Genomic DNA, 72,089 nt, shown 5'->3' with positions numbered 1-72,089 from the left:
CTTCCTCGCACCAATCTACTTTCATAGTAGTGTACTCTTTAACCCAACTCTTTTGACATGGATGTGTACTTTTACACAATAAAAATTGTAAATCACTTTTAAGCAACGAAGTTTTATTTTCAAGCATATTTTATTTTTCACTAGAAAATTTGTTTGCTTCTTTAGATTGTTTGATGATATACAATTTAATATTTTTTGGTCAATCTAACATTTTTTTGTTTCAACAAAATTTTATTTGTTTACTTTTCTATCCACCTCAAGTTATAGCAAAGCCTCAACCTATCCTATGGACCATTTCAAATATTATGTTTCAATTTGTAATGGTTCTTCTTCTCTTCTTACATTTTGTATAATACCAATAAGAGCTACAAATGATTTTGATGAATTATCCTACCTAAACTTATTACACTCCTATTACATTTGAACAATCAATGGAGACCATGTGACATTCTTTGGATGTGGTTAGATGCCCTTAAAATATGTGTGATCTATTTTAACTTTTGATACAATAATATTTATTGTTTATACATTAGGTATCTCCTCATTTAGAACAAAACATGCTATTAAAATATGCACAAATCATTCTTGATATCTTGATACAAAATACAAGAAATGGCTATACAATTCCTACTATGCACCACATAAGTTACCCTCATACACTAAAGCATATTCATGTTTTAAACTAGAAAATCATTTATAAATTAACTAGTTGAGATTTAAAATTTATACATATGCATATAAATATTCAATATTCATTATATTTTTAAAAGTAAAATAAATTTATACATATGCATATACATATTTAATATTCAATATATTTCTAAAAATAAAATAGGGAAAAAGGTTATTGAAAAATTAATCATTTTTTAAAACCAATTTCAAAATTTATATTAAAAAATTTTAAAATTAATATAATATAATATAATAATTAAAAAAAAAAAAAAAATTGATATAATATAAATATAATCTTAACTTAAAATAAAATAAATAAAATAGATCATAGAGATTAGATTTTCACAATCCATTAAAATTATTGGTAATTGCTTCTAGATTAGATTGTAGATTGTGTTGAATTTTTAACCATCAATGTTTAATCACACTACCTAATTCATCATCGGGGTTATTTTGTAGCTCTTGCTCTCTCATCTTGATGATGAATCACATAGTGTGATTCGAAAAGTTGATGGTAAAAAATTCAGCGTAATCTAATCTAGAAACAATTACCAATATATATTAAATTTGGCCTTGCTATGTTTCCAAGAGCACATTCCAAATCATACAGCTTTATATGGGACTATAGTCTTTTAAATTTTACTTTATAAACTCGAATAAATAATTTCTTGATTCAGCTCACAAAAATTTCATCTTTTTAAATTTTTCTCTTTGTTCCAAATGTTGATTGTCTAGTGATAGGGGGGAGAAGGTGGTGATGAATGTGGTGAATCATGTATTGAAAGAGTTGAAGAAGGTGAGATTAGATGTTGCCAAGCATGTCGTGGGTTTGGATGAACTGCAAGATGACTTCCATCACAAAATTGTACTTCAATCTACCGCTGTCAGACCAACGCAAATTGTGGGGATTTGGGGAATGGGCGGTGTGGCTAAAACCACCCTTGCAAAGCAACTCTATAATGATAAAAGTTACACTTTGAAGAGGTCAAGTTTTGTTTTCGATGTTCATGAAGCTACAAGGAAAAAGCTTTTGCATGAGAAACAAAAGGAGCTTCTCAAGGACCTTGACTTTGAAAGCAATGATATTAAAAATGTAGACCAAGGCAAGGATATTCTAAGAAGTCATTTGAGGTCTGTTTCTGTGCTTATCATTTTAAATGATGTGGATCAGACAAACCAATTAGATGCTCTGCTGCCAGCAAGGGACAGCCTTGGCCAGGGAAGTCTGATTATTATTACATTCTTAAAGTGTGGGGCATCTCAATTGTATATAAAATGAGAACACTCAATCTCGCCCATGCACATTAGCTTTTCTGTTGGCATGCATTCAGACAACCCTCTCCATTGTTGGGATTCGAGGAACTTACTTGAAAGTTCATAGATGCTTGTCGAGGTCTGCTCTGTGGGGAGTCCAACGTGTTGAATTGTGAAGGCCAACAGACACTTGTGTTTTTCCCTCTATTTATTTTGTCTCTTCAACTGATCATTTGTGATCTATAAATGCTGATCACATGTATTGTAAAATTAATTGGTTTTCTCATTAATATTATTCCTCTACTCTCAGTGTGGACGTAGCCATGATTTGTGGTGAACCACGATAAACTTTGTGTTTATGCGTTTTTGTTGTTCTATATTTTCTTTCGCATTCTTGGTTTATTTACAATTGGTATCAGAGTCGTAATTGATTTCAATGACCAAATTCCGAAGTCATGGAGGAAACAAGAGTGCAAAAATTCTCAGGGAAGAATTTCAGTTTGTGGAAGGTACAGATGCGATTACTTTTGGTCAAGCATGATCTTACAATAGCAATTGAAGGTAAAGCAAAGAAGCCAACCGCTATGTCAGATGAAGATTGGACTAAAACTGATGAGAAGGCAATGGCAGAGATTTTTCTTTCGCTATCTCCGAATGTGTTGTTCAATGTGAACAATGAAACATCAACAAAAGATGTATGGGACAAACTTCACAGTATGTATCAGACGACATCTACTGCATATAAAATTTTTATCATGAAGAAGCTTTACAAGTTAAAAATGAAGGATGGTACAATGATGTCAAATCACATAAATGAGTTGAATACTCTTTTATGTCAAGCCCACTCCATCGGTATGCCCCAAAATGATGAAAATAAGGCAGTCATCTTATTATGTTCTTTACCGGATAGCTGGGATGGTGTGGTTACAGTGATTAGCACTTCCGTAACTAGCAAAAATAAGTTGGTCTACGATGAGGTAGCCTCTACGTTGCTTAGTGAAGACATGAGAACTAATAAAGAGTTTTCATCCGGCGATGCACTAACAATGGTTAGTACAAAAAATAGAGGAAGAACTCAACATAGAGGCAGAAATAATAACAACAATTGAAGATCACAATTAGCTAGAAGGTCACAGTCCCGAGGTAGACAAAATGGTTGTTGGTTTTGTGGAAAGGCTGGTCATGTCAAAAAGGACTATAGAAAGTATAAAAGAACTCAAGAAAAAGTTTTGGACAGCGGAGCAAACATCATTCATGATCCTGGTGATGGTGTTTTGGTTCTTACAACCAGTGACACAACTTCGAATTCATGGGTAATTGACTCTGGGGCTTCATTTCATGCATCTTCTTGCAGTGAAGCCTTCACAAACTACAAAGGAAGGTAAATTTGGGAATGTTTATTTGGGTGATAACAAGGCTTGTGAAATCATAGGAAAAGGGGATATTTTGTTATCAATTAAAGGAGGCGCTCAATTATTGCTTCAAGATGTTAGGTATGTTTCCAAATTAAAAAGAAATTTGATTTTCGTCAGTCAATTATGTGCTCAAGGTTTTCTTACACTCCTCATGGACACATGGAAAATTACCAAGGGTTCCATGGTTATAGCCAAAGAGGATAAAGTTGGCAATCTATATGTTGTAGAAACTAATGATGAGGTGGGAGCTGCGATGACTGTTGCGGACAGTGATGCCGCTCTTTGGCATCAAAGATTAGGCCACATGAGCAAGAAGGGGTTAGAGGATATGCTTAATAGAGAGCAACTTTTGGGTCTCCAATCAACAGATTTAGAATTCTGCGAACATTGTCTTCATGGAAAAAAAAAGCATGTCAGTTTTTTGAAGCATGGTCATGATAAGAAGACAACACCATTGGAGTTGGTGCACTCGGATGTCTTCGGTCCAACAGAGGTAACCTCTCATGGAGGCGCAAATTTATTTGTTTCCTTTCTTGATGATTGTACTAGAAAGGTTTGGGTTTATATGATGTCTAGAAAGTCTGAAGTTTTCTCCAAATTTAAAATTTTTAAAGCTCTTGTTGAAAATCAGAGTAGGCACAAAATTAAATGTTTAAAATCAGATAATGGAGGTGAATTTTGTTCCTTGGAGTTTGATAATTTTTGTGCAGACCATGGTATTCGATAGGTGAAAGTTGTGCCATACACCCCTCAAGAAAATGGGGCAGTGGAAAGACTAAATCGAACTATACTTGAGAAAGTTCGATGTATGCAATCTAATGCCAGTTTAGGCAAAGAATTCTGGGTAGAGGCCTGCAATACAACAGTATACTTGATTGATCAAAGTCCTTCATCACATTTGGACTTTGGAATTCCAGAGGAGGAATGGCTAGGTAGAAGGATTTCCTACTCACATCTTCGAGTGTACAGGTGCCAAGCATTTGCTCATGTTCCTAAAGAGAAAAGGAGCAAGCTGGATTCAAAATCACAGGATTGTATCTTCCTGGGTTATGGTGAAGATCAGTATGGATTTCGATTATGGGATCCAGTTGCAAAGAAGATTGTATGGAGTCGTGTTGTGGCATTTAATGAGACGAAGTTTCCAGTTCTTCATTCAGTGCCATAGGAAAGAGTTGTTGAAGATTTTATTCCTATGCCTTTATTTAATGAGAATAATTCTTCATTGAACTCACAGTCACAGTCTCAGCCTATCATTTCCACTCCTACCTCTATTTTAGCTCATTTTCCTGGTCTTAGCAGTGATTCAGAGCCTTCCTCTTCTCATATTCTGCCATCACTACAACAGTCAGAGCTTACTGTTGAGGATGAGAAATTCCATGAACTAGACAATCCACAGGGATATGGTCAAAGAATTAACAATAGTTCAAATCAGTCAATTTGCAGGAGATGTGGGGCGTTGGATAGTAGTCATAGTGGTGAAAGCACAGGAGAATTATTTGGCAAAGCTCCTACTGCTCATCGTGAGGGAGAGCATCCACCTGCTACGCTGGAGATAAGCCACGGTAATGAGCAGGGTGTCTGCAAGCTTGGGGGGACTTTACCCACACGGCAGATGAAACAAGACTTTTATCCTGTAGGTGAAAAACAAGGCGCCGTCTGTGGACCCTCTCCTTCACGTAGGGAATGTAGCATCGAGTTCAATGGCCAACATAAAAATTGGGCTTCTTCTCCACCAGTTTCAGGTTTCGGTCTTCACCAAACAGCAATAGAGCTTCACAGCAATCGGGCAGAGGGTCAATTGCCAAGTCATTGTTATGATACGCAGGGAGATCCTACACTCTGCTCCACACGACAAATTTATGCATCTGCCCATGGTGATACAGAGCCGTCCTTGGTCAATAAGACTCCTACGCACACCTCTCACATATGTGGAGCATCCACTTGGGAAGCAGATCTCTTTGAATATGGTGCTGGAGATCATCAGCGTTTGCTCCCTTCTAGGTGGTCCCCTTCACTCATGCCCGATGAAACCTATGTTTATGATGGAGCTTCCATGCACAGTCATCGTTTGCAGGACAATAACAAGAATCTCACTGCTCAACGTGACTCAATTCCTGTCTTGCCTTGGTCTTCTACAGAGAGAATAATAGAAGTTGCATCGGATTGCATGGATTTGGGTATTCCTTCTACAATAGTCCACCCTGTTATATAGCAATCACCAAAAACTTTAAGAATTCATATGCATGATTTTTTGAATGCTCAAACACATCATGGTCATAGGGAACGAGACTTGGATGTCTCTCAGCCAATCCACACATCTTCAAGGGGCAATGACTATGAACTGATAAGAAGTAATGCTCAGAATGAGCAACACAATCCAGACTTAAGGCGATCTACAAGGTAGAGGAAGATGCCTATGAAGTATTTGGATTATGAGTTACTTTACTCCGAGGAAGCAGAGCCTGAGATTTTAATCTCTGATCAAATAGAGCCGGTTAATTTCAGAGATGCCTATGAAAGTACTGATAAAAATCAGTGGATGATTGCAATGGAAGAAGAGATGAACTCTCTTAAAACAAATAAAACATGGGACTTAGTTCCACTTCCACCCAATCAGAAACCTCTGAAAAATCGCTGGGTGTATAAGGTGAAAGAAGAAGATGGCGGAAGAAAAAGGTACCGTGCTCGATTAGTTGTCAAAGGATATGCTCAGAAAAAGGGCTTAGATTTTGAAGAGATTTTCTCACCTATTGTTCGAATTACTACAATTCGGGCAGTTTTGGGATTGGTAGTTATTTGGGATCTTGAGCTCGAACAGCTTGATGTTAAGACAACTTTTCTACATGGTGACATCAATGAAGAATTGTACATGGAACAGCCTGAAGGCTTTGTTCAAAAAGGGAAAGAACATCTCTATTGTCAGCTGAAGCAGAGTTTGTATGGGCTCAAGCAAGCTCTAAGACAATGATACATTAAGTTTGATTGGTTCATGGTTGAACATAACTTCACTCGATGTGAATTAGATCCTTGCATCTACTATAAAAGACTTCCTAGTGGTGAGTTTGTTATTCTGTTACTTTATGTTGATGACATGCTAGTTGCTGGTGCTTCTCCTCAAATAATTCGCCAGCTAAAGAAAGAGTTAGCTTCTCAGTTTGCCATGAAAGGTTTAGGGGTAGCCAAAAAGATTCTTGGGATGACTATCACTAGAGATAGACAGGAAAGGATGTTGACTTTGTCACAAAAATCATATATTGACAAAGTTGTAGAGCGGTTTGGCATGGCTGAAGCTATACACGTCCCTATGCCTCTTGCTCCTCATTTTCGCTTCAGTTTTGAATTGTGTCCCAAAACACAAGATGAGAAGGATTTTATGAATAATGTTCCTTATAAATCGGCGGTTGGTAGCTTAATGTACGCTATGGTTTCTACACGTCCCGACATTGCTCATGCGGTGGGAGTAGTTAGTAGGTACATGAGCAATCCTGGGAAACCTCATTGGGAAGCAGTGAAATGGATATTGCAGTATCTCAAGGGTACTTCTGATTATGCATTGTGCTTTGGTAGAAATCATACTCAGCTACAAGGATTCAGTGACTCAGATTTTGTCGGAGATCGAGAAAAGTGCAGGTCTACTACTAGTTATGCTTTCACATTTTCCGGGGCTGCCATTAGTTGGGCCTCAAGAATGCAACATTGTGTTGCACTTTCTTTTGCTGAAGCCGAATACTTGGCTCTTTTCGAAGGGGCTAGAAAGATGATTTGGTTGCAATGCTTATTCAGTGATTTACGTTGGCAACAAGATGATTATGTTTTATTTTTAGACAGTCAGAGTGCAATTTTTATTGTTCACAATTATTCCTCTCAGCGACGCTCCAAACATATTGACAAGCATGCTCACTATGTTTGTTATGTGGTAGCAGAAGGAAAATTGAAAGTTGCCAAATATGATACCAAGATCAATCCGGCGGACATGTTGACAAAGGTTGTTGTCAAGGAGAAGTTCGAATGTGCCAGGACTTCTCTTGGCCTTGTTAAAAAGAAGAAAGTCAGCATGTAGAGCAGGGGAATGGATGATCAGCTAGTGTATCTGTTGTCTTCAGGTGGGAGATTTGTTGAATTGTGAAGGCCAATAGACACTTATGTTTTTCCCTCCATTTATTTTGTCTCTTTAGCTGATCATTTGTGATCTATAAATGTTGATCGCATGTATTGTAAAATTAATTGGTTTTCTCATTAATATTATTCCTCTGCTCTCAATGTGGACGTAGCCACGATTTGTGGTGAACCACGATAAACTCTGTGTTTATGCGCTTTTGCTGTTCTGTATTTTCTTTCGCATTCTTGATTTATTTACACAGCGAGGCTTAATGGCAGTCTCAGTTTGACATGTTGAATTGTGCCAGAGGACATCAAATCAAGGCTTAAAATAAGCTACGATGCTCTCCATAAAGAAGAGAAAGAGATGTTTCTGGATATAACATGTTTCTTCATTGTGGTGAGTAGCAGTATGGCCATTGTAGTATGGGATGGATCAAGGTGGAATGGTCTCCATGATTTGCCAAGGCTTGTGAATAAATGCCTTGTTGAAAAGGAATGGGATCTCATTGCGATGCATGATCATTTGAGAGATTTGGGAAGGGAGATTGCCAATCAACACTCCCCCTATCGTCTTTGGTCTGAACAGCAGATTATCGAGATTCAGCCTCAACAGGTGAAGTGGGGTCTTTCTTTCATTGCTTTATTAATCCTGGTCTCACGGGAACCAGTTCCTCGATGACCCTGCCTTAAAATATGTATTTTTAAAAAAAATTGACTTTAAGGAAGCAATTCGAGTCCTAGGAATGGCAGACGAGTCTGGTGACAATTGTTACCGGCAGGAAGGAAAGATCATTTTATGTTGGCGGTAGTCGGTAGTAACTTTTGTCATTAAAAGCAAACATCCAGCACCGTCCAGCCAACCACTCTGCCGTTCCAGCAGCCCAACTCAGCCGTCCATCCACCGTCCACAATAAATTGCAGACAATGAGCCGCCTCAGCCAACAAAATAATAGTTCATATTTAATATTATATTTAATGTAGTTTAACATGTGTAAAATATGTTGTGTGTAGAGAGTTCTCATACCCTCTATAAATAGAGGCCTTATGTAATGCATTTGGGCAAGGCAGTAAGGCAATAAAATTAGTGTTATTTGTGTGTATTTGTCTTTCTCTTTGCCTTCAAATTGGTATCAGAGCATGAAGAGCTGGGCCTAAGAGCAAAAGAATTATGTGTTGATATATATAACTGCTGTAGCAGTGAATGAAGCTTCTAATGTTTTCTTGATTGCAGATAATTATCAGCTTCTAAAGTTGGAGACTAGTGGCTACCAAGATTGAGAGAAGAAAAGATCCCAGTTTAATGTTTGAAGAAGGTATGAGCTGATTTCTTGGAGTGAAGTCTAATGTTAAAAAAAAAAACATTGTTAAAAGGAGAAAATAAGCATTATAATGTTGTTTGTTTAAGCTATATGTCATTGGCTTAGACTTGTTTGGTGGATTTGCTTTGTAAAGCAAAGTTTAAAATTGTAAGGTGCAGTTGTAACTGTGTATTAATATGGCTTCAGGAAGTAGTATAGCTCAACCACAAATTCCAATATTTTCTGGTAAAAATTATGAATTTTGGGCTATAAAAATGAAGACACTATTTTGTTCTCAAGGCATATGGGATCTTATTGAAAAGGGTTTTATTGAACCACAAGATGAGTCTACATTAACACAAGATGAAAAGGATAAATTACAAGATAACAGGAAAAAAGATGCTAAAGCGTTGTTTCTAATTCAACAATCTTTAGATGAATCAATTTTTCCTAAGGTTTGTGCTGCTAAAAGTCTAAAATTGCATGGGATATTTTAGAAACGGCATATCAAGGGACATCAAAAGTTAAGATTGCTAAATTGCAAACTTTAAGGCATGATTTTGAAAATTTGTGTATGAAAGATTCAGATTCAGTTGATCAGTTTCTAAATCAAGTAATGAATGTGGTTAATCAAATTAGATCATATGGTGATGATTTGACAGATCAAAAAGTTGTTGAAAAGATACTTCGTTGTTTGCCTAGAAAATTTGATGCCATTGTTGTTGCCATTGAAGAATCTAAAGATTTGACAATACTATCTATTGATGAATTGATGGGCTCACTTTTATCTCATGAATCAAGAATGAACAGAAATAACAATTCTTCTTTGGAGAATGCATTTAGATCGCAGGTATCTTTTGGCAGAGGAAAAGGAAGATCAAACTACAGAGGAAGAGGAAGAGGTAGAAGCATAGATGGACGTGGAAGTCCAAATCAAGAAGAGAGAACAAATCAATCCATTCGGAGTTCTAATAGAGGACGTGGCAAAAGTTCATTCCAACACCCATCATCAAGGTTTGATAAATCTCGAATTCAATGTCATTATTGTAAGAGATTTGGTCATATTGCAAGTGAATGTAGAAAGAAACAAGAGGATATTGAAAATAATGGTGCTAATTACTCAGATGTATCTGATAACAATTCAGGAAGTTTATTTATAACTTGTAATGTTGCTCAAGAAAGCTCTAGTGATATATGGTTCCTAGATAGTGGATGTAGTAACCATATGACCGGAAATAAAGATTTGTTTGCTAGCTTGGATGATTCTGTAAAATCTGAAGTAAAGATAGGAAATGATAGTAAAGTCTCTGTAATGGGAAAAGGTGTTATAAATGTCTTGACAAAAAATGGAGGAAAAAGATATATTCCTGATGTGTATTTTGTGCCTGGATTAAAACACAATCTCATGAGTGTTGGTCAACTAGTACAAAAGGGTTACAAGGTTTCTTTTGATAATGATGTTTGCACAATCTTGGATAGAAATCCTAGTGGCAGGTTAATTGCAAGGGTCAACATGACACAAAATCGAATGTTCCCCCTCCAGATTCATTGCATTCAAGGAGGAAAAGAAGTTAGTTTCAAGACAGTATACTCAAATCAGTCGTGGCTATGGCATTTGAGGTATGGTCATCTTCATTTTGATGCTTTAAGCTTATTACAAAAGAAGAATATGGTGAAAGGATTGCCTCAAATATTGAAACCACCAAGTTCATGTGAAAGTTGTATTTTGGCAAAACAACATAGAGAAAGCTTCCCAGTAGGAGATTCATATAGAGCAAGAGCGCCCTTGGAATTAGTTCACACTGATATATGTGGACCTATGCAAACTCCATCTTTAGGAGGAAGTATATATTTCCTAACATTTATTGATGATTTTAGTAGGAAGATTTGGATATACTTTCTCAAACAAAAAAGTGAAGCTTTTGAAAAGTTCAAGGATTTCAAAAATTTGGTTGAAAAACAAAGTGGTCACTACATCAAGGTATTGCGATCTGATAGAGGTGGTGAAATCAGTTCTAATGATTTTCTAGAATTTTGCAAATTTCATGGAATTAAGAAGCAGTTTACCACAAGGTACACACCACAACAAAATGGTGTAGCAAAAAGGAAGAATAGAACCATAATGGAAATGGCAAGGAGTATGTTGAAGGCCAAAAATCTATCCAATGAGTTTTGGGCAGAAGCAGTAGCATGTGCTGTATACATTTTGAACAGGAGTCCTACAAAGAGTGTTAAGAACACAATTCCACAAGAAGCATGGAATGGTAAGAAACATACAGTATCCCATTTTAGAGTTTTTGGCTGTGTTGCTTATTCATTAGTTCCATCTGAATTGAGAAAGAAATTGGATGATAAAAGTGAAAAATGCATCTTTATTGGCTATAGTGAAGAATCAAAGGCTAATAGATTGTATAATCCTGTTTCAAAGAAATTGATCATTAGCAGGGATGTTAAATTTGAAGAAGAAGATTCATGGCATGAAAATGATAACAAACAAGTCACAAGAGAAGCACCAATATTACAAAGTGATGATGAATTAAAGGAACAAGGGACTCAATCAACACCCAATACTCCACCAAGGAACTTTGTGCAAGGTGCCTCACCTCCAAGTTCAAATGTAAGTGATAAATCTGATTCAACATTCTCAACACCAGGTTACAAAGGTAAGAAGACAAGAAGCTTAAAAGAAATATATGATCAAGAAGAAGAGAATGTAGATATTTACTCAAATTTTGCTTTATTTTCTTGTGATCCATTGTATTTTGATGAAGCAATTAAAGAAGATAAATGGATCAAGGCAATGGATGAAGAAATTGACTCTATTGAAAGAAATAACACATGGGAATTAATGGATTTACCTAAAGGAAAAGAGTGTATAGGAGTCAAATGGGTTTACAAAACTAAATTTGATGAAAAAGGTGAAATTGTTAAGCACAAGGCAAGACTAGTTGCTAAAGGTTTTTCACAACAATATGGAGTTGATTATAATGAAACATTTGCTCCAGTTGCTAGACTTGACACAGTTCGAACTATTTTAGCAATAGCAGCACAAAATGATTGGAAAGTGTATCAAATGGATGTAAAATCAGCTTTTTTGAATGGTTTTCTTGATGAAGAGGTATATATTAAACAACCACCTGGTTATGAGGTTAGTGGGCATGAAAACAAAGTATATAAACTAAACAAGGCACTTTATGGTTTGAAACAAGCTCCTAGGGCTTGGTATAAGAGGATTGATTCATACATGATAAGTAATCAATTCAATAGAAGTAACAATGAGCCCACGTTATATGTTAAGACTAATAAGGAAGGTCAGATTTTGATTGTATGCTTGTATGTTGATGACTTAATATTCACTGGAAATCTATCAGTAGACATGTTCAAGTCAGAAATGATGAAAGAATTTGAAATGACAGATTTGGGGTTGATGAGATATTTCTTAGGTATTGAAGTTATTCAATGTGACAAAGGTATCTTCATTTGTCAATCAAAGTATATAAAGGATGTTTTAAAGAAATTTAAAATGATGAATTCCAATCCAGTGTCAACTCCAGTTGCAACAGGAACAAAACTTAGCAAGGAAGAAAAGGGCTCAAATGTTGATCCAACTATGTTTAAAAGACTTGTTGGAAGTTTAATGTATATGACAGCTACAAGGCCAGACATCATGTATAGTGTCAGTTTAATTTCAAGGTTCATGGAATCACCACAAAATTCTCATTGGCAAGTTGGAAAAAGGATATTGAGATATATTGCAGGAACAATGGGATATGGAATTCTATATTCCAAAGCTAACAATTTTGGTTTGATTGGTTATACTGACAGTGATTTTGCAGGTAGCATTGATGACAGGAAGAGCACTTCTGGATATATCTTTCACCTTGGATCAGGAGCTATATCATGGGCATCAAAGAAGCAACCTATAGTGACAATCTCATCAGCTGAAGCAGAATATGTAGCTGCCACTTCCACAGCATGTCAAGCAGTATGGATGCGTCGAATTTTGTTCGATCTTCACCATCATCAGGAGGAACCAACACCAATTCTTTGTGATAATAAATCAGCAATAGCATTATCTAAAAATCATGTATTTCATAAGAGGAGCAAACATATTGATACAAGGTACCACTTCATTAGAGAATTGGTCAACAATGGAGAAATCTACCTTGAGTTCTGCAAATTTGAAGATCAATTGGCAGATATATTCACTAAGCCATTACCAAAGAATAACTTTGAATATCTGCGAGAGAAATTGGGTATTATTGATGCAAAATTTGTTAATGACAAAAATTAAGGGGGAGTGTTGGCGGTAGTCGGTAGTAACTTTTGTCATTAAAAGCAGACATCCAGCACCGTCCAGCCAACCACTCTGCCGTTCCAGCAGCCCAACTCAGCCGTCCATCCACCGTCCACAATAAATTGCAGACAATGAGCCGCCTCAGCCAACAAAATAATAGTTCATATTTAATATTATATTTAATGTAGTTTAACATGTGTAAAATATGTTGTGTGTAGAGAGTTCTCATACCCTCTATAAATAGAGGCCTTATGTAATGCATTTGGGCAAGGCAGTAAGGCAATAAAATCAGTGTTATTTCTGTGTATTTGTCTTTCTCTTTGCCTTCATTTTAAACATAAGCCAAGGAGAATGTGTCCTCGAACCCGGGTCGCTTGGACTGAAGATTCTCTTTGACAACGGAGATATTTTTAATGAGCAATGTAGCGAAATATCAAGAGAACTGCTCTTCCTTCGCTGTGACAGATTTGAACACAAAAGATTTCCATCGTGGCTTTCATTGAAAAACTTAAGAGTTTTGGGACTTACCGAAGCTCAAAGATTACAAGATTTGTGGGAACGTGATGTGGATGTAAGTATCTTGCATTGCAAACCGAAATATTTTTTTATTCAAGTATGTTAATTTGTATGCAAAATTGGTTGCAGGTCCTTCGCAGTTAAGAGAGTTGTTTATTAGTGAGGGCTATGGATTGGAGAAGATAGAAAGTCTAGGAAGCCTGAGGTTATTGGAGACACTAAGTATATATGACCGTACAGAATTGAACACACTTCCAAATCTTGCATAATTAACTTTTCTAAAGATATTTGATTTGAGACGCTGCAACAAATTGAAGAAGATAGAAAATTACTGTGGATGGGCATTTTCCCGGAGGGTTCAAATTGGCTTCAGTCAAAACGATAACAGATTGAGGCATTCTGCAAGGAAAAAGAAGTAAAAGTGAAAGAGGCATGGTCATTGATGGGCAATGGAGGGAGCGTACTAGAGGCGTTCCATCAGCTTTCCCAAAGGTAACGAGTGTCGAATTAACTTTATATAAAAACCAATTGTAAATCTTTTTCTCAAAGATAATATTTTTTCAGTTGTCTTTGGCCGTATACATTTGTGATAGTGTAATAGGAAGTATTCTAGGTTAAGAGAGATAGATGCAACGGGAACAGAACGTAATTTAGTAGTTTCTGAATCTGTTAGAAACTGATGAATCAAGGTAATAGAAATCATGATTAAATTATAAATAGGAACAAATTTATGATAGATTATTAAATTTTATAACAAATAATGATCGTCTTTTTATAATAATGAATATATTCTACATTCTGAAGTTTGAAATTGGATTAGACATTCTGTTTTTTATAATTTTGGTTTTCTGAACAGTTACCTACAATGTTAAGGATCACATTTCAAATCACAGATGTGGATGAATATTAATATAAGGTATTGAGAGGAAGGCATGATTAGACCATTAAAAATCTATGCAAATTGATAGTGTAGGTTCAGAGAATGCTTCTTCAAATGCTTTAAGATAGGTAATAAGTTATGAAAGATTTTGAAGTTTTCGTTGTAACAATTCCTTGGCTAGTTTGAAATTGAAGGCACTGCCATTGGAAAGCTGTTACTGTCTGCAACCTCCAAGGAACTCATTTACCAAGTTGTTATCTTGATTCCTCAAGATTATTTTGTGATGGATACATCTGATCTTGTTTGCTGCTTCTACAGGAAGCATGAAGTAGATTCTTATGAAAAAACATTTGAAGATCAGTTCATGGCTTTGCAAAATAATGCAGCAGCACATTTTAAAAGGAACTGTTGTGCAATCTTTTGAGTACAAAAATATAAGAAACCTTGAAGGCAATTTAGAAGTTACCAGGCATCATAACCTTTTATGGGACGATGGACTGGAACAGGGAGGAGCCTGAATGGAATTGTTGCTTACCACAAGGCCGATTTGGTACATATGTACGTATAGGAGATGAGATCTTAACTGCTTATCACTGGGCTTCCCTGCTATAATGTTTTAAACCCCCTTTGAAGACTGCTATTTGATTTTCCAGTTTCTGCATCAGGTTATATCCAAAAAAATGATTTAGATTAGTTAGGAGTTGAATTTAGGAACTCAGTTTATTTGTTGGATACTCTACTACTATCAAGCTTCTTTTCTTCATATAAGGGTCTATTTTCCAATATTGGAATTACTTGAATGTCAGAACAAGAGTCATTATTTATTACATTTATATATGCTAAGATTTATCAAATAAAATCTCATTTATTTAGGCCCTTGACTATATTCCTATGTGCAGTTACAACTATTGCCTATGATTGCAGGGCCCCAAAATATTGATCAGCAAAAAGATTTCCTCCCAATTTCTGATCGCAGTGTTTCTGGGTAGTTCCTCAGCACCGACAGATGTTTGATCTCTCGTCTGAATAATATCAGGGGAGCTAATGGGCAAGCAATTACATTGCAAGAAGTTTTTTCTTTTCAGACTACAAATTACATTTACTTGCACTCTACCTATAACATCTGTCCAATCTAGGTGAGTTCAATTGGAAGGCAAACAGGGGAGCTTAGTCAACTAAGGATCTCCTGTTCATGAAAAGGGATATGCTTGAATTTTTTATGATTTTAGGCGCCAGAGTCTTATCTGAGGACACGAAGAAATCAGTCTGGCAATCCTTGCACTATCAAGAAATGAATCAAAAGGAAATGATATGTCAAATTCTATATCAATGGCTTTAGGAAGTCATGAAGCCTTCAATGGATATGGGAAGTGGAGGTGGACATTGAAAATTCTACTGCAGAATTGGATTTCTATTGGCAGCAGTGGAAGAGATGGATACGTTGCTGGATTTTTGAGGATATTGAGGACTACCATCAGAAAATGCTTGTGGAATATCTCTTCAATTATCTCGTTATGCCCAGCTTCTGTATAAGGTTAATGGAAAGTTGCTGTCAAGGATTGTGAGTTTTTCATCAAGTGTTAGCATTGGAGTTGCATGATCATTTACAGGTACCGTTATCTTAACTGATTTATTCTAAAAATCATCAGTGTATTTTTGGATGAAACTTGCTCTGCAAGCGAATGCAACTACATTGTTTACTGTTTTATATTGAGCAGGCTTTTGTAGTGGGATTTTTCCCCTGATGAGTTGTCCCTACATACATCTTGTGTTGTGAGCATTTATCTGTGTGTATTCAGCATTTTTTTCAAATATTTGCACAATCTTTTCTCAATACATTGGTATAGGAAGCATTTCTGCACACCTTACTTAATTAAAATTAAAATTTTTGAATTCAATAAGACTTCAATAACTCTACTCTTTTATGAGTTTATCTTTAAAATTAATAGTTTTAAGTTTTGATATTGGTCCTACTCTAATTGCACCTAAGTGCAAGAGACACATCAACACTAGCAATGGTGAAAGTCTCATAACATTTTTGTCCACCCCAAGATTGTATGCCTTGCATAATTAGACATGAGCCTAAATGCATACACAATTAATAGGAAAACAAGTGTTTTCCATCATAATCTAGGGGAAATGACCTATTATTTGAGAGCAGTCTAATAATTGTTACAACATTTCTTGGTGAAAATCTCAAATTTTACACAATATTGTACCAATAATTGTCTTTAAAGTTGTTAGTGTGGACACATGATTGACTGAAATGTATTCCTTATATTTAAAAACTAGTCAATTATGTAATGCCACATCAGTACACCAAGGAAACATGACTTAGTTTGTGAGAATGACTGTCACTATTTTGGGGCCTTTTTGGACACCTTAGCAAAAAAAAATGCTAATGTGGCACTACATTTGATGACGTGGCCCTAAAGTCTTAGTTATAAGTAAGGTACTTGCCAAGTACACTTCTCTGGAAGCTTGGGAATAATTTAAAATTCACAAATTATGGTGCAAAGCTCAACTACCAGATCCTCTCCCCTAAATCTAGATAGCGCTTCTAGCTTAACAATAAATATCCTTTCACACATAAATAGATCATGCCAGATTTTATCAATTACAAGTATACTACCATATCCAATATGTAAGGAGCATCATATGATATGCTTGCAAATAAGATTTTGATATTTGATAAAATTGCCTCTCTTATTTCAATTGAATTATATTTTTGTATTCAATTTTATGTGTTCAAAGTTTTCTAGAATACAATTTTGGGCTTATTTTTTTAAAAGCAAAACTTCATGACACATAGTTGTATGATGCTCTGCATACTTTAATTTTTTAATTTTTTTGACAAAATTTGGGTCCTCTTTTATGTTTCATTTTCCATATTTTCCTTTTTTCCTTTGTTTTCGTTCGCTTGATTTTCCCTCTGGGATCCTAAACTCCAAAGTATCCAAGGGTTTCCTTAGGCTCCTTCAAAATCTTGGACCTTTGAGTTTTCCTTTGTTTCCCTTCATTCCCTTTGTTCCCTTTGGGATTTTGGACTTTGCGATCTTGGGAGATCTAGAAACATGTAGTTCCTATGTTTCTTGAAAGCCTTGAACCTTGAAATACCAATTCCCTTTGTGTATGTCAAAGTTTAAAACCCCACAACTATCCAAGGTGCATTTATTGCACCCTAAAAAGGACACAAAAAGCCTAATAGGGTTCATTTTACACCCACCTTGCATTTAGAGAGATTTTTTTGTGAAGCTATGCAATTGAGCTTCCTTGCAACCATGTGTGTGATCTTATCATGTGATTAAAGCTTTCTCATTCGTGGATTCAATGCCTATGTGTGCTCTTTCCTTGTGCGTGCACATTGGGAGTTAGATCCTAGTATTCTTTCAAGTGTTTTTATTGGTATTTACAATGTGATATTGCCATCAAGATTTAACTATGTAGTTTTTGAGTCAAACTTATTGACCCATGTTTCATGAGTAGTGATTTAACATGAACCCATCTCTCACGAGATATGATAAGATAATGATATTAATAACTGACAAAAGACCAACGGAAGGTTGAAGAATTTTAAGATGCAACAAGGTAGAAAAGCAACCCAATATGAACACCAAATTGTGTTTGAAAAGGAACGAGTAACAAAACAAAAAGAGGAAACAAGAATGAACAGATGAGAGAAGGACTAGATATCCTTTCTCAACACAAAGAAATCCATCACCGAGGGATAAGACCTAGGGAGACTAGAAGCCCAACCCTGAATTTGAGTAGCACTGGGAGTAGAATGTCACTACCCAATGAATCCATGACGTGATCGAACAGATCTGGTGTGTCTTGATGCGGGTGTATCTGGCGGTCATTTCCTACCTCTGGAGGGTGACAAGGGGAGGAAGAAGGTGGTGATGAGTTGATCTGAGGCCTGGCTTTGAGGAAAAGTGAGCTGTAAAGTGTGGTCATGGAGGTGCAAAATCTCATGGAGGTAGAGGGCTAAACAACGCTAGTCAGGGTAGCTAAAGAAGGCTAACAGAGATCTATAGTCTCTAAATAGGCAGTGCAACCTACCTCTGATCTCATTGTAGACGGGACATCTAGAGATGAAATGGATCTCAATCTCCGTCTTAGATAGAGTATAAAGGCAACAGATCCGATTGTCTCTAACCAAGTGATGATCAGTCTGGCAACGCAGCCTATGTGAACCCACCCTGAAGGACCCCATGGAGATATGAAGGGTGTGGCTCCAACACCAACTCAAGTAGAAAGGGTGCACAATAATCCCCCCATGGATCTCAAGAAAAATGCTCCAAGTAGAAGGCCATCCACAGGCACAAACCCTCGTGTGGGTTAACTCAAGTCATGGTGGTGTATTGTCTGTAAATGTCAAATCTTACATGTCCATTCAACTCACCCTGTGATGGGAGCAGATAAGTGGGAGCATCCAGTGAGAAATGGTAAGGAGGGTGACAATCAATATCAACCTATCGAGCTAAATAGAACACTTAGCACTCATTGGGTTTAAGTGATGCTCACAGAGGTGAAGCATCAAGACTTTTGGGGAGGTCACCCATTCTAGTACTATAGCTTGAGCGTGCTTAACTACAATTTTTCCTCCATGGTTAAACCCACTCTTCTTGCAACCCCATTTACAAAACCTTCACCAAGTGTTGTACATTGTTGCGCTTTCATAATATGTAATGTTTCTCACTTTCATAGAGTAGAACTAAATTGATCTCCTTCTAAGATTCAACATTTTTTCACCCCAAAACCAATTCATGCCCTAGGTTTGGGAGTTGTGTAGCCTTAGGAGCCTAATGTATAAAATCTAGCCTCATTTTAAGGAGTGTCTTGTACCTCATCTCCATGTCATGTTGATTCTTAAAATTTCACCAATCTTTATTATGGACTTAGTAAACTTAGAAAACCATAATTTAAACCTTATCAATGCTAAAACAAAGCAAGTCATATCTTACATCAGAGTATAAAATTTTGAGTTTCAATTTTAAATGATAGTTTGAAAAATGAGAAATACAATGGCAATTGACTATCAGAGCTTTATCCCCATATTAGAATAATACAACCCTTCCTCTAAAACAAACTTCTAGAAAAAGAAACCCATGAAAATAAATTTATTTCTATTGCAGAAATTCTATTCAATATTCTAAAAATCAAGTAATGGTCTTAGACATAAAATTATTTGTAGCATCATGAACTACATGGTAAATTGGCCAAAATCATTCACACACATAACCCAAAAAAAAATCAAATTCAGTAAAAAGTAACTTAAGAAATTTAACAAATTTATTTTAAAAAGAGCACTAAAGGTGAGCTTCAAATTCGTTATTCAAAAGAGGGGATCTCATAAGTTTAATTTAACAAAATTTGAACTTCATGTTCAATAGCACTTGCTTTATCAAAGCATTAGCTAAAATTTGGCAATGGGACTACATTACTCATGTTGCAGATGTTAGCATGAATGTTGACGGTATTCCTTTGGGCAAGTATCCCAAGAATGTGGAGATTGGTAGCATGATTGATATGTTGCATTCATGACTGTGTTTTTCATTGATAACAACATAGTATGGTTTATGTAAAGACTGGCAAAGATCAAGATCGTACAAATAACAAATTTATGGTCAGGTCAAGCATGGTTGAGGATGTGTTCTACACAGTGTCCTGATGAAGAGGTCAAGTGTGCATCTAGTAAGTCAAAGATATGTTTGATTTACAGAGAGTAGTACAGAGACAGAGTATCTGGGAAGTAGTTTCTGATGATTGGATTGTATCTCCTAACAGGGATAGATGCAGGATATGAAAATTTATATAGTGTCAATGGACAACCTAATGATGATGTCAGTGAGTGCACGAGTCCTAGAGTCACACATGTGAGAAGTTGTAGAGACTGTGGGCCAACAATGTTATGTAATTGAGAAATAATTATCTTAATATGGTCCTGTTAAAATTAATTAGGAAAGCCTCAAGGACAACTCAAGGAATTATTTTGAGGACATAGTATAAAAGAAGGTTATTTTCCTTTTGGTAAAGTATGGATTAGATGTGAGTTGTGATTGAGGAGTGTGAACAAGAGCAAAGTATTTGGTAAATGTGAGTAAGCAATCCAAGGGATTATTGAATGCGAAGTTGGTGATTTGGTTTCGAGATCAGAATAAGAGTAGTCAGGTTGACAGGACAGAGGAAGAGGAAGTAACAATACAGTTCATTTCTATTATTCTACAAGGAATAATATAGAGATCATTTGGACAGTAGGTTCATTGGGAAGTTGTTTGGATAGTGGGTCCATCTGCCTTCTACAACTCCTATCAGGGTTGGAATCTTCAAACAAGGATTGATATATAGTGATGTTTTTATTGACTCCTAATAGGGTCCATCCTCTAACAAGGAATATTTATATTAGTACATCATCTTGTGGGTACCATCCCCACAAGGGTTTTCCCTCTGATCAAGGGTTTCCCTAGTTAACATATCTGATATTATTATGTATGAGTATCTTGTTATGGTTTTTGATTGTATTGCTGATGTGGTTAAGGATTAATAAGGTTGATATTTGTTGCAATAGTTGGATAATTGATTTTCACACTCCCCCCCCCTCACCCAACCCCTCTCATTTATATTGGTGGACTTTACATTCTAACAATTGGTATCAGAGCATCAAGTCCTTGAAGTGAAAGCTTATGGTAGATCAATGGCGAGTCACTTCAAAAAAGAAAGTCCTAAGTTCAATGGAGTTAACTATGATAGTTGGAAGGAACAAATGAAGACTCATTTGCTATGTATAGGTCCAAGATATTGGCTTTTGACAAAGAATGATAAAGAAATTGTAAAAGAAGAAAAACTTGAGGAATGCAGAGAAGAAGAAAAAGATTTATTTCTGTGTAATATTAGAGTGACAGAAGCCTTATTAAAAGCTCTTCCTAGAAATGAATACAGTCATGTAAAATCACTAGAAACATTTCATAAGATTTTGAAAGCTTTAGAATCTACTTTTGAAGGAGATAAACATACAAAAATAGTGAGATTACAGAATTGCACATGCTTGTTTCAAGATGCTAAAATGATGGAAGATGAATCTGTGAGAAGCCATGTTGGTAGGATATCTAAGATTGTTGTAGGAATCAAATCATATAGTGGATCCAAGGAAGAAGATGAGATTGTGTGGAAGATTTTGAAAACTTCGACACTGCCATTCAATCAAGTAGCACAGATGATTGATTTTTTAATACCCTGCACAAAGAAGTTCACCAGGGAGACTTTGCTTGGAAGATTGGAAGAAATGGAATAGAGTTTGAGACAATCTGGAGAATTGACAAGAGAAAAGACAAATTTTAGTGCCCTAAGTGTTCATCCATGCTTATCAAAAAGTGCAAGTACCCATGGAGATTATATTAGCAATAGTAGAAGTAGATCTGAAGAAGACAAAAGGATTGAAGAAGGTAAAACCTTACTTGTTAGAAGAGAACTAGATGGTAAGTACATTTTAAAATGTTGGACTTGAAATGAATTTGATCATTATTCATCAAAGTGTCCTAAAAGAGAGAAAATGTATAAGAGAAATTTTGAAGTCTAGAAGACCTAGAGATTGTTTGTATGCTAATGAAGATGATGAATTTGAAGAAAGAGAATCAAAACTACTGGATAAACATTTATTAATAGTGTATAATGACATATCTATTTCATTTAATAGAGATTATCTGTTTAAATCTCTTTAATAATTTATGTTTCTTCTCTTTAACTTATAAATGAAGTTACTTTAAATAGAGATTTCCATTTCATAGAGATTCTCTCTTTAAATCTCTTTAATACTGTATGTTTCTTTCTTAAGGAAGAAGTTGAATGATGCTAAGACAAAATATTTTGTGTATGATCAATAATGCTATGTTATTGTTCAACCCTTGAAGAATTACAAACATTATTTGGTTTTAAAGCTTTACAATATTTGGGTAGTCAGAATAAGTTAAATCAAAGATATATGAAACAAGTTGAGTATTTGCAAAATTTCACATTTGTGATCAAACATTAGAGTGGAGTATCTAACCGAGTTGTTGATGAATTGATTAGAAGATCTTTGATCAATGAACTCATAATTGAGGTTCTTGGATTTGATGGCATGAAGCATTTGTATGAGATTGGCCTTGATTTTTCTAAGTCATGGAGATAGTGCAATGCACCTATGCCTATTCCAGATTAGCCGAGTAAGTGGGAAGACTATTTTATTCAAGGTATATTGTTCAAGGGAATTCAATTATGTAACCAAGAGGATCAATGATAAATAATCTGATAAAGGAAAAGCATTTTGGTGGTTTGGCTAGACACTTTAGATTTGATAATACATTTATTTTTCTTAAAGAGAGGTATTTTTTGTCTTAGTTGTATAAGGATGTTCAACAATTTGTGAAGGGTTATGGAGTTTGTCAAGTTGCAAAAGGAGTAAGTCAGAATACTAGATTATATACACTAATTTATGTTCTTGAGAAAACTTAGTGTGGTATCAACATGGATTTTGATCTTGGCTTACTGAGGACAATAAGAGGTAATGATTTGTGGCTATGGATAGATTTCCTAAGATGACACATTTTAAACCATGTAGGAAAACACTGGATGCAGTGCATGTAGAATATATTTTCTTTGAAGAGATTTTCAGATTACATGGATGATTGAGGAGTATCATCTTTGATCGAGATAATAAGTTTGTCAGTTACTTCTAGAGGACTTTATGGAAGAAGCTTGATATTGATTTGAAGAATAGTTTTACATTTCATCCACAAATTGATGGACAAATAAGGTTGTGAATAGAATTTTGGGTAACTTGTTGAGATGCTTAGTTGTAGGATTATTGAGTAACCGGGATTCTATATTAGCACAAGCTAAGTTTGCATACAATAATTTAGTGAATAGGAGTACTGACAAGATAACTTTTCACATTGTTATTGACATGCAACCAAGAGGTATATCAGATTTGAGGGATATTGTTAGAGAAGAAAAGAGGAGTACTGAAGGGGAAGCATTTAGTGAGTTTACAAAGTCATTACATGGGGAAGTGAAACATAAGTTGGAGAAAAGTAATTAGAAATACAAGGATAAGGTAGATAAATCAAGGAGACATAAGGTTTTTGATGTTGGTGATGAAGTGATGGTTCATTTGAAGAAAGGTAAATTTTTTGTTGGTACATATAGCAAGTTGAAGATGAAGAAGTTTGGTCCTTGCAACATAGTGAAGAATTTTGATAGTGGAAATGCTTATGAGGTTGAGCTATCTGATGACATGGACATATCACCCATATTCAACGTTGCATATGTGTATGAGTATCATGAACTTGATGAAGAAGTATTTGAGGCAAGTGATTATCCTAAGAACCAAACATAAGAGGTTGAATAGATTATGGAATAAAGAGTTGGAAAAAGAACAAGGGGAAGAGACTACATAGAGTATTTGGTGAAGTGGAAGAAGATACTAGTTTGAAGACTCTACATAGATTTATCAATCTCAGTTGGATTTCACTTATGTTGTGACTTACTCATAATTTAGAAAATCATTTCTTTCAACCTCAGGTGTCTGATGTAAGAGTATCTAGGGTTTAGTAAGAAATCATGCTCTATAGATGTGCTTGGTTGCTTTGTCGTTCTACTTGATAGTTGTTTAGGCAGTTGGCTTAGTAAATTTCTTGTCTTTGTTTGTAGAGTGAGTTTATTTGTTGGTTGACCTATGCATTTAATTATTGGTCATGCATTTAATAGTTGGGTTGACCACTGGGATGCATGTGGACCTATATATGGGTCGTTGCATTCTCCTATGTTGGATTTAGAAGGTTCTTTGAGCAACTTTGTTTAGTATAAATAGGTAGATATTTTCTAAGGTTTGGTGTTGATGTAGTGAGTGACTAGGGAAGTATTGTACACTTTTCATAATTTTTTTGGTTGACTCATCGAGTATTTTTGAGTTGACTCATCAACCATTTTCTAATGTTGACTCAACAAGTATTTTTAGGTTAACATGTCAAATTTATTTAGCCCTAATTTTGTAAGTAACAAAAGCTTGTATAAATGGCTTAGGGTTAGGGATTCCATAATATGTAATGAGATGGTAGCTTCTTGCAGTGGTATTGAGCTATAAGGGATTACGAATTATAATCATGTTGTAATCACTAGATAATAGAAATATTGAACTCATTGTTTGGTGGATGTAGCCCAGGGATTGGATGAACCACATTAAATCTTTGTGTCATGTGTCCTCTTTTGTGTGGTTTATTATTTTCTGATATTGGTTATATTTTCATGTAATTGTTATTTTGGTCTCTTTAAATCCTAACAAGTGGTATCAGAGCCATGTTGTTTCATTTATCCTCTATAGGAAGGTCTCACGATTGAGTGGGTGTAATGGAAAATGAAAGTAAGTTGAAGGTTGAGAAGTTTAATGCAAAGAGTTTCAGTTATAGAAAATGCAAATGAAGGACTATATTTATCAGAAGGATTTATGGCAACCATTAGAAGGAAAATCCAAGAAACCAAAAACTATGACATATGAGGATAGGAATATTTTGGGTACAAAGGCACTTGGAAGTATTTGTTTATTCTTGGCACAATCAGTGGCATTTGATATTATGAAAGCAAAGATGAGCAAAGAGTTGATGCGAAGCCTACCAAAGTTGTATGAAAATACCTCTTGCTTCAAATAAGGGATTTCTCATGAAGAATTCATTTAATATGAAGATAATAGAAGGTGGATCTATTTTTTACCATTTAAATGATTTTAATACGATTACTAGTCAATTATCTTATGTAAATGTTAATTTTGATGAAGAAATTAAGACTTTCTTGATTTTGTGTTCTTTGCCTAAAAGTTGGAATGACTTGGTAATGGTTGTGAGTAATTATTTTTGTGGTTCTAATACCCTAAAATTTGACAATGTGATGGGTTTTGTACTGAGTGAGGAAACTCATAGGAAAAGCTCAGGTGAATCTACATTAGGAAGTGTCTTGAATGCACAGAGTAGAGGAAGAGAAAAAGAAAGAGGATTTTTTTTGGAAATCGTGGAAAATCAAGAGGAAAATCAAAGGGAAAGATATCTTATTATAGAGGACCAAGAGATTGTCAACACTGTGGGAAACCAAGGCACAAGAAGAAATGTTACAGGACTTCAAAGAACAATGAAGGAGACAAACCTAATGAAAACAAGGAGGAAAATGTGGTAAGTAATAAATCCGAAGAGGATTTTTTTCTTCTTTCTTTAGAGAATGTTGATGATTCATAAGATTCAGGGGCTTCATTTCATGTTACTCCCCAATAGAGGCTATTTCCTTGATTATGTCCAAGGTCATTTTGGACTGACCTATTTGGGAGATATTGAACCCTAGCATATTGTTAAAAAATGAAAAATTAAGATTAAGTTGTAGAATGAGAATCATTGGATACTACAAGAGGTAAGGCATATCCTAAGACTAATTAAAAATTTAGTTTCAACAAGGCAACTAAGTGATGAGGGTTGCATAGTTTCCTTTTAATGATTGAAATTGGACGGTTTCAAAAGGTTCCTTAGTAGTAGAAAAAGGTGTGAAAGTATGTTCCTTATATCTTTGTAAAGGTCATATTGTTCCTTCTACTTAAATTATTTAAGAGAAAATGAATGTCCAAGACCAATTACTTCTGTTAGGCAGGGAGAAAAGATAGTTGATGTAGATTCTGAGCACTATGACACAACAAACTTAGCAACATGAGTTAGAAACATATGAAATTAATTTATGCAAAGAAAGTTTTACCAGATCTGAAATGTGTCAATGTGAATTTTTGTGAAAGTTGTGTGTATGGAAAGCAAAAGAGTTAGTTTTGTGAATAATGGGAAGGAAAAGAAAATTGAGAAATTAGAGCATGTGCATACAAATGTATGGGGACTAGCTTGGATATCTTCCCTGGTAGCTCTCATTATGTTATATTTATTCATGGTGCAAATAGAAAGGTATGGGTTTATTTCCTTAGACAAAAATTTTTGATCTTAGACTGGTTTTGACAATTGAGTGTCAACACACTTAACCAATTTTCATATAGAAGTCGAGTACCATAGTATGTGCCAAGCCAGATAGAACTTCTTCAAGAGCCAAGTGAAGTTCAATAGGTACCAAGTGACTTCAAGAGCTGAGTGATCAATAGATTTCGAGTGATATATAGGTGTCAAGTCATAGTTGATTTTGAGAAAGTCATAATGCAACATGTGTCAAGTGAACTAGAAACATACATGTACCGAGCAAGAAAAAATGTAATAGGTGCCAAGCAAACTAGGATAGTATATGTGTCAAGCACCAGTAATCCAATATGTGTTGAGTAACACAGAATCAACATATGAGTTTTTACCTTCACAAACTCAGATGTAAATTTTTTTTTGAGCTGACATAGAAGAATCTCGAAGGATAATAAGAATAAGAACAAATATTTTTCATTTCCTATGCAATCAACATGCAGCCAATAAGAAAAATGGAAAAGGCATGCAACCAATAAGAAAAGTGCAAGGAATGAGCTGGAATTAAAGATTCAATATGAATCGTAGATCCATACCTAACCATAAGTCTACGAAGCCTTTATAAGAAGGCTTAAACCTCATAATTTTGTGTTGCCAAGAAGTTGTTGAGGAAGTTGTTAAGGAGGTTGCTAAGTAGATAGCATATTGCAGAATAGGGAAAGCAATAGGGGTGTCAAGGACTTAGTGAATTGAGTAGCAATTACACATCCAGTTGATCAGAATAGTACAAGGGATATGATCAGATACTAGATCTTAGATGATCAAGATCATAAAAAGTACATCAAGTTCTTGAGCCCAATAATTAAAGATTGCATGCTATCAGGTTAATGATTCTAATACTTTCTAGCCATTGTATTAGAAAAAGAAATCCTATATTGATAGGTTAGCTTAATAGCTAGGTGGGAGATCCTTTGAGAAGGTGATTGAAAGTCCTATGAAATAGGTGGGCCTAATAGCATTTTTAAAATCCTTTAACAGGGTGACACTTCATGTAAAGTGTTTTAAATCCTCTAACTAGGTCACTATTGACACAATGTAAAGCCTTCAACATGGTAGGCCTTTCACAGGGCAGACCATCAGAAGTGGTCAACCAATTATTGCTATAGTAATTTTTTGAGTATCATCCCCACCCTAGTTTTACCTTCTCATTCTAGAGTGTTTTTGGGTTACCAAATTTTGGTGTTATGTTTTGTTGATGCATGTGTTTACTTTATGTTTATTTAATATGTTTACATGCATACAATTTACTTTCAATTATGTGTTTCAAAGGATTTGAAAAGGTTAAAAGTTAGTTACTTTTAATTCAACACCCCCCCCCCAGAAGTACTCTTTCCATTTGAATATTCCAACAATTGGTATTAGAGCAAGGTTCTCACAAGGAGAAGCCTAATAGCTTAGAGAAAAGATCAAAAGATGGAAGTCTTCAAACTTGGGAAGATCATAGATAATCAGGTGATTGATGTACACCTTGCTCTACAAAAATTAGAGGAAGCCAAAGAGGAACTAAGAAAATCCTTAAAAAGAAGGAAGGATATAGCCATAGCTAAAAATGACATACACTACAAGGAGATTGATACCACACAAGTGTTTGCCAATGGAGATTCCAAAGAGTTTGATGCAGCAATAGCAGAATTGATGGAAAAGAATAGAACTCAAGCAAAAGAAATCAAAATACTCAATCTTGAACAAGAATCACAAGCCAAAATGCTTTTTGAAGTAATTGAATAGAAGAAGAGAGCCATTGAAGACAAGGTTATGCTAGAAGATGACAAAAGAAATCTTACCAATAGTCTAGAAGAAAAGATAATTGAGTTTGAAAGAATCTCAAACATGTAGCCTGACACCTTAAGTCAAATGATGAATGCTCATCATGAGCTAAATATGAAGGACATTGAGATCTCCACCTTGAAAAATGCAAAATGAATAATTGCATAATGAACTAAAAAGAGAAAATAAGATAGCAGAGAGCTTCAACAAATCAAGTGAAGCTATCAAGCACTTTGAACAATTTTTGAAATCACCAAGATCTAGCAATAACACTTCAGGACTTGGTTTCACCAGTACTGGACAAGGAGAATCATCCAAGACTGCAAAAGAAAGGAGTAATAAAGGTAAGAACACTAAACCTACTTGTCATTTCTATGGTAAAAAGGGACATACTTCTAATGTATGCAGGAGCAAGAATGCCCATCAATATGATAAGCCTAAGAATGCAAGCTATTGTCATAAGTGCAAGAAGCAAGGACATCAAGCACATGAATGCAGGACTAGAACTATAAGAACACCAATATTTGATGGTCACTGCTACAATTGCAAGAAATATGGACATAGAGGTTTTAAGTGTAGGTCAAAGCCTATGTGGACATCAAATTAGGCAACAAGAGAAAGAAACCATGGTCATCACTATAATCGGGACTATAACACCAAGTATAACTATCACTATTGCCATGAATATGGACACATTCCTAAAAACTACATAAGGACACATTTTAGAGGGGACGACAATAGATGGTTAAGTCAAACCACATGTTTTAGTTTTTTGAAGACTGGTCATATCAGCAAGAATTGCCAACAAAGTCAAAGGCACCCAAGTCAGAAGTTAACAAAGAAAAAGAGAAGGTAGATGTTGAACACATCAGAGGGAAAATGAACAAGACTTGGAAGAAGAAAGATGAGTGCAACACATCAAATGAAGGGATCACTTCACCCAAGAGGTGAAGTGGTCACACTTTATCCAACTAAGCATGAATAGGAGTATGGGATTGATATACATAGTTATATCATGCATTGGTCCCAAGACAAACAAGCATTGCAAAGAAGAAAATAGCATGAATCAAGATACAAAGTTAAAACTTAAAAATTCAACAAGAGTTGCCAAGCTATCCTTAGATGTCGAGTAAAGCTCCATTGGATGTCAAGTAGTCAGTTGTGACAGAGTTAATATTTAGTGTCGAGTTGAGAAATGTCAATGGAAACCAAGTGAAGTGGAAATCTAGTGGAAGTCGAGTGAACGAAACCCAATGGAAGCTGAGTCATGTTGAAATCTTCAAGCGTTGAGTTTACAGTTGTATGCATTATGCATTTAATGCTAGGTTTTAAGGGGTATAAGGTCAAATTTCAATCATTTTTATGCCATTTTGAACACAGAGAAAACATGAGAAGAGAAGAGAAGAGATCAAAGAGCAACCTTAAAGCCTTTTGCACCAATTTCAATAGAAATTCAGCACATTTTCATTGATCTAAAGGTATTCATCAAGTGTCGAGCTACATAGTTTTAAAGTTTGTTATATATTAAAACCCTAGATTGATATAATGGCTTCTAGTTCTAAGAACCCCAAAGGAAAGGAAAGTCATGAGGTCCAGTTAGTTAGTAATGAGGTCAAACAACTTGAGTTAAGGCCAGTCCCTGAAGTTGCCTATAAAAATGACCCTACTGGCACACTCTCCATCATTCCACCCAAAGTTGTTATGGTATAGGATGTGAAGAAATGTTACAACTATAAGATAGGAGTAGTAGGAGACCTTGAAATTTTTCAAGCATATGACAAACTGTGTGACAATAGAATTTTGAAGGACAACTTCTAGAATGTAGAGAAGAAAGGTTTAACAAATGCCTTAGTTTTTCCTATGGTGTTCAAAACTAAATGGATCCGTATTGTCTTGAGCTAATTCATAATGGATGTTTATGGTTGGAAATAGGACCTATCAAAATAACCAGGAAGATAGTACATAGGGTTATAGGTTTCCCAACCATAGATCAACCTAAGACCCTGAGAAGTGATTCAAAGGATGCCATTGAAATAAACATAGGGGAAAAGTGGAACAAGAGGGGTATGACTATTGATACTATAATAGATCCCCTTCTAGATTTTGTAGTGAGAGTGATTTCTCACAAATTCCACTAATCCAACAAATTAAACAGTGTACCATGTATACTTGTTGATGTAGCTTACAAGCTTGTGAAGAAAGATCATACATATGATCTAGTAGAACTAATGTTGTAGCAGATAAATGAGAACCCAGGAGCTATTAGAAGGTCAAAAGGAGCTCAATGCAAGTTTGGTTCAGTCCTTGTCTGCATATTTTTCTATGTCTTAGAAGAGTTTCCTTCTATTGGAAAGGTAAATTGGAGTTCAAAAAAATTTGCAATCACACAAATCAATGAGTACATAGAACAAATGGGTGATAATTATGAGGCCCAAATGACAAGCTATTTTGAGGATTTCAAGAAAACCATGAAAGAAAGAATGAGGATACCAGTTTCCTTGCTAGAAAAACATGTCAATGACATATGTTTTTTGGTTGACATTGACTATACATATTGTAGATGCTCAAAAATGGTTTGCATCTACAACCTCATCACTTCTTCATACTAATTTTTCCCATTTTCTCATTCTACTAACTTCGATCTTTTGGCCAGATTGACCATATTTTGTCATTTGTATCACCTTTCGCATCAATTTCATATCAACTCAGAATCACCCCAAATCAACTTGGAATCACTCGAAATCAGTCCTAATCAACCCAAAACATATCAAACATCCCAAATCAATCATCATTTATCCGCTCCTAGGCATTGTTGTGGCTTTCAATGCCTTGGAAACCTATCAACTTATCAATCTTATCAATCTGACCTTAGTACTGTCATGGCTCTCAGTGCTAGGTCAAAATATCATTCATGTCATTCAATCTTTGATGTTTTTGAGGCTTTCAATGTCAAATCATGGCATCATCAACCATTTTAATAATATTGACAGTGTCCGTCAGTGTTATTATGATCAAACCTTATCAATCAATTTCAATCCTGTAGCATTTACAATGTCGGTTAAATGTTACATATCAATTAATTCATGTCATGTGTCCTTGGCATGTTATCAATTTCAATCTATCATTTAATTTGACCATGGTTTTGGTCTACCTTTTCGTCATCTTATTCAATATCCATCATCGTCACATTTTCATTAAAGGATACGGTTGCATTCATTTAATCAATTTGGCCAATCATCTACTAATTTTCTCTATAGGATTAAATAACCCATAATTTAATTATATTATTCTCACTAATTATTCTTCCTGATTATCATCCTCAATTAATTAATTTTATTAATTAATTGATTCATTATCTGCAAACCATGGAAATTTACAAATTTCCTAAGTTCTATTTTCCATCATTAATTCCATTTTCTACTAATTCTTATTTTGTGGAATAAGAGGATTTTTAATTCAAATATTCCATAAAATATTCCATCATCATGACACTTGGATGTGACACCTCGTGGATTCTCCTTTGACACTTGGCTGAGATTTGTCATAATCAAATATTCTTACCTCTTACGCATGTCCCTATTTGGCTTATTCGTCATAGATTCTTGGTTTTAAGTGGGTTGAGGAATCTTATGACACGTCATAGATTCTCTTCCAAATTTGACTCTCGTGTGTCATAGAATCTTACTTTTGGCATATTCTGTCATATGCGTCATAGGAATTATTATTACCTCTTACGCATGTCCCTATTTGGCTTATTCGTCATAGATTCTTGGCTTTAAGTGGGTTGAAGAATCTTATGATGTGTCATAGATTCTCTTCCAAATTTGACTCTCATATTCCATAGAATCCTACTTTTGGCATATTCCATCATATGCATCATAGGAATCTCTTGCCACATCGCATGTCTATGGGTGACAAATCCAATGCTCTCACCCTACATGAAAATTATAAAATGAACACTCTTTCTCTCATTTTGGAGTCTCTTGAATCTAGAATGCTGAAATCTTGAATGCTAGAATGCTTAAGTCCTTGAATCCTTGAAATCTTTAGTCCTTGGGCCTAATTCTTGAGCATTTTTCAAGTCCTTGGCTTATTTTCATGTTGCATTCTTGCTCTCACATAAAATCACACTTCAAGTATTCTCATGGCATTGTCCACATCATAGACTTTTGCTTCAATTTTGTGTGCACTATAGGCAACTTTGGAGCTACAATCATTTGGAGAAGAAAGAAGGACATGGGAGCTACAAGCGAAAAAGGGGGTTTCTATTGCTTTCTTTTGATTAGTTTGGCTTTCATGGTAGACTAGTGGGTGCTAGCGTATGTAGATTGAGTTTGTGATTTGCTCATAGTATGTTATGCTTTTAGCCCATTTTTCTGGTCTTACATTTGGTGAGCCCAACATGAATCATGCATATCTAACTTGGGTTTTCCTGTTTTGTGCTTGTAGGTGCAAGGAAGGAGCTCACTTGGAAGGGTATAACGACTATCTACTCTTCCTTTTCACACCTAGATTTGCACTGTCAGAGCACACCTAGGTTCATAGTAAGCACATGCACCAATCAAAATCTACATTTCAAGCTCCTATCACTCTCTAGGACATAGATTAGGTGATTTTGTGTTACTAATGGTCTATTTGCAGCATGTGGCAATCGTGGGATGAAGACATGATCATAAACTACTAATGCTTTGTTTGCAGGACGTTGTTGAAGACTTTGTGTGTCTTTCAAAACTATGTGTGTGGATTTCCTAGATTAGATAACATTTCGTTTGGTCCTTAAAAAGAACCTTTTTCTTTTCTACCTAGCCTGTCTATGGTGTTAGATCCCTAGGAGTTGCATTGGATGTATCCTCTCCCCTCACCATTAATGGTTCTTGGGTGTAAGAGAAATCCATGTAACTTCTATAAGAGGCCTGCCTTGGACCAAGATACTCGATATTGGGTATGCCAGGGGACGACCTCAGAGCGGTAACAGGCCAAAGCCAGGTCAACATTCCAGCCACTATATAAAATTTGATTACGATGAAAGTTATATCGGTGGTATTGCTGCATGATAGCTCTCCTCCAGTACCCTTGTGGTGCGTCAAACCCCGGTTCTCGGGGCTAGGAGACCTTCTGCAAAAGTTTATCATTCACTTGCCAAACAGAATGCCCTTACTAAAAACCATGTTTTTGTGGCCAAAATCCTTTCTATCCACTAGCTCAAGGGGTCACCCATGCCTGTGAAGACATCCTACATTCTTGTGGTCCTTAGTAGACGCAACAGTCCCTTGGGAAGTGGATCTTGGTAGCCCCGAGAAGTGAGTGCGCTGTAAGGGGGAGCCTGTGGTGCCAAGATCCGAGGTTGCCCGCTCTGGATAAGCGTGGTTGAACTTCGATTCAAGTAGGAATTCAGTGGATACAGTCCTAAAAGCCTAGGTTGTGGTGTGTTTGTTAACTTTTACAACAGCTATTCTTGTCTTAATGTGTCTTGCGTGTGTGTAAAACATAATCAAGATAAAAGCCAAACTGTTAAATTTACACCTTGGATATCATTTGAACTTGTCAAAACATCACACATTGCCAAAACATTTCAACCTTATCAAACTTTGCAAACATTGATTCAACACACTCGAACCTTGGAAAACATGTTGACTTGTGCTCCTAAATGTGCTTGGCAAAATGTAGATCTCACACTTGCATAAATTTCACTTGCATTCACCCTAGTCCAAGCTTCATTCTTACATCATATAGACTTCATATTGCACCTTTTAGTCCTCATTACTTTTCATATTGCATCCATTTAGGTTCAGTTTTACTTTCCTTAGTTTTTGCATTCCCATCTTAGAATCAGCACTTTGCATTCACCACCTTGCATCTTTACATACCTATTCATCATCTTGACCACTTTATCCATCATTCTGGGTGTCCTAATCATCATTTTGAGCATCCAAACTGGCCCTAACACTATCGTCTACCATTTACCTCTTTGTGACATCCCGGTTAGCATCACCATCATTTTGAGTCCGTAAAACGTCATTTTGAACCCCCAAAACCTTTGAATTTAGTCAAAAATCTAGACAAAGTATAAGTCTTAGAGTATCTCCTAGTGTTGATGGATAATGGATCTTGACTAGTCTTTTTATCTTCTCTTATCACTTTCTTTGGTCAAAATCTATCTATGTCTTGATATCTTTGACCTTTTCATCTTTTATCAATTTGATCTTTTCATCTTTTATCAATTTGATCTTTTCATCTTTTATCAGTTTTTGGTCAAGATCCAAAGTCCTTTATCACAAGGTTAAACTCCTAGACAAAATACTTTCTGAAAGGTTTTACCTAAGTTCAAAACTTTCCATATACCATTGTCATAGCATAATCATATCCCTAGCATCCTCAAACGTCATTTTGACCTACCCTAGTGGTATATCCCCTTCATATTGCATTGATCAAAATCCGTGGCATCATTTTCACTACCAAACCCTATCAAATTGTCCATCAACCAAATTACCTTCTTGAGCATTTACCCTCATTTTGCATGTCCCAAATGTCATTGTGAACCCTAGAACATCATCCTTTACATGATACACCTTGCATACATCAACCTTTAGCATCCTTAACAAGTCCAAAACATAACCCTAATTGTCATTTTGCATACTTAGAGTCATTTTCATCCCCTCTAGTCAAACTTCAAAACATCACCTTACATTTGCATTTGCACAACATCCCTAGGACATTTTCACTGTGCACATCAAAACAATAATTCATCTAGCATTTCCTCACATTGCATAACATTCCTAAACACTTAAAAATCCCAAAAACACTCATATCTTGCATACCCACCACTCTTTGCACTCTTAGGTATCATGCCAGCACTTACTAGGAGACAAGCAGCTCAGAGACCAAAGGAACTCTATCAACCTTTGTTTTTTGAGGCACAAGCACAACCAAAACCTCATCCAAGACAAAGAAAGAACAAGAAAATCCAACAAACCTTTGACGAAGACCAAATCGAGGCATCACAACCATTACTATCAGACCCTATGAATATGTATCCGCAAGATCCTCATAATCAAGCTATGGCACAACAAACCTTGAACAATGCACCTACCATGAGATTTCCTCCTAACACTTCCCCCACACATGGGATGGTTCAATAGAGTCTTGACTTTGAACCTATATTCGTGCCAATGCCACTAGGAGAAGGAAGTGTACCAACCTCACCTGAAGATGAATAATCACATTCATTTGATTTCAGCCAACCTAACACATCAAACATACAACAAGGTTTTGTACATCTAAGTGATGAATCTGACACTAATTATGGCATCACTAATGAAGAAATGGCTAGGGCATGTCAAGACAAAAGTTTTCGCAAGAACTTCAAACGTTTGGCAGCTCAAGAAAGTGTCAAATTTAATCCAAACTTGGAAGGTCCTAGGTCCAAAAATCAAACCAACACAACAATTGAAAATATCCAACCCATGATAAATTTGGACTTAGACAAGGGAAAACAACCTTTTGAGTTTTCAAACACAACAATGGCACCTATAAGGTCCCATCAAGAACCAACAATTGAAATCCTCCAAAGTAAATTTGAACATATCAATGTCAACCCCTTGTTTGATGAAATACCACCAATCCCTAAACACCCCGAAAGGACATTAAGACTTGATTTTAATCACATGATGAAACAACAAGATGCACCTAAAGGGACCTGTTCTCTAGGGATGCCAAACATACCTTCTTTGGAGGCAATCAACAAACTACACCTTTGCTCCTAACTTTACCTAGTGCTACGACATCAAACACTATGGAGCCTCTCATAAATACAACATGTGAAACATCAAGCGCAACCATCCCTATGGACACAAAAAGGAAAAGTCTTATTGACATTACACCCATTCCCAATAGAAATGTATCTCATAGTCAAGTCAATATGATGTCGCAAGCAGGAACATCTAAAACAAAAAGGTACCAAAACAACAATACAAACATGACGTTCAATTCTCAAGGACTTAGTCAACCCCCACAACAACAACAACCTACAATGGTACAAGGACTCAACACTTCCAAGGCACAACCAAGTCTACATCCACTTGACACACATCCCACATATCAACAACAACATCAAACACAACAACAACAACCACAAGTGGGGTAGACATCCAACTTTCCTAACAAACAATCCCATGTGGACCCACTTGACTTACACACAATTTATCAAAAACAATTCCAACAACAACAAATGATGTTTGCTAAACAACAAGAGCAACTCAAGCAACAGTTGGAATACCAAAAATGCCTTGAGCAACAAATCGCATACCAGCAACATTTGTTACAACAACAACATGTGCCACAACAACCTCAATAGATACCTCTAGAACAACAAGAACGCACATGGTCTCACATACAACCAACAAAGGTATCCCAACAACAACCACAACACATGTCACAACAACAACACATGGTACAACAATCACAGTCAATCCCACAATAAGTACCATATCAAATACCACAACAAGTTCCCCAACAACAGGGAACTTTCTGTCTTCGAGGTGTCAACTTACCTCCACCACCCAATGACACTTCATCAGACTCATCAGACACAAAAATGTCAAAACCAAGTAGACATAGTTCTCGCCACAGCAAACGGTCTACTCATAGACACAAAAGACTCGAAGGAAAGGCCATCATGCAAAACCACAATGACGAACTATTACAACAATTCAAACAACTTTTTAAACAAGTCGAGGCATTGGGAGTCCAAAAGAAATAGGCTCTATATACAGAAAGGGACCTACGTCCTAACCCATTCGATAAATGTCTGTATATGCCTCCATTCCCAAAACACTTTGAAGTTCCAAGGTTTGAAAAATACCAAGGAAAAGGCAACCCTATTGATCACATCCCAAAATTTTTTGCTTCATGTACTGAACTCAGTGATGAACCCACTTACCTTATGAGATTGTTCCCTCGTTCTTTAGGTGGGCCTGCACTTGAGTGGTACTCCAAACTTCCTTGTAATATCAAATCTTGGTCAGAGCTAGCAGACAAGTTTATCTCCCACTTTGCCTTTAACATTACAAATGAGGTGACACTTTCTGATTTGTGCTCAACTAAACAGAAGACTGGAGAATCATTCATCACATTCTTACTGCGTTGGAGAAGCCTAGTTTGTCAATGCTCACTAGACATTCCTGAAGAACAACAAGTAAACATGTGCATTGAAAACTTAGTCCCAGACTTAATGTATGAACTCAAAATCAAGAGTCCAAGCACCATTTATAAACTAATGAAAAAAGGGGCTAGTATTGAAGATGCTCTTATCCATAAGGGAATCCTCAAGATAAACAAAGATAACACAAATACCAACTCGTCTAATGACAAGGCAAAAATTTTCTCCAAAAACAAGAATGTGACTAATGATGGCATTGTAGATGCCCACACGATTAGCATAGCACAACCTCAACTAACTTTGAAAGGTGTAAACCCTACAAATTCATAAACTCCTAATCAAACAACACCTCAACAACAGAAAACTGAGACTTCCACACAAGACAAAGGACATTCTAGAACCAAAGACAGGAAATTCACACCATTGGGAATACCACTTGAGACTGCATTACAACAGCTACTGAGTAATAACTTCCTACAGCTACCCCCAATCAAAGATGAACCATTAACTAAAGCAGATTGGTGGGATGACAAAAAGTATTGTGATTACCATCACACCAAAGGACACAAGACTTCATCATGCTTCCAACTAAAACATGCAATACAAGACCTTATTGATGATGGTGTCATCATAGTTGATCCATCACTATTAGCATCCAACTCTGATCACACTATTTTCAAAGATACTTTGTGTAATCATGACAAAGAGAAACCCTCTATTTAAAACTCAAACTCACAAGGTAATGTGAATTACACATGCACTGGCTATGACTACACCATCAATTGCTTTAATGAGTCTGACTTCCACATATGCACATTCACATTGAAGGCTAAAGACCCTCGTTGTGCTGTCACTGCACGTCGTAGCAAGATCACCCTACCTGGAGCCCCATCTAGACCTACTGCTTCTACTAGACCTGCACCTCCAAGTAGACCTACCACTCCTACTTCATCTGATTATAGCCTTGTTGAACAACTCAGAAAAACCCCTGCACAAATATCCATTTTGGACCTCATGCGTGCATCCCCCCAACACCAAAAGATCTTGGAGCAAGCCCTTAAAGAGTCAATAGTCCCAGATAACATGGATGTTGCCCAGTTCCAAGCCATGGTTGGGAACCTATCCGCATCACAACATATCAATTTTTCAGCCTGTGATATTCCCAAGAACAAACCTAACCATAATGATCCCCTTTATCTCAAAGTCTTCATCCATAATGCTAAAGTCAGATGTGTCTTAATAGATGGAGGAGCAGGATTGAACATCTATAGTCTTAAGGTTGTCAAAAATTTGGGTTATTCTAAAGATGATGTAGATCCCTCTTGAATAATCACAATAAAAGCTTATGATGATGGTGAACGCTTCTCTAGGGGCATCATTGCATTACCTGTCAGAGTTGGTCGAGCTACTGAAGATACATTGTTCCATTTCCTAGACATTGAAATGAATTGCAACATGATACTAGGACACCCTTGGCTTCATGCTATTAAAGCAGTTCCTTCTACATATCATCAATGTTTAAAGTTTTCCTATGACAACATGGAAGTTACCATCCTTGGCGATCCAGATCCTTTCTAGTTTTGTGCTAATCTAAGAGATGCTACTGCATTCCAAATCCCAACAAACAATGAAGCACAACTCACAAATTCCTCTAAGTATGTGGATGCTAATATACTGCTCAGTAAAGCCAAGGAAAAGATGAAGATTGAAGACAATGGGTGTGGAGAGTACTTTATGTCTCAAGTCTCTCACATTAGGGAGTCACCACTTCCTCCCATCAGTACAAAGAATGATACTTCTACCAATGAGAATACATCTGTATGTATTGAGAAAGCAAAAGAAGAACAAGAACCCACTTTGATATCTCCTAGTAGGTATGGACTTGGGTTTACCATCATGCAGAAACAAGGCTATGATAGCTATAGTGGTCTTGGATCTCAGAAACAAGGAATCATTGAACCTATCACTACAGAAGGACAACCTCCTAGTTTGGGGCTTGGATTTAAACCATTACGAATAGGTCCTCCTAGTACCACAATACCTACATGTAAGACTATGGATGTTTCAAAAGATGAAAAGGCATCTGAGGATATCCCACTTGAAACCAACAATCCCCTAGCCTCTGAGCATAACCCCAATGACCCAGTTGAATCAGCTACCTTCAACCAAAGCCCATTCAACACTGATGATGACATCTCCTCAAGTTATCCTGAACCTTTGGATTGGGACCAACATGGACCACCAATTTTTGATCGATTCGACAATGATGACACTCTTATAATAGAATTTAAAGGCATTATGACTGAAGATCATAAAGAAGTAGTTTCTCCTAAAGAGAACACATTGGCATATTTTGGCGAGTCCACTCCACCTTCTAGTTACAAAGAAAAAAGAGAAAGAAATAACAAGCATAGGTCTCTTGGTGAAAATCGAAAGGCACCATTAGACCATAAAAAATCAAAAGCTAAGCAGCTCCCACTGATACGAAATGAAAAATATGATGCCATGAATATTAGTGTTCCAGTGTTCAACATGCCACAAAGTCTTTTGGAGCTCTTTGAATCAGAATTCATGCAGAAGGTCATTGGTCTCAACCCTCCCAACCCTCCCTTATATCCCTTTGTTTATCCCCAAATCCAACTACCTAATTTGTCCAATAACAAAAATCAGTCCTTTATCCAACAAGCCTTTGCATATGTCGTCATCAATGACATCTCACATGACATTTCTATTGACCCAATTATCCTTAGATGCCTTGATTCACAAGAGATAGACATTGTCTTACATACGGTACACGGTGGTATCTCTCAAGGCCTTTCTAGTGGTTTGATTTTAGCTACAGACTCAGAAAAAATCCTCCATAATTATGGTCAGTCATGGATCCAAAGATCATCAGCTAGCAACACCAACAACAGATATCTTCTCAGCATTTGTCAGTAACATTCTTGATTTCATCTAAAAGTCCTGAAAAAATATCAAAAAAATTGCAAAAAGTCCTAAAAAAATATCAAAAAAATAGTAAAAAGTCATGAAAAAAGCAAAGAAAAAATTGAAAAAAGAAAAAAAATGGATGCCTTGATGAAAACCTGGCAAACAGGCATCTTGGCACGAAAATTTGAGTCAAGAGAAAAATTCTGTCCAAAAGTGAAAACCTGGTAAACAGGCGCTTTGGGCAAGTACCATGGTAAAAACCTGGCAAACAGGCGCCACGTGTAATCAGTTATTGCTCCTCCATCTATTAGGATTCCATCTTGTCTTTTCCCCCTCTATCATTCCTTGATCATACCCTTCATATTGCAAGACATCCTTGGTTCCTTATCATTGCTCACAAACTGGTTAATTTCCCTCGTTACCTTGCTTAAGCATCACCAGTCTGCACACACACTCTGTCATTGGCCTTTGTACATAGTTTGAATCTTGTCTAGGGGCATATTACATACATGGTGCATGAGTTTTAATTTGAACTGGGGGCATATCCCTAAGTTCTTTTTATCCATTAGACCTATCGCCTAACGAATTGGAGCTAACACTTGTTTATGCTTATATGATCTTGAAAAAATCCCTAAAAATCATAAAATGTCCTGAAAAAAATCACTAAAAATCACATAATGTCTTGAAAAAATCCTTAAAATCACATAATGTCCTAAAAAAATCCTTAAACATTCAAATACGATCCTAAAAAAATCACTAAAAATCATAAAATGTCCTAAAAAAACCCTAAAAATCATAAAATGTCCTGAAGAAACTAGTCATGCAAAAACATCAAATATCTCCAGAAAACCCTAAAAATCACAAAACTCATCAAAATTTGCAATAAACCTTGTACATATTGTAATGCCCTTCCCAGAGATCCTTGGAAACAAGGATTCAAATCAAGCCAAGATTTTTTTCTTTTACAAGTATGAATGCACAAGACAACATCATACAGGGATCACAAAGATCGCAACGGAAGACTTCAACACAATCCCGGCAACCAACGAATCTCCGAACACCACTACCAAACTGACACACACAAACAAAGCCAACAAAGACAACGCACATGATGAGGGCACAAGAAACAACCACTCATCAACAAAACACCAAGCTGGGGTAAAATGCAGAATCTCAAAATTTGGCTAAGCCTGAAATCCTGAAGCCCTGAAAATTGGCTAAGTCTAGATTTCTGAAGCCCTGAAATTTCCTAGAATCCATAACTTATCTCTGAGAGGTCTGAAACCTATCTCAAACGATTTGTCGCATATATTAAAATATATACTTAAACGATATATTTTAAACCCCAAAGGACTACAACAGAAACCCAAAAATTGAATTTCAAAGAAAACCTCCTGAATACAAAATGCAAAAAAATAGGCTCGAAGAACGCCCAAAAGTGTATCCAAAACCACTCTCAAAAAGATCAAATCACGAAGAAAAGTGCCCGCTGATGGCACGTGCAGGTTTTTTCACAAAAACTGTGTGACACTTTTTACTAAGGGAGGGCGACACTTCTCAAGAAGGCGTGCGATACTAAAAAAGTATCGCGCGACATTTCTCATAAAGTCGTGCAAAACTCTTCCATTGTCGTACGACACTTCTTCAGTAATGCGTGTGAGACTTTATAGTATCGTACGACATTCTTTCTATGGGCATGTGATACTTTATCAGTGTCGCACAATGCTGAACAAATGTTGCCCATAGAAAGTAAAAACACTTCTAGAACTCAAAAATGGGGAAAAACCAACAAAAGAACCTCCACACCAGGGAGTACTGAATCCACAAAGGCTCGAGGAATGAACACTCGAGTGCAAGAACAACACAGAATGAAGAACATCAAACCATCTAAACTACAACAACAAAGAACACACTGAATTAAACATCGCAGAGAACAAAAGCAACATCGCAATGTACAGAAATACATCTCAGGAACAAAACAACCAAACTAAGTACGCGGTTCCTCCCAACTGTCAATAGCATCATAAGACCATCGTGGGTCCTAGCCATCCCCCGCGCATAACATCCCAAGCCACCGACCAAATCGTCAGTACTATCGTAATAGGGACGTCACTACTAAAAACATGCAATAATAACAACATAAGAAAATCTAACATGCTAGTGATAACACATAAGATAATCCTACAGTAGATAACATCACCTATCACATGCTAAACATCAGTAAGCAACATATATACTACTAAAGCAAATCACATCATCTAATCATATGCTAAACATCATAATAAGGGAATGTGCCAATTAAAATAACATCATCTAAACATGATATACAAGCATCCCAATGAAAGCATAAATCACAAGAAAGCATACTCCAGAACCCGAAGTACCAAGTGAAAACATCTAGCAACGGTCGCACTAGGAAAAAGATCGTCTCTATACACCGATCCCTAGCAGTGGTGAAGGTAGCTATGCCTCCCAACCATGTGGCACCCGTAGGTCCACACCCGTCATGCTGATGGAGATAATGATCCAACCACAAATACACATAAAGCACAATATCCAAGGGTAACACTCACGCCAGACAGTATGATGGCTGAACCAAGAACCTAAGACAATGCAAGGAGTAAAGGTCCTGGTCAGACACTCAATAGGCTACTATGTAGGGGCTGACATCCTGGAGAGTCGCTTGGCATCAAAAAGCCCAAGCTCGGATCGTGTGTCCTCAAACTTAAATGGGTGCTCACACATTTTACTTATCTTAAGTTTTATTAACAATCACACATTTTATTTAGTTATCACTTATATAAAGCTTCCTCTGCCAACCCATGATGCCATGATCATTGGGCTGCAAGATAGAAGCCCCCTCCAGATGCTACCCTACCCTACCCATGCTCATCCTACAACAAGTGCCTGTGGGCATGCATACTCCCATCCCAACCCCAATGATCATAACTTCTGGTAAATCCACGGAAGATTGGGCCTCACACGTCACCCAACAAATGTACGCGCACGTACTCGTGTGTGGCGCACCACCATCACCAAGATGATAACACAAGGACAGGAATGAGAACATAATGCAAAGAAAACATCCCATTGAAAGCAACACGGGAAGGATGGATTCTACACGAATCCCAAAGCCAATAAAATCATACACCATGAAATCACTCAACCGGCCTCAATCCGAGAGTATGGATTCTACACAAATCCCAATGATGCAATAAGACCAACAGTCATAAACTTACTCAACCAGCCTCAATCCAAGAGTATGGATTCTACACGAATCCTAGTGCTCATGAGACAAAAGCAAAGGTCCAAAAGAAACCATAACAGGTATAAAATCACTCAATCGAACACAATGTCGGGAGTACGGATGCAACACGCATCCTAATGATGCAATAAGGTACAAAAGTGGTCTGACTGATATCCAAATGGATCATCAAGATCCACGACCCACATTGTGCCAAGAAAACCTGAGAAAATAGGCTGACACGCAAAATGAGGTAAAAACTCCAAAAATTTAAAAAACTACAAAATTAAAACCCATTTGGCCTTTGGGTTCAAAAACTCCAAAAATCTAAAAATAAATGAAAACAGACACCGTATGCAAAAACGGCCAGCATAACGGTGCAAAATCCCAAACCCTCATCTCAAAAAATAGAGAAATGTTCATACCTGCCCAATCGGGTAGAACTAGCATACAAAAACGGAGGGGAACACTAGTTCTCAGCCTCCAAATAAACAGTTACCAAAAATAGAAGCTGAAACGTAGCAGAAACAATAAAACGGGAAAGCCCTACCTCATAGCCAAAAGGGCAAAATGGGAATCTGAACCATAAAATAAATATCTCGCAAAAGTAGCTGAAAATCGCGGCAATCCAAGGTTTCCCCGAGCTGGATCCAACAAGCCCAACCTCGCGACGATCCCATGCCCATAGCTTCCACAACAAACAAAACAGTAAATCCTCATGAAGAGGATTTTGGGTTTTACTCTCCAACTTTCCAATTTGAAAGTGAGAAGTGAGGAATTCAATTTCTTTTTGGATATTTATTCACTTTTCAAGTGAATAATCAATTAGGGCATTTAACCAGCCAATCCAGTTAAACCCCGAGTCGACCCAAACGAAAATAGGCTATTCCTATAAATAGGAATTCATCTATGGCAAAGCTACCAGAAATTAAAATAAATCAATTAAAAAGCCCAAAAACCCAAAAACCCAAAAACGCATAAACCTCCTTAATAAATTTTCGTGACAATGCGAACCTCTAAATGCACAGACACGCTTACTGGTCTAATCACATAATGCAAATGAGTTTGGATTTAATAATCACTGAAAGGTTTAAATTAAACATTTAATTAAAGATACGTCGACCATATAAGGACGACATTGGTAAAATATGAAAGGCTGAATCACTAACTACATGTGCCACTGCCAGGGATATAAATCCTGCACACTAAACAACACGATCAAGTGCAATTGCATATAATAACATAGCCGAAGCAATAATGCGTTAAATCACCTAATTTAACCATTTATTTAATTATATTAAAATAATCTATTTACATCACTCACGTTCGCATAAAGCATAACAACGCAGGAATGAAGTAAATAACCATAGCATTAAATCCATCACACAACATAATAAGAGATATGTCCAAATACCAGATAACATCACAAAACACACTGTCATCTCAAAATGGCATCATCATGCAATATGATTAACTGAACAACATAGTAGTCTAAAATCCATGATACTGGAATCAAAGTGTAGCATCTGACCCTCGGGTCCTCTCAAATGTAAACATAACATGAGTAACAAATATCTCTCTAATCAAAAATATAACAAGGTAAATGCCTCAGCACATAACCCAATAAATCAACATGGACAATCCATTCTAATTACTTAAGCATTTAATAATGATTTATTACTCTGCATTAAAAAAGGCATTTAAAAACACATAAGCGAACACAGTCATAAACATGACTAACCACTTGTATAGGAACCCAGTCCACTGTAGCATGGTAAAAGAACATAGTGCAATCTCTGCACACATCTCAAGGTAATCATGGAACAACCTCATGATACCACATCGATTCTGGTAACCACTGGCACAAACCTCAGTGAACCAAAAATTACATCATAATCTCAAAGATCATTCCAAAGCATAAATAAAGCAACTGATAAAGAATCATAAATCCAAACACCTCAATGGTGTAGACCACTCAGGGTCACAATCAAGATCCCATCACAACAAAAGATCATCAAGGTTGCATCCATTAGGATGACTTACAAAAGTCAAATGGGAGAGGCACTACACATATTCACTGTGGATAACCATCCCTTTTGCGTTCACACTTGCACTTTGCAAATTGAAACTCAAAGCACTACACTTTCAAGACAATCACCCTATCTAGACAATGTGAACCAACAATCAATCCAATAGATCACTATGAACTTATCAACTGAATCCACAAACATTGCTATCACATTATCAACCTATTGAACACCATCTAAACACCTAAAACATTAACAAGAACATAATAATGGACAAGGATAGCTATTGGCTCACGCTGTTTAGTGAGTGATTTATTTTTTGCTTTGTTTTTCTTTGATCATGTTCCTATGCCACTCGATGATATAAAACTAATCTATGAGAGTGGCCAGGATGGTTCATGGTCATCTTTTTCTATTTTTGTCTGTCACAATGTACCTTTGAGAGTCTGGGGCATGTACATATGCCTTAGGAAGGACAAGGTCATTTTTTGTCTACATCGTGCTTGTTTACGCAAAAGGTTTGCATTTGCGCTCTGGCCCTTTATGCCATGATGCATTGCATTCCATTTGCCATATCAAAATAAAGCTCCATTTGACATATAGTGCACTTTTTAGAAGCAAAAGTCTTTCCATCATACTAACATCTCCTCATCTCATTCTCCATCACCATGATCATGTCTTCTGATTCACCAAATCATCTTCATCTTGCATTCATGCATTCCTGCATCATCCTGCACTATCAATCAACTTTTTGTGGCTTTCCACCTGGTTCAACCTCAGTCTGACATTTGTCTCATCATATTTGACCAAATATGACCATTTTTGATGATTTCCCTCATGTTATGACATCTTTCCATCATTCTGGGCATGCACGCACAGTTTCGAGTCATTCTGTCAGTTCCTATGGTTTTGTCTTCTTGTTGTCGATAAATTGACTTATCATATGCTTATCTTAGTCAATTTTTTGAGGGGGCACCCATATATATCATCCCTACTGGGGCATGTTGTGGCTCTCTCATTAGTTATTCTTTGATACAATGCTCTAAATCACATTGTATCAAAGAGGGGCAAAATGTAGATGCTCAAAAATGGTTCGCATCTACAACCTCATCACTTCTTCATACTAATTTGTCCCATTTTCTCATTCTACTAACTTCGATCTTTTGGCCAGATTGACCATATTTTGTCATTTGTATCACCTTTCGCATCAATTTCATATCAACTCAAAATCACCCCAAATCAACTTGAAATCACTTGAAATCAGTCCTAATCAACCCAGAACATATCAAACATCCCAAATCAATCATCATTTATCCGCTCCTAGGCATTTTTGTGGCTTTCAGTGCCTTGGAAACCTATCAATCTTATCAATCTTATCAATCTGACCTTAGTACTGTCATGGCTCTGAGTGCTAGGTCAAAATATCATTCATGTCATTCAATCTTTGATGTTGTTGAGGCTTTCAATGTCAAATCATGGCATCATCAACCATTTTAATAATATTGACAGTGTTCGTCAGTGTTATTACGATCAAACCTTATCAATCAATTTCAATCCTGTAGCATTTACAATGTCGGTTAAATGTTACATATCAATTAATTCATGTCATGTGTCCTTGGCATGTTATCAATTTCAATCTATCATTTAATTTGACCATGGTTTTGGTCTACCTTTTCATCATCTTATTCGATATCCATCATCATCACATTTTCATTAAAGGATACGGTCGCATTCATTTAATCAATTTGGCCAATCATCTACTAATTTTCTCTATAGGATTAAATAACCCATAATTTAATTCTATTATTCTCACTAATTATTCTTCCTGATTATCATCCTCAATTAATTAATTTTATTAATTAATTGATTCATTATCTGCAAACCATGGAAATTTACAATTTCCTAAGTTCTATTTTCCATCATTAATTCCATTTTCTACTAATTCTTATTTTGTGGAATAAGAGGATTTTTAATTCAAATATTCCATAAAATATTCCATCATCATGACACTTGGATGTGACACCTTGTGGATTCTCCTTTGACACTTGGTTGAGATTTGTCATAATCAAATATTCTTACCTCTTACGCATGTCCCTATTTGGCTTATTCATCATAGATTCTTGGCTTTAAGTGGGTTGAGGAATCTTATGACGTGTCATAGATTCTCTTCCAAATTTGACTTTCATGCGTCATAGAATCTTACTTTTGGCATATTCTGTCATATGCGTCATAGGAATTATTATTACCTCTTACGCATGTCCCTATTTGGCTTATTCATCATAGATTCTTGGCTTTAAGTGGGTTGAGGAATCTTATGACACATCATAGATTCTCTTCCAAATTTGACTCTCATGTGTCATAGAATCCTACTTTTGGCATATTCCGTCATATGCGTCATAGGAATCTCTTGCCACATTGCATTTCTATGGGTGAAAAATTCAATGCTCTCACCCTACATGAAAATTATAAAATGAACACTCTTTCTCTCATTTTGGAGTCTCTTGAATCTAGAATGCTGAAATCTTGAATGCTAGAATGCTTAAGTCCTTGAATCCTTTAAATCTTTAGTCCTTGGTCCTAATTCTTGAGCATTTTTCAAGTCCTTGGCTTATTTGCATGGTGCATTCTTGCTCTCACATAAAATCACACTTCAAGTATTCTCATGGCATTATCCACATCATATACTTTTGCTTCAATTTTGTGTGCACTATAGGCAACTTTGGAGCTACAATCATTTGGAGAAGAAAGAAGGACATGGGAGCTACAAGCGAAAAAGGGGGTTTCTATTGCTTTCTTTTGATTAGTTTGGCTTTCATGGTAGACTAGTGGGTGCTAACGTATGTAGATTGAGTTTGTGATTTGCTCATAGTATGTTATGCTTTTAGCCCATTTTTCTGGTCTTACACCTATATCTAGGCAACAGTTCCAAGGGCAAGATGGCTCAGACCCTTAGGTTATGAACTAGATGTGGACCAAGCATCGATAGCAATAATTGCAATTCTTGCAAAGTACATTGAAAAAGCTGCCAAACCCTTTGGCACGTGTGATGTAGTGAAGTCCAAGGTAGAAATGGATTTGAAGATAGCCTCTATAGTAAAGAAGAAGGAAAAATTGGTAAGAAAAATCAAGAAGAAGTTTGGTGCAGGAATTAAGGGTATAGGTGAAGAAGAAGAAGAAGATGAGATTGAAGAAGAAGAACAAGGGCAGGGCCTAATGGAACTAACACAAGGCTTAGGAGAAGACAAGGAGGAATGTGCCAAGGAAGAAGAAGCAAAGGAAGCACCATCACAAGTTGAGCAAAAGAAGAGAAAGGCTAAAACTCAGCCTCCAGCTTAGCCCAAACCCAAGAAGGTAACCAAGCCTGCACAGACCAAACCAAAGACACCTGCAATAAGGGCTACCACAAGGGCATCTTGACAAAAGGCCAAGGAGGAAACAAAAGAGAAGAAGAAGGCCACTGAATAGACTAGTAAAGTGCAGAAGAAAAGAAGAAAATATGTAGCACAACCAGATTCTGATGAGGAGGAGAAGACTGAGACTGAGGATATCAGCCAATTTCGAGTGGTAAGCCATCCTCCCAAATCTAATATAGATAAAAATTTTGAAAATATTAAGAATGTAGATTTGAATGATTTGAAAAGCCTTGATTTCAATAAGCTAAGTAGAGAAAAGAAAAACAAAATAGAGGAATCTATATATGCCATGATGGCTAAATTCAAAAACACACCTCTAGAGCTAGACAATACCATGCTTATGGAATTATATGAGATAATTGAAAAAAAAATGGCATTATTTTTTGAAAATGGAAAAGGAGATCAGAGAATCTACCTTAGCACAAGTGATGCGTGACCTGACAAGAGGTCAAATAAAAAAGGCTAATAAGAAACATGGTGGAAAATTTGCACCTAAATATAGAGCCTTTAACATCTTACAAAATAAAATTGAGGATGTAGTAAAGAAGTCCACAAAATTATGGAAGTCAATCTACAAGTTGACTGATGACCAGGATGAAGAAGAAAATAAGGCAAAGGCTAGTGCCAAGGAGAAGATAGAGGAAAAGAAAGTGGAAGAGAAGAAAGAAGAAGAGAAGGAGGAAGAGAAAGGAGAAGAAGAAAAGAAAGAGGAAGAGGATAAGGAAAAAGGAGAGGAGGAAACACAAAAGGGAGATGTAGTGGCAACAATTGAGCAGCAACAACAAGAGGAAGAGGGTGTCCAAGACACACAAATGCCACCTCCTAGCCCACCTCATGTAACCATCACACCTATAGACACTATAACTATAAAGGATGTTACTGAAAAATTATCTTAGAACATCAATCCACTAACTGCAGAGGATCTCAAGAAGATCCTTCACCAATCAACTCTACAAGCACAATTATGCACAAATCTTGTATTAGTGAGTGTGGATGAGTTGAAAAAGGTAGTAGAAAACCCTCTAAGAGACAAGGTGAAACCACAAGAACCACCTTCCATCTCTATAGCTACTAGTACTCAAATTTTAATGCCTCCACCACTACTTGCAATAATTGATACATCTGTAACAGTTGATACCATAGTGCAAAAGCCAAGTGTAGAGGCAGTGAAACACATAGATTAAATAGGATAGATTGCTACATCTGATCCTATTGTATAGTCAATAGGTATACCTCAAATAATTCTGATTGATCAAGGGAAAACAGATGAGGAGAAGTAGGAAAAATCAAAAGAAGAGGAGTAGGCCGCAATACAAACACTGGTAGAGTTACCAAAAATAGGCACTCCTACAAAAACTCTTCATAAGCCGAGCACTAATGCAATACCTTTGCAAATCTCTACACTAGGCTTGAGCTCAACCAAAGTGACCAAGGTACCTCACTATGGAGACCTTGAGTTAGATGAAGACATTGTCATACCTACCTGTGACTCCAAGACAATCAATATTGAACAAATCACAGAGATGTAGCATGCATTGAATAGGAGAAAGAAGTAATAAATACTCAAGAAGTAGTATAGACATAAGAAAGCATTGCATGAGATTAAGGACTTCTTTATGGATGCCTTCAACTTGTAGTCACCAGTTGAGACAAAGCCTATAATAGAACAATTGTCAGATATTATTGACCAGGTGACAAGAGAAGACTAGAAGAAAAATGTGAAACTCATGGAATGGTCTGAAAGGAAGTTTCAAGGGAAATTCAACAAGAAAATATCTAGTGAAATAGCACTATAACAAGTTGAATTGGCCAAGAAGATTGAAAAGGTCAAAATTGTACTTGAGAATATCTTCTCATTATACAAAAAACTATGTGATTTTTCCAATTTCACACAAGAGACATGCCAAAGAATACTAAACTTGGAGAGTAATCTAAAGATTTCTAGCATGTAGCTACCAAGAGATCCAGTTCAAAGTGAGAAGAATTTTTCTCAAATGCTTCAAACTCATAAAGAACTAGCTATATTGATAGCTAAAGAGGCCAACATTAAGGCCAGATTGATGCAAACATAGTCTTCCATAACCCCACATGTGGAAGTACTCTATAAAGAGCAAGTCTATTCTAAAATTGTTTTAAAGAAAGATCCTAATCTTTCAACATTGGATGGAATTGTACATCTTGCTATAGAGACTGCCTTCCAACATAAGTCACTAGAAATTACTTTGGAAAATTGGGATGCAGCTCTGAAAATGATAATGGAGGTAAATAGTACATTTTTGGCTAAATATGGTATTACTCCTTAGAACCCTTTGACATAAGTGTCAAAAAGGGGGAGACATAATGTTTTGGGGGAGAAATAATATAATAAGGGGGAGAATACTAGATAATTACATTCCATTCTTTCATTCTTTTGGAAAATAATAAAAAGGGGAAAGATTGTAGATAGTCAAAAAGAAGGAGCTAAGACATAGTGTGGGGGAGATACAAAATTTTGGGAATTGTATGGAAGATAGCTCTGATATAGAATACATGAATACAAAGCACAAGTATAGAATATAGAAACAGGACAAAGGAAAAGAGTATTAGATACATCAGCACAAGAATTTTGGCTACAAAAATTGAAAAAAGGCACAACCGGCTCAAGGGGAGTTATAAGGTATATTGTTCTTTACAAAATTTTGAACAATTTTTTGAAATTTTGTATATATGTTGAGTAGATTAGATAATGTACTCATGAGATCAGAATAATAGTGTCTAGTTAAGTGTTTTTGTCACTCATGTCAAAGGGGGAGATTGTTGGTCTCAGAATGGTTATGACAATTGAGTGTCAACACACTTAACCAACTTTCATATAAAAGCCGAGTACCATAGTATGTGTCGAGCTAGATAAAACTTCTTTAGGAGCTCAATGAAGTTCAATAGGTGCTGAGTGACTTTAGGAGCCGAGTGATCAATAGATGCCAAGTGATATATAGGTGCCCAGTCATAGTTGATGCCAAGCAAGTCAGAATGCAACATGTGCCAAGTGAACTAGAAACATACATGTGCTGAGCAAGACAGAATGTAATAGGTGCCAAGCAAACTAGGATAGTATATGTCCCAAGCACTAGTAATCCAGTATGTTCCAAGTAACACAAAATCAACATATGAGTTTGTGCCTTCACAAACTTAGATGTAAACTATTTTTTGAGCTGACATAGAAGAATCTCGAAGGACAATAAGGATAGGAATGAATCTTTTTCATTTCTTATGCAATTAGCATGTAGCCAATAAGAAAAATGGAAAAGGCATGCAACCAATAAGAAAAGTACAAGGAATGAGTGGGAATTAAAGATTCAATATGGATCATAGATCCATACATAACCCTAATTCTACAAAGCCTTTATAAGAAGGCTTAGAGCACATAATTTCATTTTGCCAAGGAGTTGTTGAGGAAGTTGTTAAGGAAGTTGCTAAGCAGATAGCATATTGTAGGATAGGGAAAGCAACAAGGGTGTCAAGGACTTAGTGAATTGAGCAACAATTACACATCTAGTTGATCATAACAGTACAAGAAATACCATTAGATATTAGATCTTAGAGGATCAAGAATAGAAAGAGAAGATCAAGTGCTTAAGCCCAACAATTGAAAATTGTATGCTATCAGGTTAATGATTCTAATACTTTCTAGCCATTGTATTAGAAAAGGAAATCCTATATTGATAGGTTAGCTTAATAGCTAGGTGGGAGATCCTTTGAGAAGGTGATTGAAAGTCCTATGAATTAGGTGGGCCTAATAGCCTTTTGTAAATCCTTTAACAAGGTGACACTTCATGTAAAGTGTTTTAAATCCTCTAACTAGGTCACTATTGACACAATGTAAAGCCTTTAACATGGCAGGCCTTTCACAGGGTAGACCATCAGAAGTGGACAAATAATTATTGCTATAGTGATTTTGTGGGTATCATCCCTACACTAGTTTTACCTTCTCATTCTGGAGGGTTTATGGGTTACCAAATTCTGGTGTTATGTGTTGTTGATGCATGTGTTTACTTTATGTTTATTTAATATGTTTACATGCATGCAGTTTACTTTTAGTTATGTGTTTCAAAGGATTTGAAAAGGTTAAAAGTTTGTTCCTTCTTATTCACACCCCCCCCCCCCAACCCCTCTCAGAAGTACTCTTCCCATTTGAATATTCCAACAAAAATTTGATGTATTTGTAACTATTTAGAAATGAAAAAGCTTGGTTGAAAATGAGATTGGTAAAAGGATAAAATGTCTTAGATTTGATAATGGTGGTGAGTATTGAAGTAGTAAATTTCATGATTATTGTTCCACTAATGGTATTTGTAGGAAGAAAATTGCTTCAAGGACTCCACAAGAAAATGGAGTAGTTGAATGCATGAATAGGACAATAATGTAGCGTGCAAGGAGAATGGGGTTTTATGTTGGGCTGCCCTTAAAAATGTGGGTGGATGTTGTCAATAATGATGCATATTTGATCAACAAAGGTCTCTCTACTCCTTTGGGTTGTGGTACTCTAGAGGAAGCATGGATTGGTAAGAAGTGAGTTATTCTTTTCTCAAAACCTTTGGATGTGAAACATATGCACATATAGATTCTGAAAATAGACCCAAGATGGAAGATAAATCTAAGAAATGAATATTTTTTGGATATAGAATTTATAAATTTGGTTATAGGATTTTGGATTTTGAAAATCATAAAATTTCAAGAAGCATGGATGCCATATGTAGACACTTAAAATCATCCCAAATGCTATATTAATTCATTTAATATTTCCTTTAACATTATAATTAATTATTTATTAATTAATTATATTTGTCATATTGTTCTACTTATTTAATTAAATAGGTTCACTTCCCTAATGTATTTAAATTTAATTTAAATGTGTCCCCTCTAATGTGTTAAATTTATTTAATGCATAGTGCTCCATAAATCTCCTTTTAAATAAATCTCAATTTATTTAATTCCCTCCACTTTATTAAATTTTTTAATCCTAAGCTCATCCTAAAAACCTAATCCTAATCCCACACCCATCACTATCATCCTTCTAAGCCTACCCATTAGTTAATCCCACTTAATTATCCTAAACACCTTTTAGCTCCTAAGTGTTTGCTCACACATGTGTGAGAAAATCAAGATTTAATAAAACTTCAATTTCATTATTTTATTCACACCTCTTACACATTTGTCCCCCTTTCCTTTCTCCAGGGTTTCTCACACATGTGTGAGCAAACCTTGAGCCATCACTTTCACTAAAAAATTTTATGTTCACCTTTGTATGACTTGTCTCCCTTGTGGCACCTATGTGGATGCCACATAGATGCCACCTCCCCAAGGCTTCTCTTAAACCTATAAATAAAGCCCTTGTCTCAAGCATTTTTCATTTCCCCCATTTGCATTCTTATCATGCTAGTATAGTTCTAGAGATTTTACAGATTTTATGCATTGTTACTAACCTTTGGTAGTTGCTAGTTCATTTGCATGTGCATTGTTAACTTGGTTTATTTCTTGCATCCACATTTACCTTCTTTCAGTGTTTTGAACATGGTTGTATCCATAGTCATTGTTTGAAATACTCTTCATATCTAGTTAGTTCACACAATTTGGATTTCATTTTCAAACATATTGGGATTCAATAGTTGTGTTTGGGAGAGTACATTGGATGTTTCTTTTCAGTTGTATTGAGTTGTAAAACTCAAGCATAGTGTTAGTCATATTTTTCTTTCTTTTGAATATTTGATATACATGTGTAACTAATGTTTTCTTGTTTACACATGCTCCTAACAGGTTAGGTTTTCTTGCATACACCATATTCAATGTGCACAACTTTATCCAAGGATTAAGAAGTTTTGAACCAAAGCAAAGTCAAAGTTCTATCCAATCCCTCTTACATTCCTATCCAAGAGACTTGAAGGCTCTTACATGACTTGAAAGCTCTTTAAGGCCTCTTACATCCCTCTCCACACTTCTTCCACCTCATAACTCCTTTTGACCCTTCACTTTGACCATCTCCTCACATCCAATCCCCTTGTGACACTTGTCAGAAGACTATGGATTTGAAGAAGCACAATCCATGTGCTCCTCTTTTCTTGCATCCTATCCCTCCCTCATCCTTCCTCTATCCTTTAATCCTATCCCTCCATCCTCACATCTTTGGTCTATAAATGAATCCCTCTCCCTTCACAATTTAGAATCAACTCTCATGCAAACTTATAATTTCTCTTTGAAGATCAAATCATCAAAACTCACCCTTACTATGCAGGAATCCAATTCACCCCCTACACCATGATTTACCTCTTTGAAGGCTCCTATCCATTGAATGCTTGAAGCATGTTTGAGAATACATCCCCATCATTGGATGCATATACACAATCAAGGAGGCTTGTTGGGTGCTCTCCCTTTGGTTTGCATTTCCTTTTATATTTCCTTTTGTCTAATCTATATGTGAGTTTTGTTGTTTGGTTTGTGAATGTTATAATGTTTTTTTATTGTTCTTTACATGCTAACTTCCATAGCTCTACATTTTGGCATGCCCAATGGGACCCTACAAATGGGTCATTCAAGGATCCAATTTATCTTTTTTTTAGCTTGCAAGCCAACAATCTAACGTTTGATGGTTTTTAGTGCTTTGTGAGTACATTTTTTGTGTGTGCAGGCTTGGAAACATGCTTTGAAGATGGATGCCCATGTCAAAAATTTTGAAAACTACTTCAAAACCCTTCAAACAGCTTGGGCAGATTTCCCTTTTTGTCATTTTAACACATTTTCATTCCTACAGTCTATCTGTGACTTTTTTGGCACATTTGCATTTTCCTATAGCACCTGGTGAACATTTTCACAATGCATATAATGGTCTAAATAATACATTTAAAAGATAAAACAACACATTAAATCTCTTAAAAAGTGCTTTTGGAATTTTAATAATGTATATGTATAATCTTCTAGTGCATCTAATTGTTTCTATAACACATCTAATGAATCTATAAATTTTTAGTGTCTGTCTACACTCGAGGGACAAATTATTGTTTTAGCACATTTACCTAGTCTTGTAGTGCATTTTCCATTTTTAATACTATATTTTCCATTTTTTGCAACACATTTGATAGTTTCTATAGCACACACTACTACATTTGGGCTTGAATTGTGATGATAGGCCATCACAATTGTAATGGAAGCCCGTCACCCAAGCCATAGTACCACAAATTAGCTCCTGTCAGATGTGCACCAAACTTTTGCTATCAAAAATTGTGATGGAAAGTTCATCCATCGTAATTTGGAAGGAAAGAGTAAGAGTTCATCTTCACAACATCCTAATTATGACATTAGACCATCGCAAATATGAAAACTTAATTTTTTAGTCTGTCATCACAATTGTGATGGATGTGCGACAATAGTACTATGGGAGCAATGACTATCCATTAGATTAGTCAATCACAATTGAGAAGGAAATTTGATGACAATGCTATGGGAGTGACGGCAAGCCATCGCAATTGCGATGACTTTTTGAATTATAAAATAAAATAAAAAATTGGTGCCAAATGTTGAATTATAATAGATGGATTCTTGGCTTCTCTTCTAATTTGGGGTTGTCCCAAGTTGGAAAGTTTATCTAACTCTCTAGGACAATTTAATCTCTTAAAAAATTTACGCATACTCTCTTCTAGAGTGATTTCCTTACCAAAATCAGTTAGGAAACTGATTAACCTTTAGTTACTTAAAATAAGTCAGTGCCTATTTAGAGAATTGAGTTTGGGGGTAGGGTTATTCAATTTTTTGAAGCAGAAAGATCTATATGAAACTCAACTAACCAAGATCTCCATCTCTTGTTTCACTCTCAAGACACTCTCCCTTCATGATAATAGCCATATCATTATGATAGAAGTTCCATCAAATGATCTCCAAATAATCCCTATAGGAGGATACAATGTCCCCTTCTCCATGTTGGCCTTAATGATGCCTAGTTGGTCTATCTTTCCATCCAAATAGGCTAATGACATATGTTTAAGGATGCCAACCAATCATAGGAGTTTGGGTTTTAGTTGAGGAGATTTAAATGGGAAATCCTAAGATTTTATTCATTTTATTTTATTAGATTGAAATGTAAAGTACTTTATTATTTAAATTCACTTAAGGACAAAATAACTTAAGTGACTAAAAATGAAATAGTCTTTTATCCCACATTGATAAGATGTTTGTATCTCCCCACGCTTTGAGGTGATAAAAGGAAGATTTTTGCATTGCAATTCACACAACAAATATATGCTATTATTCAAATCTTAATTAGGTTTCTTCAATGTGACTAGATATTTTTACAAAGGATGAGACCCCTAAGGAAAGTGATGAGACTAGACAAAAACCTAGTGGCTCACATTGTAATTGTAGAATTTGGGATTTGAATTGAAGGTCTAGAAAGTTGATATGAAAGTTTTAGACAACACACAGGTACAAAGGACCACTTTGATGTAATTACTATTCCCTTGGTATCAATATGCAATAGTAGTATTTGCTGGCATCAAAATAAGGTAGCAGAATATGGGTAGTGAGAATAGTTGGATGGTGTCTCATACTTATTTCATAGTGCATAATGTTATAAATATTTGCATTCTAGCAGTGACGACAAGGAACTATAGCAGGTCTACACATGGGGAACAATGGAATTGATCAAAGATCAATTAGTGGGTTATGGTTTTAGTAAACATGCATTCTCCCTTCTAATCTATGACTACATATATTAGGAGTACCATCATATTAGGGGGACTTCATTCCAAGCATTAATGCCAAGGTAAAATTCATTATTTAGGTGGATAGGGGAGTGTCTAGTATCAAAGACCTCCAAGGGAAATCAGTCCTAATAGTGGTGCACTTGATGTTGATGGCTCTTGAGGGAAATCAGGAGGAGTAAATCATAGTTGAGCAATACAACCATGAGCCTCTGCAATGTTCACATAGGTTACACCATTATTCTTACATACATTTGAGATTTAAGTGTAGTTAATGGTTGAAGAACTCTTTCAGTAAATGTTTCAACAATAGGCATGATAGTTAAAAATTGTATGAGTTTGCTGTGATCTGGAATTTAATAAAATGAAGTAGTATCATTCTTTGAGATTATCTTATTACATATGAGTTTCATAGTCATATTTTTATGTAAACTGGATTTGAATTATTTATAGTAACATCAGAACATACTATTAGGATTACATACCAAGTGTTTGACAACAATACCTCTAGCCAAAATCTAAGTTTTAATTGTACTAAGTTAGGATTATTATAGTGGTATTAGAGATATAGGTCCTGCCATCTTGTGGGATAAGAAAAAAAAAAATAGTAGGGTTTGAGGAAGAAACTTTATAATTTTAGTCACCTCCAACTAGAACAAGCAGAGTCTTCAGAATAGATTGACATTGAGGAGAGTTATTTGATGGATGAGGAGTTCATTTTTGGAATAGGTGAATAGGTTGAACAAGCTAAACAAGTTGATTAGATTGAACAGGCAGAACAAGAAAATAACATTCAAATGGCATGTAATGAAGTTGAACCAGATCGAGAAGTAAGGGAAAAATTACGAGATATTAGAGATGGAGAGAATAACATAGCTAATGCTCTTTAGCAACTTGCAACTAATATACAACAATTAGCCCCTATTAATAGGAGAGCTCCGAGCCATCATAGTGGTGGTAGTAGTATAGCAAGATCACCTCAAGTTCTTAGGGCCCCCACACAAAACACTAGCAGGCCTTTAATGCCAATTTTTAATGCAAAAGAAGTAGCACCACCAATGGACCAAAATTACAACTAGACAATGTTATGGAAACGTATGATGAATGAGATTTTTTTCCTGATCCTATTAAACAAAATATGTCCTTTGTCCAATATTTAAATTAGAAAAGAGAGTCAGATAAATAAAAACAAGATAGGAGACCTAGAGCACCAAATAGAGACTTAAAGCATGCTATGAACAAACTATCTCTCCCTACTTTTGATGGTAGTAGTAAGACATTTGTGAGAGCTCAGATTCACAAGCTTGACACATACCTACCACTTAAACCTATGTCTAAGATAGAAGCCATCAGATTTGCTATGATGCACTTAGAGGGAGCAACATATGATTGGTAGCACTACAAGTTGGTTATCCAAGATCATGGTCTCATTACATCCTATGAGAATTTAAGCTCTAAGCTAATTACTCACTTTGACGGGAAAGATATAGAGTTCTATCATAGGTATTTGGCATAGTTACAATAGGGTGGATCTCAATGATGGTTCTGGACATGATAAAATAGTGTAAGGTAATGCCATTCACTGAGGATTTACAGGATAGATATAGAGTTTTGGTTAAAGTACTTAAACCAAACACTCTAGATGATGCTATTAAGATTGCACATGATCTAAAGTCACCCTCTTCGATATTATAATCCCCAAAGAAAACATATAAGGGATCCACTTCATTCCAGAAGAATAAAAACTAGCATAAGGCTACACCTCCCAAGATGGATTTGAGACATGGAATAAAGTCAAGAGGAAGAAGCTATGCTTCACTTGCAGAGAGCCATGGACACCAAATCATAGATGCCTTGGCAAAGGCAAGATACATTATGTAGAGGTGCTTTCAGAGGAGAAGGATGAGCAACAAGAGGGTAGTGATGTTGATGGAATTGATGAGGAGGAGAACGAGGATCGACCACCTAGAGGGAGGAAGAAGGAAGGTACCCAGAGGCAACCTCCTATTATAGCAACACTTTTTAGTGATTCCACTAGAAACCCCTTTCATTTCAAAAGAATTGTTAGAGGACAACATATTGTATGTCTCTTTCAGTAAATGTATCAACATTAAGCATGATAGTAAACATTGTATGAGTTTGTTGTGATATAGAATTTAGTAAAATCCAGTAGTATCATTCTCTGAGATTATCTTATTATATATGAGTTTCGTAGTCATATTGTTATGTAAACTAGATTCAAATTATTTAGAGAAATATTAGAACATATTATCAAGATTGCATACCAAGTGTTTGACAAAAATACCTCTAGCCAAAATCCAAATTTTAATTGTACTAAGTCAAGATTATTACATAGGAAACCTAGAGTTGATTGCACTTCCTAGTTTTGCACAATCAACTTTTCTTTGAGTATTTGAACTTAGAAGCTACTATAGAGTCAAGAAAATACAAGGTTTGGAACATTGCATGATGTTGGAGGAGCTAAAAACACACACGATGTAGGAGCACTAGTGGATTTAACCCTAAATGGCGACCAAAATTTGCGACCAAGTTTTTAAAATGGTTTGGTTGGTCGCGTTATAAAGCAAAATTTTGTTTTTTTTAATAACTAGCCCGTGTTGGTCGCAATTGCGACAAATTACTTTGGTCGGAATTGCGACCAACACGGCAGCATAAAACAAAAAAAAAAGGCAAAAATGTAATTCACATTTCATTTGCACTACGAGTCTACGAGTCTGCATCAACATTTGCGTGAAAAGGGCACAAGGGCACATCTGTGTCAACATTTGCGCGAAAAGGACACAAGGGCACAAGGGCACGGGTGCATTAAACTTTGTTGCGACTTATTGCTATGTATTGATCATTCATGTTATGGGCATTTTTGCTCTTCTTTTTGACTTCCCATTTAGCAAAGGTGTTTAAACTTTCTGCCGGCTACTCTTTGCTACGAAAATGCCTCCCCTAGCTGGCTTGTTTCTCCCTTTTAACGCCTGCTACATTCTTAACACGGCTTCTCTTTGTTGGCGCCTTGAAATCTCCCGCAATGACCATAGCTTTCTATCACTTGCGTGAATTTCTTCATTGGCCTACTGTCTATCTTTAATCTATGCATGAGATGGGAACCTCTTCAATAAGCTTCCTCTCTGTTTGTTGTATGGGTGGCTTTCACTGCATTTTTCTTGTATTCAGCTACTCGTCTGCTCCTTTAATCAGCTTTGAGTGTAGTTGGGTGCACTTAGCAATTGAGACATTTTCTAAGGACATAAAATTAAGACCCCACTAAACACCCACGGTTTGTGTTATTAACATGGACTTGGAAAAAAAAAAATCCCATCAACGCACTCAGACTCCTAAATTTATGAAAAAGGAATTGAGGAGCATATATGTTGTGTTTTTTCAACCCTAAACGAATCATTTTCACCATTCAATATTTTGGAATATGAAAAATTCAAATACAAAGAGCCTCTCCTTAGGGTTTGAACATAATCACTGATTCTTTTACTAAGCCTTCATGCGGTTTCCTAGAATTTTTTTCGGATGATTTTGCCACTATTGTTTAGAGCTTTTCGCCATATTCTCCATAATTTTTATATGAAGGTAACTATGTTTGAGTAATGAGAATATGGTATCTTGTTGCTTTCAGACCTTTATAATAACAAACCCCTTATCGTCTTCCTGTAGCATTTCATTTTTATGTTTGGAGTAGAATCCGTAGCTTTTCCTACTAAACATTTGGGCATTCTTCACCATTTTAAAGGTATATAGTGGGTTATTTCCTCCATAGAAAAAGTTATGTTTTTCCTTTCTATTCTCTGCATATAATTCTTCCATCTTCATTGTAGGAGTTGGAAGAAAATCATGGGGTTCTGAAAATCTGTTATTATTGTTGAACCCAACTTTTTTTTCTTATAGAAGATTTCAATTTGTAACTCACATGCAAATATCTCAAATGTTAGAAATCAAGTTTCATTTTCTTAGAGACTTCTCACTAGATATTTTTGTTGGCATTTCATGAGTATAGCTATTTGGGTTTGGTTACTATCATGTATGTCTGCAAGTGTTTGAAAACTCATACACTTTTTTCTTTTTAGTTATGCATGTAATATCTCCAATATGTGGTTCTCTTTTACTTCTTCTCCTATGTTTTAGACCCCCTTCTTGCAGGATTACGCTTTGAAACAAGACTTCGACTTATCTCTGTGAGTGACAAAAAAAAATGAAATCTACATGAACAAAATTTCTTTCATTCTTGCTACGATCATGCACATAGAAGCTTAAACCACTTCTAATCTTGCCTTCTTTCTGTTGTATAAAACTTGAATGTATATATGTTGCTTAATTGTTAGAATTAAATCTTCAGTTGAAGCTCTAACTCATATATTTTATTAAAAATCTTTTTTCTTGCTGATTCAAAACTTTGGATTCATAGAATTTTTATTGTGAAACTAATTAGATGGAAGCAATTGAAAACTTTTGAAGAATATGAATATGTTTACATTTATATCCTGCAATGCATTTGGTGATTCTCATGGATCACCATGAAAAGTGCTAGTATGAAAATTGTAATTTGTAATTTATTTTTTCAGTATTATTCTATTATGGTATGATTAATATTGCTACAATTGATGAATTAGATAAAAGTATTCTAGGTTCAAACTGTATGTACTAATTTGATCAAAGTTTAGTTTCTATTTATATCTACCAATTTATCACATCAAGAAGAAGTTCTTGAAAAAATAGATTACGATCTTCTTCCTTTGAAATGGATGTCGTTTGAATTGACACTGAGTTTCTTATCAAATGCAATTGGCTACTTTGCATAATTCACACTAATAGAAACAACAACACCAACTACTTGTTACTCTGATAGGAAGATAAAGCATATACATTGAAGTATGCAAAAAATGATATAAAAAAAGGACAAGTATAGGCTACCATAAAAACAATAAACAAAAAAAATGTAAAGATGCCCTACAGATGATTCGTTTGAGGCTTTTTGAATAGATCTCATTTAATTACGTCAAACAGATTTGGAGGGGACAAAGCATATTTGATTGACTAAACTTTGAGGTATCTTATCCATCATCATCGTATGCATCATCTTATCTTGGAATCTGTTAGGTTAAACCTCAAGAAAATAGATAATCTATTTTCAATTGTGTGTTCTTCTAATCTAGAATCTGATAGGAAGATAAAACATATACATTGAAGAACACAGAAAATGTTCTAGAATAAGGACAAGAATAGGTTGCCCATATAAAACAATAAATGGAAAAAAATAAAAGATTCCATACAGATGATTCAATTGATTTTTTTGACTTGGAACAATGTCAAACAGATTTGGAAGGGTCAAGGCATATTTGATTGACTAAATGTTTAGGTAGCTTATCCATCATCACTCTATGCATCATCTTCTCTTGGAATCTATTTAGTTAATCCTTAGGAAGCCTAGACATCATCATCAAAATTATTGTCTTCTCTCAGACTCTATTTCTATAAGGGTTCTTCATCTTCAGAATCAGTGTATGCATGTCTCCTTCATGATTTTGCTAAAACTGGAGAATTTGTCTCGCCATCATCAGAGTCTTCTAGACCTGCAGCTGCAAGAAGATCTTGGGCATTTTTCGTATCAGCTTCTGCCTTATCACTCATATAATTTGCTTCATTTTCCATGGAAATATCAGGTTCCTCCATATTAGAATCATAAGCCTTGTGATCCTTATCCTTCTTCTTTTTCTTCTTTTCCTTCTTTCTTTTCTTTTCAGACTGACCAGCCTCATCATCATCATCATCCCTGTCCTTACACTTACTCTTCCATAATTATTTCACACGTTCAAACTGCTCCTCTTGTTGCATCACCCACTACAATTCTTCTTCTTGCTTTCTCCTTTCCATCATAATCCTTCATTCTTCCTCAGCTTTCTGTTTTGCCTCATCAGCCAGGACAAGTTGGCGTGCTACTTCTAGCTTTTGACGGCTTTGTTGTTCTTTGCATTCTGCTGCTTCTCTATGAACTTTTGCAGCATCAAGAAAGTGTTTACAATAGTCCACACGCAAATCTATCTTCTTCTCATCAAATCCATGTGTATGAGGGCTTGGCACTACTGACAGTTGTCTAAACACACGGAGCACATTCTTTAATTCAGACACTGCTTGACGAACCTCATTAGTAGTACATTTTTGCTTTTGAAGTGTTGAAGTTGAAAACTTCTACATGGAAACACCAATATCAAAGCGTAACATGTAATTTGAGGGTGCCAAATGTACTGCTCTTAATAATGTTCTTTTACAATCTTGCCACTGTTCTGCTTCATAATGTGATCGAGCTAAATATAATAAAATTTGGGTGTCAGTGCCAAAATAGAATTTCCTCAAACAATTTTGATACATTTTCACTGCAAGCCCAAACTATCCTTGTGCAAAGTAAACATGTGGTAGATTTACCCACACATCAAGCATCTGAAAAAAGATGTTTCCTACTGCAGCTTCTTGAACCTGTGTGAAAATTTCCTTTGCAATATCAAAATGACCCCTTTCGGCTAGCACAATGCCTGCCCCATTTGCAGCATAGACATTTCTAGGTCTTTGAGCCAACACTTTACAATACAGTTCCCTAGCCTTATCAAGATATATTCCCTTTGCATCTAGACCCTTCTTCTCATTGCATGAAGCTGCAAAATAATTCCAATTTCCAAGAGAATTAATGTCAGCATAAGCATCCTTACCATCTGATACATTTTGTGTAGCTTTAATTGTTTCTTTTGCTTTAAGCCAGTCATCTGTTTTCAATTTCAAGTTGCCAAGCATGGTAATCGCATTTACTAAGGTTTTATCCACCTTAAGTGCCTCCCCAATCAATTCTAGGCTTAGTTGGATCTCATTTCAAGCCTGGGCCATGGCTGCAAGTCATAGATATGCATCCACATAATCAAGAAACTTGAACAATATTAGCCTGTACAAAAGATTTTCTTTTTCAATGTCATGTAGTTGTTCAAACAGCCTGGCAAGATTAAATAGTATGGTCTAATGATTTGAGAGAAAGAGTTGAGAGACAAATGGAGAGAGAGATAATACAAGTGATAGAAAGACTGCTAGATAATATTCTTGAGGACGATGTGTATTATAGTCCTTACCATGTTTTCCTTTGATCTACCAGAAGGATGGTGGCATCCTGCAAATGGCATGGCTCTTTCTACCACTTGTATTATCTCTCTCTCCATCTGTCTGTCCATTCTTTCTCTCAGATCATCTGACCAACATTCCCAAATCAAATCTTGACCTTATTTAGTGGATTCACAACATAAACTTCAAATGCTTCTCCTATCAAATATGTAGATTTCACAATAGCTAAGAAACATAATTATAGGCATCATAGTCACATTTTTTTGGAAACGTAATTGGGTTGTGTACCCAAGCAATGCAAAGCAACTTCCACACCTTTGATTCCAAGTCTAATTCATCTGTAATAATGATTGCTTGCCAACAGTTGTTGAATACATCTATAGCTCATGAATACAAGGTCCTCCAACAAATGTATTCAACAACTGTTGGCAAGCGATCATTCCTAGCTCATGAATACAAGGTGTAGGTCATGAATACAAGGTCCTCCCACAAATCTATTTAATATATATTGGCAAGCTATCATTCCTAGCTGCTTTTTTTTTATAAGGTTTTTCTCAATCCCAATAGGTTGTAGTTTCATTTTCTAGATGCACTTTGTCACTTGGGTATACAACTCAATTACATTGATTCCAAAAAAATGTGACCATGATGCTTACAATTATATTTCTTAGTTGTTGTGTCCTAAGATCTCTTATGACCCTTTACGACCATTTATGATCCCTAAGAATAAATCTTAGAGCTCTTAAAATGTCGTAAAGGGTCATAAGAGACTCCTAGGAGGGGCCATGATGAGCTTCCACGTTCACGTGGTTGGCCCTGTTAAGTAGAGAATGCTATAGTTTTCACAAAACAAAGAGAAGCTCAATAATTTAAGGTCTTAGTCCATAGACAAATTAAATTCGACTTATTATCCAAAACACATAAAAAAATATGCACATAAACATGGTAGGCACTAAATAGAGATAGTTGGAAGAGAATTAAAAAAAAGATTAAGGATTATGTTATTTTAAGAAATATTTAAATAACAATTATAAATTGAGTTAAATCAATAAGTATTTGTTTCTACTTTTTCCAATATAAATTTAAATATTTAATTTTAAAAAATAAATTGTTGACTCTAAACCAACAAAAGAGTATGTTTGAAGAACAATATTAGTTTTACAAATTTTAAAAGCGATACTGATTAAGTGACACTAGAATAAGTAACATATGTACAAGATGTCATAACCGACATTTGTATAAGTAACATTTATTTGCATAGGTGACATTTTCGTAACCTCATCAACAGTACGTTTTTTCTTTTGAAGTGTTGAAGTTGAAAACTTTTGAATGGCAACACCAACATCAAAGCATAACATGTAATTTGAGGGTGCCAAATAGTAGTAGCAGCCAGCAATTTAATAATCACCTTTGCTATGATAAGATCATGCAAGATTATAATATGAATGAGATTTCATGAGAGGGTGGTCTGTCGAAACAAGAGCTATCTCAGTCAACTGTTCATTTGGATCTCCACATTGCTAATCACTTGGATCAATTCTTTTCTCTTTCTTCACAAAATAGGTTTGGTCCCAGAGTTCAGCAATTCAAGAAAGTGAACCATTTAGGTTAGTGTCTCCCCTCCCAAATGATTTCCTCAAAATCAATATAGATGGGTTTTGAAGGAGTAATCCACGTCCAACAGGAATGGGTGGTACTAGTAGTGGAACTTTAAGCCCTGTTTAGTTTTTCTTTTCTACTTCCTTAAGTACTCATTCTAAAAATTAGATGGAAGCTTGGGCTATTCTCTATACTCTTGAGAAAGCCTATGTATCGGTCTGGAAAATGATTTTTGCAAGATGGACTATGATTCTTGTCACCCTTCTAAATAGTGGAAATTTTCTAGATTGCTCTTGGAGGCTAGCCCTGGTGGCTATGTTGATGTACAATTTAATATGTTTGAGAATGAATATGAACCTTTTTGTTAATATGATTCTAGATGTTAAGTAGTTAGCTATAGATGCACCCTTATGTGTGATCTTTTTTCTTAAATCAATATAAAAAGGTGTGGCCCCTCAGGCCACAATTTACGTGGAAATGAAAAAATGTAAAATAAACATAGATATGAGATAAGAAAAATAATAAACAATGGAATAATAACAAAAGCAATAGCCATTGCTAAAGTCTACCCTTCTCATACTTTATCACTTGCATAAGCTCAAAAAAAGAGATGATATAAGCCCTAGAAAAGACATAGCTGTTGAACCTAGGAATTCTCATAAAACTTTTCAATGTGGAAATCATTTCTGATCATGCATCTGAAAAATAAGTCTCACTGTAGATTTTTCTTAAAATCACAGTCAATGAATTTAAGGCCCCAGTGACATTTTTTGTTGTTCAAAAGCGGCACCATACTAGACTATTTGCAAACAACCATGCAGATAGGCATTCTATAGATAGACTTGGGAACATCTTGCCAAGTCTTCAGTACATAATAAAGCAACTAAATTTCATAAATTATTTTTTTGATAGTTGATTTGTTTAAATATTGCCCATCAAAAATTACTTAGTACATCTCATCTTTTTTCTGCACAGGAGCTTGCAGTTCTGAAGAATTTGATAGTGAAGAATTTGAAGAAGATATTGTAGAAAAGGTATATTTGGTGTTCTTTTTTTAAGTGAAAATGTGATTGGAAATTTTTTATATTGTCATATTTCACTTGCAGAAAGGTCAAATTGTAAATAGAGGTGAAGTTGTATGGATTTAAGTTTCTTCTTCATTATTTATAATGCTCTTGATTCCTCCTTTGTAGCTGTAAAAATACTTGTTTATTTTCACCTTTCCAGATACTTTTTACCAAGTTCTTCAAGATTCCAAAACATCTTGGGTTGACCCCACTCCAGCATGTCCTAACTCCTACTTGGTTCAGAGACCTAACTCCTTTTTATATGTGTCTTCCTCTTACTACTCCATCTGCAGGTTACAAACAAATCATCCTTCTTCCACCAACAAGTCATTCCATTCAAGAAAGACCATGTCTGATGATATCAACGCACAAAAAAATAGGGAGGCAATTTCTAGACTATGGTCTAACTTAAAAAGAAAAGGTGATGGAAAATGTTATTGTCCTTGCAAAATGTGTAAGGCCTTAAAGACTCGAAGATATCTAATCACAACAGCTGAGCAACATTGTAGGCAACGTGGTCACATTGAAGGGGGAAACGAGTATCGTCCATTGGTATGTATTTTAATAGTTTATAAATTACATGAGACATGATTTGATGATGACATCATGGTCATGGTTAATTTAAGGTCATCATTTTCATATAGGTCAACATCCCTGAGTTTCATGTTATGGACCATGACAATTCAGAGAATGTGGATTTCCAAACGAGGGAACATGGAGGTGTGAATATTGAAGTAGAAGGTAATGATACCATGGAAGAAGATCATGATGATCAAAATGATCACGATGATCAAGATGATAATGATGATGATGATGATGGTGATGATGATGTAGAGTTTGATGTACCTTTACTTGAGAAGGCAAAGCAGCCCCTATATGAAGGCTCCAAAACAACTCTTCTTGCCATTGTATTGCTATTGGTGAACTTGAAGGTAATGAATGGTTTATCCAATGTAGCAATGACACGTATGTTAAGGTATGCCATCTTCTTTCATTATTTTACTCGTAGTTCCCTTAAAATTAACATTGGGTTCATGTAGCAATTAATATTCTTTAAATTAAGAAATTATATTTTTGGTCGTAGGTTGATAGGTGAGTGTTTGTTACCACCATCAAACATTCTACCTTGCTCGTACCGAGAATTATCTGCCATCATGAAAGATATTGGAATGGAGTATCAAACAATAGATGCATGTCCAAATGATCATATTATATATTATAAACAGCATGAATTTGCAACACAATGCCCTACTTGTCATATCAGTAGATATCAATCAGATCGATTAACAAAAAAGGTGCCTTGCAAGGTTCTTCGGCATATTCCCATTATTCCACGTCTGTAATGATTATTCAAGTGCAATAGCTTGGCACAATTTATGGATTACCATGCATGAAATAGAAGTCAAGATGACATTATGCGAATGCCTACAGATGGTTCGACATTTAAGGAAATAGAGGAAAAATGGCTACACTTTAAAGAAGAACCTCATAATCTCAAGCTTTCATTGGCAGTAGACGGTGTCAATCCTTATGGAGAGATGAGATTTACTTACTCAGTGTGGCCTATTTTTGTTATCAACAATAACATACCTCCTTGGTTGTCCATAAAGAGAGAGCACATAATGTTGACACTAATTGTTCCAGGTATTTTTTTATTTAGTGGTCATCTAAATTAATTTATTATTACTAATCCATCAAATGGTCAAAATAATTATGTAATGTTTTTGCTCATTCAACTAGGTAAGTACCAAGTCAAAGATATCAGCGTATATATTGAACCCCTTATCGACGAGTTGGTGGTGTTATGGAATGGGGTTACTATGTATGACATTTGTAGACCAATAGGACAAAGACAATTTCAATTTCATGCAATGCTTGTATGGACAATACACGATGCCCCTGGGCTAACACATTTTTGTGGTATGTTCTCTTCTTGACACCTCTTTTTTGGTATGTCAAAGTTAACACATTTAATCCAATTATACATGATCTTGTAGGTCTTCAGACAAAAGGTAAATTTTCATGTCTAGTTTGTGGTCCAAAGACGAAATTTCGTCATTCAAAAAGTTTAAGAAAGCAGGTGTTTGATGAGAATAGACACTTTTTACACAGAAATCATAAGTACTGAATTACCAAAAAACATCTTTTCAATGGTCTAGAAGAGACTACATCAAAGCCACAAAGAATGACACCTCGCCTATGGAAGTTGGCATACAATAAAATAAATCGTCGAGGTAATGTCATTCCATTTGATGCTTTTTGTTTCAAATTTATATTTCGATATTGTGTTTTGTTTACTGATGATGCGATTGATGGTTGTGAAGGTCATCAAGACATCAATGTCCAACTTCCAAAAGGACTAAAAATTTATCCTACACAATTTACTAGGTTTCCGTACTACGAGCAACTCCCAATTGTGCATTTGTTTGATCCTATGCATATTGGAAAGAATGTAGCAGAGACATTATGGAAAATCTTGGATGGAAGGCGTGACAAAGATCAAATTGTCAAAACTTGTAGTGACATTGAAGAATCCAACCATGCAATGAAAAATGGTATTTGACCAAATAACAATGGAGACCAGATTGATACAAGTGCCCTTAGTTGGTTATTGTCAGAGCAGCAAAGCAATGCTATAAAAGAAGTCATAAAAAAAATACGATTTCCCACAAGATTTGATGTGAACATAAACAATGTCATATCAAATAAAAGTGAATTTGGGCCAGGGTTGAAAACACACAATTGGCATACATTTATTAAGGTAATTCATGTTATTTTGTATTCACTATATATTTATATACTGCATGTAGTTTCAATTGCATTCTTTTATAAAATATTGACAAGATCATTTTACAAATATTGCAATACGTTCTACCACTATCTCTCCCACACCACTTTGCCAACAATGTCAAACAGGTTATATATGATCTTGGAAAATACATGAGATGGTTGTCATCTAAAGAAATCAATAAAAAAGATATAAAATATTGGAAGAGAAAAATTCCTCTTCTAATGTGTGAAATGCAAAAGTGTCTACCTCCAAGTTTTTTCAATGCACAAGAACACTACCTCATACATCAAGTTGAGGAGATTGAATTGTGTGGACCTGAACCAACCAGGTCAATGTGGATGGTTGAGAGGCACTTGAAATTTTTGAAAGGCTTGGTTTAATAGAGAGCATATCCTGAGGGTTCTATGGTGGAGGGATATATGGTATACCAGACCATGGTGTAGATTACTGAATATCTTCCTAAGTTTTTAGTAAACATCCATGTAGATCGTATTTGGGATCCCAACTCAATTAACAAATTCGAAGGGGAGTACTTGATGGGAAAAGGTAGATCGAGGAAAATGAGAGGTAAGTCTAAGATTTTATTGTAGTTAATTAATTCATATAAATCTTCAATATAAGTTATTTTTAATTGGCGTATTTATTTGAAATAGGTGGTCGAGAGTGGGATGCAATACATTTGTATATTGTGAACAATCTTGATTGGATGACGGAATGGATTGAACAATGTCAAAAAAATGGTTGCTCATTAACATGCGAAAGTGTTGCTTCATTGGTTAAAAAAGCTCATCGTAATAAAGATTCCAATGTTATGTCGATGGTAGTTGATCTAGTAAATGGTTTAAGAGGTGGAGAGGTACGTATAAATTTATTAATAATCATAACTCGACGTATGTTTCGTATCAACTCACGATGCAAATAATTTACACAGACTTCAAAAATTGTAGGTCAAGCACCACAAAGCTATGTACTATCATGGCCACAAATTCTGCATAAAAAGGTTGGATGACACAAAGAAAACTTGTGATTTTGGGATAACTGCAGTTTTTGAGGTCACCAATATATCATCTAGAAGCAACATACATCCTCAACAATCTCAAAATCAATACTATGGCATCTTGGATGATATAATTGAGTGTGAATTTAACACCTTCAAAGTAGTTCTATTCGTCGTCAAATGGTACAGGTTATGACTAAATCAAAATGATCCAGATAGAATGGTTATTCAACATGATAATAGATTTACAATGATCAATACAAGGTTGTTTGAGCCAGCTAGAGATGAGCCCTATGTTCTTCCAAGCCAATGTGAGCAAGTGTTTTACTCAGAGGTTCCAAATAAATAGGGTTGGTCATTTTTTGTTAGACATGATCCAAGAGGAAGGCTGATAAAGTATAATGTTGTGGAAGAAGAAGATATTGAAGATGATGAAGATCAAGATGATGGTGATGATGATGATGGTGATGGTGATGGTGATGATGATGATGATGATGGTGATGATGATGATGATGGCGATGGTGATGATGGCAATGATGATGGTGATGATGGCGATGATGATGGCGATGATGATGGTGATGATGGGGATGATGATGATGATGATGATGATGATGATGAAGAAGAAGAACAAGAAGATAATCAATGACTACAAACATCATCACCCCTTCTATTGACGATCTTGCATTCCATATACAAGGTAAATTTGTTCATGTTTATGATGTTGCATATTGTTCATGTTGTCTTCTAAGTTATTTGTAGCATACACGTATCATGTAATTTTTAGCGAACTTAAGA

This window comes from Cupressus sempervirens, chromosome 9 (assembly GCF_028749045.1).
Source record: "Cupressus sempervirens isolate cs-2001-9-10 chromosome 9, ASM2874904v1, whole genome shotgun sequence".
Lineage (NCBI taxonomy): Eukaryota > Viridiplantae > Streptophyta > Pinopsida > Cupressales > Cupressaceae > Cupressus > Cupressus sempervirens.
This window is presented reverse-complemented; position numbering follows the sequence as displayed.